Genomic DNA, 65,113 nt, shown 5'->3' with positions numbered 1-65,113 from the left:
TCTTTGTTACATCTCTTATGTTCTCCTTCATTCATGAAATTAGTACTAGTTTTCATTATTAATGTATATAGGTTTGTTTTGGAATGATGACAACATTTTGTAAGAGACTAACATATGCTAAATATTAACAAACGAGAGTTACAAGGCATAAAATGCAACAACACTCCGTCCACAAGATATTACATAACTATGATCCATTTTATCCAATAAAAGGTAATAACAATTCAAGTTCCGGATCGATAATCAAACACGAAATAAACAAATAATTCTTGTTATATTAGCCAGAAAATCTAACTCTAAAAACTGATTACAATCCTCAAACCCTAACTCGCTTTGACAATTGATGAACCCTAACTCGGTTGCATCTAGATGAACCCTAACTCGGTTACATCTCGTGTGTGCCTCTTGGATAAACCCTAACTCGGTTGTATCTCACACCACACAAACTATAATGTCTAACAATGACATGTTTATATAGACTAACATAACTTGCTAGCCAATATATTACCTATTATAATTACAATACAATTAGGAAACATATTATAATTATGAAATATAACCAACTATGACTGACTTGTCAATATTGATCCCTCAAGTTCACCGACTTGTAACTAGAGTCTGAAATTACTTCCAACAATAACAATAACATCATTCGAGATAGGATCTCCCGTACGTGCTCATTAGAATTGAACAAATAACATTTGCCTCATAACTAGCTGCATGTAGTTCGCTCGTTAAACTTTAGCTTAAGTTGATTTGCCTCAAGTTAATTGGCTAGTATAAACTGGATGATGTGGCTCACTAATACATGATAAGGTACACCACCGTTTATAATTAATATTCATTAAAATAATTTATAACCAATAAAATGCATGATCTATTAGTTAATTACCTCACCCTCAGCAACCTCTTTTTCCTTATCAATAGTCATTCTCTTCAAATCCTTTAATTTCTTCAACTTCATTGACAACTTCACATTCTTCACACGCTCAAGTTTCATTTTCAAGCGATACCGAGAAATCTGATTAAGCAGTTGGGCCTCCTTTTTCGCCTCTCTCTCATGCCATTTCAGAAACTCCGGGACCGACCCTAATAAGCCATGGAGATCAGGCTTCGGGTCATCCGATACACATACACCCACATCATCTTTATTTCCATGTGACCGACTATTTTCACTAGAAGTCGAAACCACCACTACAAACTTCCTTTTCTTTGAACACGAAGCCGGCATTCCACCTTCTTCGATAAGGGTCTCTTTCTTCGGCACAACTTCCATGTTAGGAACCAATATCGGATCCAACTCAATTTCGGGACTAATAATCGATTTTTCAATGTCTCATTGAACATGACTAGGACCACCTTCATAGCAAACACCTTTAGTTTGGTCCAGAACATTGTCCTCGTGTTCAGCAAGAGAACGTGTGGTAAGATCAACACTCCCTAGACCCTTAATCTGGATATACTTGAGCAAACTCATTTCTGCAATACAAAAATTAATGAATGTCACACAAACACAAACTCCCAACACCAAATTAGACTGAAGTCTCCTAATATCTCGGAGAATATTTAATAAAATAATTAGTTTATTATTATAAGATAAGTTAGTCTTATTTTATTTAATTCTATTTGTTTTGGATTCAAATTGTGTATTTGAGTTAGTATAGGATTGAAACCGTGGGCTTATATATACCATAGGTTCAATGTATTAGTTAATTATTAAGTTTTTCTCGTTAGTCGTTTTCTTAATAAAATAGTCGATCATGTGTTGATCAAATCCTCGTGTTCGTGTTCTTGATCCCCCGCTCAAAGTTTAACATTAACAATTTACACAAACCAAATTAATAATATCATACCCTCATCCCCAAGTTTCAAAACAGGCTCGGAATTCACATTCGGCCAGTTTCGACTCAACCCGATCATGACCAAAACATGTTCAGGAAACGCTTGCAAGGAGACGGTATTCTTAACCAACAATTGATACAATTCCTTATCGAATTTTTCGGTATTTGGGTGAATAGCATTCAATGGTTGATAAGGTTGTCTCCAAATCAATTTAAAAGGTATCGAATCGGCAGACACCCAAAAGAAGGAGTCCTTCCTTCGATACGAAGAAGTCGGCATCCATGACAAACAATAAGGAGCCGGATCCTTGATTTTTTCAACCACGTACCAGTTACCATATCGTGCCAATTTAAAATACTGGCGGAATAACGGTAATGACGGCTCACAACCATGAGCCCGACATGCGATTTCAAAATTTAAAACTTTTGACACTGAGAGGGGATAACTGGGCAATGCTCAGTGTATAATGTTTCACGAAGTCTAGAAAGAATAAGGAGAGCGGGAGACGAATATTGGATAGTTCGAAAACTTTGGTGTCAAGAGCGATAAACCCGTCTGGACAGTCCGTGACATGGGCGTTGGGCTTAGGTGGAATGGGTTTATAGTTCGGGTGGATATTTTAAACAGAAGAAGGAACTGAGTGTCCACTTTGGACACGTGAAGAGACATGTCGTGTCTTCCCATTATTATTATTATTATTATTATTATGGAAAATTTCCAAAATAGCCTTTTTTTAGAGAGAGAATGTGCAAAATAGCCATAAATTTCAATATATTCCCAAAATAGCCCATCTAATTTGGACTGAGCAGACGAGATCTGGAAAAATCTTCCGGCCAATAAAATTTAGACAAGTGTCAAAATCCGACAAGATTTTTAAAATTATTGGAGGACCAGTCCATATTTCCTATTAAAAGTTCTTGAAATTAAACAGTCTTGCCCGACGGTCTTTTAATGTTTCCTAACGTGTCCCCACAACTTCCACAAACATAGGAAAATGTGCTTTTAAATTTAGTCTTTCAAGACGCATTCAGGATGAATTTGTACCAAGAAGACGAGTTTGTAGTTTATTTCTTATGTGTTTAAATTTAGTCTAGACCTTCAAAATTTATTTATATTCCGTCTATACCGAAAATAAAGTATGAGATTCCGTCTTTTCCGACATGATCATCCAAATAATATACATGAGTTATCTTCATCATCTTCCACTTCACACCACCCTAAACCATCCTCTCATACTACTCTAAACCTTATCTTCCATGGATTTTGATAATCTTGTTGTTTGTTATGGTGGTAATTGGCAAACCGTTAACGGAAGCTATGATTATGTTCATGATTTGAACATATCCATAACCTCCACTTGATCACCCCTCTTAAACTTCATGATTTGAAGAGTTAGAATTTTATGAAAATATTGAATGAATGAGGATTGATGAAGATAGATATAATGTAAATATGGACGGACAAGTAAGAATATACTAAATACCCGTCTCCTTCGTACAAATTTCAAAGATTCGTGTCTTAAAAGACAAATTTTTTGATGCACATTTTTCCATGTTTCAAAATATAAAGGGTCGAGATAAGAAACTTAAAAATCCCGTCTGGCAAGACAACTTTTTAATATAAAGATTTGTGAAGAAATGGACGGGTACCACAATATTTTCAAAAATATGATCCCCTAAGTTCAAATTTTTCAAGTAAGTGTCTTGAAAGACAAAGTTAAATGGTACATTTTTCTATGAGTTTAAAATATATAGGGTCGAGATAAGAAACTTATATAACCCGTCTGGCAAGACAACTTTTAATATAAAGATTTTGTGAAGAATATGAACGGGTACTACAATGTTTTTAAAAATATGATCCCTTTCGTTCAAATTTTACAAGTAAGTGTCTTGAAAGACAAAGTTGAATGACACATTTTTCTATGAGTTTAAAATATATAGGGTTGAGATAAGAAACTTATATAACCCGCCTGGCCAGAACGCTTTGGAATATAAATTTTAGTTCAAAAATATGGAGGGATCCCTCAATATTTATAAAGTTATGATCTTCTTGGTACAAATTCACCCTAAATGCGTCTTGAAAGACTAAATTTAAATGCCAATTTTCCTATGTTTATGGAAGTTGTGGGGACACGTTAGGAAACATTAAAAGACTGTCGGGTAAGACTGTTTAATTTCAAGAACTTTTAATAGGAAATATGGACCGGTCCCCCAATATTTTTAAAAATCTCGTCGGATTTTGACACTTGTCTAAATTTTATTGGCCGGAGGATTTTTTTCAGATCTCGTCTGCTCAGTCCAAATTAGATGGGCTATTTTGAGAATATCTTGAAATTTAGGGCTATTTTGTACTTACTCTCTCTAAAAATGGACTATTTTTGGAATTTTCCCAAGTTATTATTATGATTATGACAATGAGAGAATGAAATTATAACCTGATGTGATTGGAAAGAGACTTGATATCCTTGGAAGCAGGTGGGTTAATGATTTGAAGTTTGAACCAATTAAGATGAAGAAGAACAAGTGCTTTAAGTTTTAACTTTAACCAGCTGGATGTAGTTCAATAATAGTGGAATCTAGTTCTATGTTTTGCCAAAAATGGAAATAACAAGCCAAGGTGAGTTTTGAGTTTCAAAATTGTACCGTTATTCCGTTAACCATGTTGTGTGTAGCCTGTTGGGTTGTAAACGCTGAGATATCGTAGATCGGATTGATAAAAAAGAACTTGAGTGACCCGAGCGTTATCGACTTAAATAAAGCTCGTTTACTTATCGAGAGTTTGAGCGCGAGCTTAGTATAGTAAGATCGTTTAGGCTTGTCGAGTCTTAATGAGACTAGTGTATGTTTAGGTTTTAATTTCTTAACGAGCTCGAGCCAAGTTTTGGCTCATTTAAGGTATTGCACACGAGTTCGGCGCGAGGTTAGGTTTGTTAAGGTCTCGTACCATTGTGCTTTTGGTTTTTAAATTGAATGTGTCACGTTACTTGAAAATGATGGTCTCTTGGATCTACTAAAGGAGGCATCGTACCTATGAGTATATTAATATTGAATCGACTACATAGATAGAGGTGTCTACCATTTCATTACTAACCCAAATGATTCATTCACTTACACACCAAGCATTTGATCCTTAAACTAAACTAATAGAGATTTTGATCCTTAAACTAAACTAATAGAGATGTACTGGACACGGTCGATGACATACCGTAAACCATATGCCGAATTAACATGAAACTAAACACATACAAATAGTTACTCACATTGGTATTATTAATATTCACAACTATTCACATCTTTAAACATGTTACTTGATACGAATCATATTCTAGTTTTAGTTTTAATTGTCATTTGTCTATTTTGGAAGGGGGTTAAGTGTAATTGTATTTCTATAAATAGGTATCAATAGCCAATAGGGAGAGGAGAATATGTTTTAGGTTTAAGATGGCATTGCCATGGCTCCCGTGTATGCGGTGAGAGGGCTAGTCCCGGGAATATCTTGTAATCTTTCTTTACGTATATAATAAAATAATCGTTCTTCCTTTTTATCCTTATTATCTTCTCTAAATTCAATCTCTAATCTATCAAACTCTATCATTGGTCCGACCTTGCCTTTGACCTGCCCTAGACCTGTTGTTTGCTAATCACCATGGAAACTCGTTCTATTGCTCGTATCAATGCACATGAGCTTCAGATCAAACAATTACATACTGATGTCACTAAAATCAAATCCACCTTGAAGTTATTGGAAGAGGAACGGGCTGAATCGGTGGAGTTTCGAAAGGTGTTTCTCGACTGGATGAAGCAACAGGATACGAGACTTGATGATGGTTCGTCTCTATCACTTCTTCCAGATCCGAAAATTGACCTAGTGGTGGATTGTTCTTCTGGTTCTTTTCCTAATTCCCCATCTCTGCTAGCTCAATTGGAAGCAATAATCTCTCGTTCTGAAGCTAATTCGTTTAGCGTTGGTGATAATCTGCCCAGATCTGACAAAAAATCAATTGACCAGGCCAAATCGGGGCTGATAAGTGATAATTGGGCCATATCTCTAGATGTTTCGTCGGGATTGGGGTTTTCTAGCAAGGTGCTATCTGGATCTGAATCTACATCTGGTCTTATTACTCCAAATTCTAGTTTTGCATCATGTCAATATCATTTCACTATTCTGACTTTGTTAAGAATATTTTTTAGAAAATAAAATCAGACATGAACATGTTTGGTAAGTATATACATATATTGTCACGCCTCTCGGGTTTGCTAACTAATAAGTCATGGTTGGAAACTTGGAATACGAAGGTCAAAAGTTTAAGACGTCTAACCACTACAAATACCTAACTCATTGCGATGGAGGTTGATCGCTTATAACCCCTCATGTGATGATCCTAACAAGTTAACAATGCCTTATATGTTAACATACATGCTAGGTACCATTCGGGATCATTCTTTCTCATCCAAACGCGACGATCACTTTTCCTTCAAAGCAATGATACTTTTTAATTAATAATGTAAACTCTTAAACATGTTCTTAGCATATCAATATATAATAAAAAATTATGCATTTCATGTTAATTAATATTCATATTTACATTATTATGAAATATAAATGATGAATGAAGGTATGTTATTAATCTTTTGGAGATACGAGGGGATAGGTTGCCGCTTTGGTGAAAAGGATTATCCTACATGGTTTGGAACTAGTTAGCTATTTTGATGTAAATAAACTACATAACACTTTGCTTTGATTACCACGGGCTACTATATTTGTGAAATATAATGTGTTTCAAATTACAAATTTTCTGTAAACAATTTTGGCTCTTCTAAACTCTATTATAGTATTCTACTCGTTTAATAAAAAGAATTTGTTCAATTCTTTTAGTTTCATTTACTATACAAATATTTTATCGTTATATTTTTATTTGTAATATTAGTTTTATACATATCATAAATATACATTACTTTATTTTATTATGACTTTTATATGTAATAATATTAACTATGTACTTATAAATTTATTATTATATTTTTACTATGTACTTAACCACTTGAGAATGAACGTCTTTTCTGCACACTAGGCTTGTCATTTTTATCCGTAACATGAAATCCTACCTGAGAAACTGGAAATAATATTGATATTTTTCTATATATTTTCATTCTCGTTTCCATCCGTGTCTACACAGTGGCGGGCCTTGGATATTTTTATGGGCGTCAATAAAAGGTCTTAACGCTAATTTTAAAGAGAGTAATAAAGATTTTTACATAAAAATAACATTAAAAAAAGTTAAGATGGATGATTGTCCCTCCTCTCTAAAAGTAAAAACACTTTGTTTGCATTATGGTATATATTTATTAAAGATGCATTTTTGTGGTTTGTTAAAAAAAAGGTTTTATATAAACACCATTTGAGATGGGCAAAAAGAATAACCATTTGATGGTGGAGTGATTGGGGTTCTATGTTTGTGGAATAATTTTTTGAACTGCAAAATTTATAAATAAAGATGTCGGTTAAAAAAAGCTAACCCATATAAAAATATTACATCGAAAAACTATATCTATGTTTGTGGAATCGGAGGTCATTGTTTAGAAACCCTTTGCATGGTTTTATGTTACAATTTTTTTAAAGTATGACGTAACTTTTTTTGTGGTTGCGTTTCCTTATGCAAAAAGGAGCCATCGTCACAATGAAACAAATCGATACCAACCGATTCTCGCCGCAACTAATGATTCTTACTTGTCTATCATTTGAAAAAAAAAAGTCAACCTTTTGACCTTTATTTAAGTTTTAGATGTTGTCCCTTCAAGTAAATACAAGATTATGCAATTTTACACCTGTTGTGTTCATTTGACCAATGATAGTGAGGTTGCACTTGACCATTGAAGTCAAACCTGATGCTTTTCCAAAGTAGTTTGTTTGACCCTCAAAGTCAAAACACAAACATTCATTTGGTCATATGAACTTCCAGTTAAAATATGGGGAAAGTTTGCATAATAACTTAAGAAAAAAATAAAAGGAAACTTGATCCATTTTGCATATTGCAAAGTATTTCACTTTGGCATTTTTCTTTATGCAATAATAATAATAATAATAATTGTACCTATCTAATGCAGTTTGAACCTTGTTTGTTCATCCACCAAAGAGTACAAAGTCAAAAGTATTTTATTTTGCATTAGCTGGTTATTATACACCAAGCCAACAACCAGAATCATAACAAAAGTAGGCTGCTGATGACATTCCATATATATTAATTGTCACTTAGACCAAAAGGAAAACCGTCTGCAATCGGCATAACTACTGATCACCTCCGTCCATTCCTATGGGCTCCAGTGCTTTTAACTCATCGAGCGTACAATCTGCAGACTGTGACAGAGCCACAACGTATGGGAACCGCGTGTGTTCCAGTTCATGCACGGCCTTGAGAAACTTCTGGTGCGCCTCCGACTGATATAGCGAGACATCCTCCAACTTCACACCAGCTTTGCAGGATTCATAACCTTTCTCAACGCCATAGTGAACCCCCGAGTCCCATAAGTTTGTCTGCACAGCCCCCAACGGTCCAAGATATTCCCCACTTCTGTGCAGTCGATTTATCACGTACTCGAAGCCTTCCTGGATCAACCATTGCCGTTCAGACGAAACTCGTTGCAGTGAATTCTCTAACAGCACACGCTCCTCGTGAGCCTGCTTCAACTTCTCCTGCAATTACATTATATTTGTTAATTTGAAATTAATATTTATTAAAATAATTTGTAATCACTGCATGATCTATTACCTCAACCGCAGCTCGAGCATCCTCCGTTTGCTTTTTTAAGGCCTCCACAACCGTTGCATGCTCGAGCATCTGTTTCTTTAACTTCCTCACCTTCTTTGCCTGTAAAGTCATTTTGAGCCGATACCTAGAGATCCGATCACGCAAACGGGCCACCCTCTTCGCTTTCTTCTCATACCTTGTAACAAGATCCGGAACAGACCCTACGAGTTGCACCTATCCAACACATGCACATCATGCTTCTGATCCGTCTCATCACTCGATTCTGAAAAAACAATCTTTTTTCCTTGCTTGTCTGCAGTGTCATGACTAGATACATCTGCATCATTCGTTTCATGTGACCGACTATTTTCACTAGAAGTAGAAACCGCCACTACGTTCTCAACAAACTTCCTTCTCTCTGAACACGAGGCCACATCGTCCTTTCCGGGACCCACCACCGGCATTCTTTTGGGCTCTGTCATGTGTTCAGAAGGAATCTCTACATCTCCCCTGCCAATATTAATATTAACATCACCTTCGATATCCGACTGCAGGCGACTTGGACCCGCTTCATAACAAATGCCTTTAGTTCTTTCCAAAATGTTGTCCTCGTTTTCGGCTAGTAAGCGACAAGTTAGTTTTACACCACCAAGACCCTTCCGCTTTATGTACTTGAGCAAATCTATTTCTGCAACACGAATTAAAGGGTCAGTACTGGGAAATCATACTTGAATTTGGATAAACATAATATACATGCAGCGGATGAACTGAAAATAAACGCATTATGATCTTGTTTACATAGTTTACATATATACATACACAAATGAAGTATGTTTATCCTTCCCGGGTTGCACGTGTTCTCATTATATACCTACTTTTTAACTAACTTACAAGTTTCAACTACCAAACAATAATGACAACAGTAATAACAATTTGTTATTATTGTTGTCATTATTAGTATATTATAATTAAAATGAGCCGAGCCTGAGCTCGGCTCGTTTAACTTACACAGAGCTCGAGCTCGACTCATTTCGAGCTCTATTTTCAAAGCTCGAGCTCAGCTCGTTTAACTTACACAGAGCTCGGCTCGTGAGTAGATTTTCAAGCTCAAGCTCGCCTCAGGCTCGGCTCGTTTACTATTTATTTATCAATGATTTTTTATATAATTATATTATTTTTATATATATGTTTCTATTATAATTTTATGTATTAAATAATACATATTGATTAGTATTTTTTTTTATTTTTTCATAACATTATATATATTAATTAATAGTTATTAAATATATATTTTTAAAAAACGATATAAATGACAGGCTCGTTAAGGTTCGCGAGCCGGCTCAAGCTCGATAAGTGAAGCTCAGGCTCGGGCTCGTTTATTAAACAAGCTTACTTTAGTTTTAGGTTGGAGCTTGGTATCGATTAAGCTCGGCTCAATCGACCTTTTTAATGAGCTGATCTCGAGTAGCTCGCGAACGGCTCAGCTTGTCTGCACCCCTAATAATTATAATAGGACCAATTGCATATTTCCCCAAAGTCTATATTATAACAATCAAACAATATATGATAGTACATATGCAAACCAACATTAACTAATAGCATACTTTGGTCTCCATCCTTGATAGCTCAGCCTTCGCATACGGCCAGTTCCGACTCAATCCAGCCATGATCAAAACATGCTCAGGAAGCGGTCTCGACCTAGTCGGATGCTCCATCAACATTTTATACATATAGCCATCAACATTCTCACTCAAAGGATCAACAACATTCAATGGTTCACCGCGTTGCCTCCAATGCAAAGTATAAGGCACAACATCTTTAGACACCCAAAAAAACATGTTTTTCCACTCTTTCATATACTTTGGCACCGAACACACACACCCGGGACTCACCCGCTTCTCCACGGTGTACCAATCACCGTAGCGGGCTAGTTTAAAAAACCGACGAAATAAAGGGAGTGACGGGCTGGTTCCAAGAGCCCGACAAGCGAGTTTGAAGTGAGTGACTTTGATCAGACCAAGAGGTGATAGTTGAGAGATGTGAAGGTGGTAATGTTTAAGGAAGTCTAGGAAGAACATGGAGAATGGAATGCGGAGGTTGGAGAACTCGAACTGTTTCGTGTAGACCGCAATGTATCCGCTGGGACAATCGGTTACATGGTGATCAGGTGAAGGTGGTGTGGGGTTGTAGTGTGGGCTGATGGAGTATTTTGAGCAGAATTGGTTAAGGAAGTGTTCTGTCACCTTGGAGTGATGAAGATGCATGTCATGGGTTGACATTTTTGTTATGTTTAGAGTGAATTTGGGGAAGAACAAGAACAACTTTGATCTTATGATCTAGATATGTATGATGAATGAGTTTACCAGAAATAGAGGCTGCAGTTACATGTGTAATTGTTCTTGTTTACCAGAAATAGGTGGTGTTTGTAGTTAAAGTAGTTTACTTTATATTCACTTGCATAATCTTTAAACTTCAGTTATTGTAGGAATCATTATTTATTTTATTAAAAGTTATAACATAGTATGTTAAAATCTAGGGCTGTAAACATGCTGAGCCTAATTTCGACTATGCCCGAGCTCAGCTTATTTTGAATTGTGTTTTCTAAATCATGAACTCGATTTGTTAGTTGTTATTTAAAGCCCGTGTTTGGTTTGTTTATTATTTTTTAGGTAATTATTTATATATGTTTTCTATTTTTTATATATATGGAGAAAAATCTTTTTTTAAGCTTGACTCGAGCTCGTATAAAACCTTAAACGAGTTAAAGTTTGGCTATATAGTGTGCAACTAATACATAGAGGTCTAAACGAAGTAAAACTTAAAAATACATATGGCTTGTTAAGGCTCAACGAGCCTAAATGAACTTCCATACTAGACACAAGTTCGGGCTCTGTGAAAACCCGATTTGGCTTGAGCTAATTTGCGCCTTAATAAAAGAAATAACAACATTCAAGTTGGTTGTGAGACGTAAAAGAAAGCCAGGGGTTTGAATGTAAACTCACTTAACAGTTAACACCCAATTCAACCAAATCAAGGACTCCGACCCGAAATCGTCTAAGAGGGTATTTAGGATTACTTATTTTATATCTTTATGACTTATAACTCATAAGTTTAAAAGGTGTTTGGAAAAGTTAAACTTTATGAATAAATAAGTTATAAGTTATGACTTATATTAGTTATAAGGAGGTTAAATAAAATTCAAACCCCATTTAGGGGGTGTTTGGCCTAGCTTTTATTTTTAAGCAAGCTTATATAAAAAATTAGCTTATAGCTTTTTTTCTATTTTTTGATAAGCTCTTTTTAAGTGTTTGGATTAGCTTATATTCTACAAGTTAATTATGTGTCTTAATAAGTTGTTAAATCCATCATTCTTTAATTTGTTAGAGTAATAATTACTAATCCACCACCATTTGAGGATAAATGAGTAATTTACACCCTTAAACAGATAAGCTTTATCAAATAAGCTAAAAAACCATATTTCAATAAGCTTATTCAAATAAGCTTATATAAGCTATAAGTATAAACTTAAAAAGCTCCAAACACTAATTTAAGCTTATTTTATAAAAAAAAAACTGAAAAAGCTATAAGCTTTGTTAAAAGAGCTGGGCCAAACACCCCCTTACTTTTGATATCAAGATTCAAACACCCCCTACTCTGTCTTCAACCTTATTCACTTCTAATGCATCATCAATATTCAAACCCCAGTTACTAACTTCTATTTTCATTCATATTATAACCAATGTATGCACAAATACTTCCAATTTACACCAATCCCACAACCCCCTCATCTTACTTTCACTATCCAAACCCTAACCCTAACCCACCACCGACCCATTTCACTAAATTTAACTCCGTTTTCAAATTCAAACATGGGTTTTGCAATTCAGACAAAAGGGTGTCTGAATCACCAAACAATTTGAGGAAACATGTGTGTTTAGCTGGGATTGGAATTGATGGGTTGCAGGGGAAAGATGATGGGTTTTATATAAGAAGGTGTGTTGAGCTTGCTAAAAAGGCTGCTGGGTGTACTAGCCCTAATCCTATGGTGGGTTGTGTTATTGTTAAAGATGGTGAAATTGTTGGTGAAGGGTTTCATCCCAAAGCTGGTCAACCTCATGCTGAGGTACTTAAAAGTCATATATGTTTTAACATTTTAAAGACCTTTTTTTATTTTTATCAAAATTTTTAAATCAAACAACCAGATTTTGTTAGCTACATTGAGTTATAAAGCGTAGGCTTGTGAACGAACCGAACGATCACGAACGAAGAATGTATGTTTAACTTGAAATGAATAAACTATCGAACACGAACATTTAAACGAACGGGGTTTTCTTGTCTGTGTTCGTTTGTTAAGAAAATTAACGTTTTCGTTTATGTTTGTTCGTTAACAGTATAAACGAACAATTCACAAATGAACACAAATGGAGCATGTTCGTGCCCGTTCTTTCAACTTTAACCGAACAAATGATCGAACACGAGCAATTAAACAAACTGGGATTTCTTGGTCGTGTTCGTTCGATAAGAAAATGAACGTGTTTGTTTATGTTTGTTTGTTAACAGTATAAATGAATGGTTTACGAACGGAGCATGTTCCTGTTCGTCCGTTTAACTTTAACCTAACTAACGCTCGAACATAAAAAATTAAACGAACGCTGTTTTCTTCTTCGTGTTCGTTTGTTAAAAACAGGGTTTTTAGAAAATTAACGTTTTCATTTATATTTATTTGGTAATAGTATAAACGAACGGTTCACGAGCGTACACAAACGAACAGAATTGAACATAGATGAACGAACATAACTGAGCTAATTAAAAGTAAGTGTGAATGATGTGGTGAGCCTAAAAAGTTATTGAAACTAGTAAATTGCAACGGGCCTAAAATTTTGTAATGAATATATATATTAACGAATGCAAATGAACGAACTTAAACAAATTCCATGTTGTTGAGTTTGGATTATTAGTATATGTGAGTTAAAGACAATCATCTAAACAACGAATCTTGATTGGATCACCTACCTTGCAGGTTACTAACTAAAAACACAACATATCATAATCTTTAGTCAAAATATATATGCACAAGGCTTAAAGTGTAGTTAAGAGTTTTAATTTTATGCTTGATTGTCCCTACTCGCGGTGCGCACATATAATGTATATATGTGCGAACCCTCGGGTGGGCAAAAGTGAAATTGTACTAATTTTGACGTTATTTTACTAATCTCGTGAAAATAACGTTAAAAGTGGCGGAAGGTTAATCAGGCATCATGTGGTGGCGTTGATAGCCGAAAGACAAGGGTACATGCACCAATCGGTGGTGTCCCGATGGTTGAGTGTTATGTGCCTTATGTTCAAGGCTTGATACAAAACTACTATCGAGCCGGGGGTCTCAACGAAGGCAGCCTCTCTATTCCTAAAGGGTAGAGGTAAGGTTGTCTACATCTTACCCTCCTCAGACCCTATCATAGCTTTGCTATTGGTGGGATATACTGAATACGATGATGATGATGATGAATTTTATGCTCGAATATTATCTTTATGTTTGCAGGTTTTTGCTTTGAGAGATGCAGGAGAACTAGCAGAGAATGCAACTGCATATGTAAGCTTGGAACCGTGTAATCACTTTGGAAGAACGCCTCCTTGTTCAGAAGCATTAATGAAAGCAAAAGTTAAAAAAGTGGTGGTTGGGATGGTTGATCCGAACCCGATTGTAACGTCACGGGGTGTTGCTAAATTAAGAGATGCAGGAATCGATGTTATTGTTGGTGTTGAAGAAGAAATGTGCAAGAAGCTTAATGAGGCGTGGATACATCAAATGCAAACCGGGAATCCTTTTGTTACGTTAAGGTAAGGTTTATGTTGACTTTTAAGGTCATTGACTAGTTTTCAGTTTAAAAATTGTGGCTATTTTGACCCATCTTTTTAATGGATCAGTTTTTGTTGTAGGGGGTGCATGGAACCCAAAAAACTCACCCCTAACCGAAAAGACCGAAACGAAATAACTGAATTTAAGCAAAACCAGCGCGTTGGTTTTTATCGTAAAAACTGAACTTTCGGTTTTGCAAGCAATTGAAACTGAAAGACTGAATCGAACCGAATTAGTGGATTTTCAAATTTTATCTAGAATTTAAACTTTAAAGTACTTTATAAGAATTTAATAAATAGCGCCCATTTATATTAGCCCAAATTATAATAATTAATTATTAACTTTTTTTTTCACTAACAAAATAGGAAATATTTTTGGTCCCAAGTTCTTTTTATTTGGGCCCAAAAGTTTCATGCTCAAATGGTAAAACTGAAAAAACCGAAAGCAAACCCAAACCCAAAGAAACCGAGCAGTTTCAAAAACTTAAAAACCTAAAACTTCAGTTTTTGGTTTGAACCAAAACGGGCCCAAACCGACCCATGCACACCCCTACTAGCAGGGAAATGGGTCGTTTTGGTTCGAATGGGTTGAAAGGTAGAAATGGTGGAATTTTAATGCATAAAACCTCCTAAGTCGTTTTATTCATAAAGTTGGATTTTTTAAATAAGATCATCTTTAATCATTTGACATCAATTATTTATAAAAGCTGAAAATTTGGAAGAAAGTTGTTTCAGGGCAATCCCGATCCACCCGCCCATTTAGAGTCATACAAACACAATTGCTTATTTGGCCCGTTACTTAGCCACCTGTTTTGCACACCAGTTAAGATTATAATTATCATATAAATTTATATTCTTGTGATAATATATCCTGAAAACCACAGATATTCGCTCGCTATCGACGGTCGCCTCTCGGACAATATTGGGGAAGAATCCATGGAAGCTGGTGGATACTACTCAAAATTATTACAAGAACACGACGCAGTTATAAAATCTTCAAAGTCATTGGCAAAACATCCACTTCCGGTATCCAAAGAACCAAAATCGAACCAACCGCTTTATATAATAATAGCAAAAGATCCAAGTCCCGAGATCCAGATCCCCAAACATGAAGAATCAGCTTCAAAAGTCATCATATTTACAGACCAAAAGACGGTTGTGGGATCTGAACAGGGGATCGAAACAGTTGTTTTAGATCAAATGACGTTAATGACAATTTTGGAGAGTTTGAAAGGTCGAGGACTGTGCAGTGTATTGTTGGATTTAAGAGGGGGGTTTGATGACTTTGACGAGATCTTGAAGGGGGTCGACGGAAACTTGTTGCAGAAGGTGGTGGTTGAAGTGTTACCCGTTTGGAGTGAAAGTAAAGAAAATAATATTAATGCGCTTGAGGCGATAAAGATTAGTCGAAGAGCGGGTTTGAAGAATTTTGAACCTGAAAAAGAGGGTAAAAGTGCATTACTCGAGGGCTACTTCTAATCGAGGATGACTCGTTTTAGTTCAAACAGGTGTCGCAAAGAAGCAATTTTTGGTCAAATATAAGTGGCGGGTGTGTTAATTATAAACCGAGAATTTGCCAACTTGAAATATTTAGTTTGATTTTTTGAGTTCAAAATAAGGACTTTAAAATGGAACTTGCGAGTGTGATTCACTTTGATGGTGCCAAATATAACGACTGAGGACTCTAATGATGCAGCGTGGACGTTGTAACAACACGCCTAAAACATGAACCTGAAAATGTCTAATCCAGTGAATGCTTGACTCATTGATTTAGATGCAATAATAATAATAGTCAATTTATGATCTTATATATTTTCTGCACTCTACCCTTTTTAAGATATACAAGCTTAACTTTTTTTTTTGATATATAACCTTAAACTTTTGCTAGAGAAAGATACATTAGAGGGTATTTGAAAGAAATTAAAAACAATACCTTCAAAATCATTCCAAAGGTTTGATGTATACAATAAAGCATCACAATTCATATTTATAGGTCGTTAAAGCAAAATACCTTTAGCTACTAGTAAAGCGTGATAACAACTTTAGTTACATGCACGATTGCATTTACAGTGATGTTGTACAATGATCCTCTCATCGGGACCACATGATGTCATTGTCTTTATCGATGATATTTGTCTTTTGGATTGTTTTGTGTGTTGAATAATATTTTAGAATCAAATTTGCTGAAACCAACTTTTTTATATTATATTTTGTACTACTCATTCTTGTTTTTTTTACTTGAACGGCGCTACTCATTCTTGTACCTAATATTTATATGCTCAATAGATGTTAAACAAAACAAGATGTATAAGATGTATTGTAGGTTTAAGTGTTTAACGGTATTCTTAGAGTGTCTCGTACACTAATAACCCGATTGTAACTTTTGAAATAGTCATCTCTCTTTTTGAAAAGTTGTTGGTCAACCTTATATATTCTAGTAATTTTCCCTTCTACAATGATTTCTAGACCCTATTAATGATAGCGACCTATAACCTCTCTTTAGGACCACAAGTTGTCGTTGTCTTTATTGATAATATTTGTCTTTTGGATTGTTTTGTTGTTTCCAAGACGTTACCCCTATAAGTTTGTATCATTTTCTTCTTTTTTTTAGCTTTGTGAATATATGATTTGGCCACATTAAGCTCCTATAGAAATATTGGGTTTAATTGTTTTTAGTCCTCCATAGACGGCTACGCTATTCTTAAGGATTTTCAATTATATGTTTTGTGAAATATGCTTATAGTTTTTAAACAAAAGTTAGATACACAATATATATCTTACGACCAATTATTAGTTTGATTGTTAGGTACTTTTAGTATCAATGCAATAAATAAAAAAATACTACTAATTTGTTTTTTCTTTTTCTATTTTTTTACAAGAAAACTTCTTCGTTATTTACTTGTTTATGGGACTCGAATCCGGTCAGGATCCTTGGTTTTTAAGAGTTTTTTTCTCTGCCACTCAATTTTTTTAACCTGAACACTTTTGATTCTTGAGAAAAGGAATTGAAATTGACAAAAACAAATACTTAAATATTCAAGTATTGTTTTCTTAACTATTCCAAGGTTTCTACACGTACTCAGTATATCCCACCAATAGCAAAGCTATGTTAGGGTCTGAGGAGGGTAAGATGTAGACAGCCTTACCTCTACACGTAATAAAGAAAATAAATTCAAATAGAAAACACGTAATGGGTCCATAGCTCAGTGGTAGACCAATAGGTCACCAGTTCGAACCCGGTTGGGCCCTTTATTCTTCCTTATTTTATTTTATAGGAGACTTTTTTAAATACTGATAAGAAAAAACCGTAGGCTACAAACAATACTAGACTTGTAAATAACGCAACACAATTTTTTTTTACTTACACCTTAAATTATTAATATAATAAAAGAAAGGTGCATAGTTTAATAATTTAAAGGGAAAATTTCCAAAAAGACTCAAATGAAGAGAGAGAAAAAAAAATTGATCCAAAAAGTCACAAGTTTCTCAAAATAATCCAATGAATATGTACTGAGGCGACGCATAGGGAATATAACCGACGTGATTCAAAAATCAATTAAAATTTGACACTTGGCATAAGTATGAGAAAGCCGAACATATTTTTGAAAATATGGGGGTTTTCGTCCAAATATGATATTTAAATCATTTTGTTAAACACAGTCTCTCTAGACGGTTTTTTTATGTTTGTTATGTGGTCCGTTCAAATTGTGATTATACCTAACTTATTCTCCATCTTCATTCACATCTTCATCTTCTACATCTTCATCTTCTGTTCATATTATATGCCAAGTGTCTGAACATTTAACAAATGCACACTTGTATTCATATTCAAAAACACCTTGTACAACATCTGAACATTTAAAATTGTGGTGGTCGCCACTGTCTCTGTCTTTGGTATATTATATATATATTCCTAACTTTGCTTCTGAGTAAAGATTTCTTGCTTAAAATGTCCAACTACAAAAATCTAATTTGCTTAAAATGTCCAACTATAATATATATGAACCGTGAATGAAGAACCAAGTTTAGGTGTTTTTGTTAAATGTTCAGATGTTGTACAAGGTGATGTTGGATTTAAAAGTAATGATGATAAATGTTGTTGAGCCATTATAACACAGGATGGGCATTAATGATGAACCGGTTCGAACCAATCCAGATCCTTAGCTGAGGAACCACGCCGGCGGTAGTCTTTCCGGCCACCGAAGATGATGAAGATGAATATGAATATGAAGAAGATGAAGATGTGGATGAAGATGGAAAAGAAGTTAGGTATAATCACAATTTGAACGGACCAGATAATAAACATAAAAAAACCGTCTAAAGAGACTATTTTTTACAAAATCGATTTAAATATCAGATTTGGACGAAAACCCTCATATTTTCAAAAATATGTTCGGTTTTCTCAGACTTATGCCAAGTGTCAAATTTTAATTGGTTTTTGAATCATGTCGGTTATATTCCCTATGCGACGGCTCAGTACAAATTCGTTGGGTTATTTTGAGAAACTTGTGACCTTTTGGATCATTTTTTTTTTCTCTCTCTTCGTTTGAGTCTTTTTGGGAATTTTCCCTAATTTAAAACATAATAAAAATATCGGAAATTATAATAAGACGTGAATAGACCTTAAATTAATCATGCCAGTTATCCAAACAATTCCGTTCAAGGTTCACTTCTTTCATTCCCGACAGGTAATTGCCCGAAAATACCTGACGAGTTCTGGTTGGGTATGGGACGACCGTTAATAATTGAGTATGTGGTTGGGAATACCTAAATTTGTCCCATTGTCATCCCTACTTTGACACAAGTGCTGACGATTAAAGTGGTTTTAAACTCTTTCAATCTTATACTTCTTTCAAATTCATTCTATATTCAAATGCAAATATGCTGATTCAACTTAAGATGTCATGCAAGATATAGTGGAGAATTAGCATAATAATATGAAACTCCATTTACAAACATAACATTTTTAAGTCGGGTTCGATTCCGTTCCAAATACTATGAATCAAAACAAACCAAACCAAGAAAACAAACAATAAACCTCATCAACAAAAGAATGCATTTCTTCTATTTCAATCTCGAGTACCATAAGTTACATATGTAAAAGTATAGCTTAAAACCGGAAACAAACATTAAAAAAAAAAAATCTTTACTCTCTTGAAACATCACATCACTCTGTCAACGTTAAAAATATTTGCGTGATCACTGGCCATTTGCAGCAGCTCTCTTGGCTTCAAGGGCTGAACCCTCTTTGAGTGCCACATGGGCTTCACTTTCCATTTTAAGCGCAAAAAGTGCAGCGGCTTGTAGATACGAGGCAATGTGCCACACAGGCGAGAACACTTGTGCCTGCATTGCATCATTCAGTGCTTCTTGAGCCATGTCATTCATTAGGTAGGATAAACTACGTCGCGCATAAACAGTTGGTGACACCATCGGTCCATGCTGAATGAACTGCGCATAAAAAGATAACATGACTTCTACGGTACAAGTAGGTAACGCATGCACATTCGCAGCTAACAAAATTGGGCTGAATATGTTTACCATGTTTTGGTTATTTTGAAGGGTATTTTAGACATTTTACCTGAGTATAGCACTCTATTGCATCTTTGAAGTCCTTGTGCCGGAATGCCACATCGCCTTTTTTCTTTGAATCCAAAGATTCTTGCATTTGATCAGTCCACATTTGAAACGAGAGCTGTTACACAAAGATAAGCAATCAAGATCCAAACTTTAAAACATATATACAAAAATTCACACTTTATTCATCTTGTCACACTTCATGGAAACGGGAGTACGGGACCCACATATTATAAACAAGAACCAAACTTTTGACTTTTCATGCTTGACTTTCTTATAACAGCACAGTGTATACTTATGCCCTGAACTCCAAATTGTTGTGGGTCCCAATTTTTCTTTTGTGAAATCAGAATAAAAAGTGGGACCCTCAAGCTTTCGTGTTGGGAATTTTCTTAATAGCAATAGACTAACCTCATTTGTTTGCCCTTCGTCATCTTTATACGAAAGTGTTTCCAATATTTCATGTATTGCCGTCAAGTCCATTCTCAAGCAAGCTTCACCAAGTGGTGATCTAGGTGAAAATGAAGTCGTGGCGGGGATGCCCATCAAAACATGTGACAGAACCTGTAGCTCGAAATAATTATTAAAGGGTATTTTAGTCATTTGTGACTTGAGTAAAGTCAAAACTTTTATGCTAAGTCAACTAACCTCAGTTTCTTTTTGAAGAGCAGTTAATGCAGCCACTAGTGACTTTGGATTTAGGCGTTCTCGGGGCTCGTATTGCAAACATCGAGAAGCCAAACGCACCAACTCGGTTCCATCATCATTAGAAAATTGTCCTTCCAAACATGAATCTGTAAGCATTTGAAGGTTTCGGTCCCGTATTAAGTCAAGAGCCTGAAATAACAGACCAAGCATCACATATCTGAAACATATACGTACATGTACATATACATGAAATTAGTATATTCTTACATGGCTTGGAGGAATGTGCTTCCCGCTAAGAAGGTCAAGTAAAAGAGTTCCAAAACTATATATCACACTTTCAGGTGTCACCCTTCCTATCGATGAGAACATAACAAAATTATTAAATAATACATAATTCATGTCAAAATTAAAGTTAGAAATTAGTGCTTTTAACATCAAAAGTCAAAATACATTTTTTTCATAAGAGAACTACAAGAGTCATTTTTTATTCTTTATCGATCAAAAAAGTTCATTTTAGATCTATAATCTTCTAAACTTTACTAATAAATAAACTTTACTAATAAATTGTTTTGATTGAAATGGAAAAAAATCAATCCCATAATGAATTAGTTAATGAGTTGGAATAAACTAACTAAAATCAAGAGTTTTTATTTCATTAGACCGATGCCGTGCATTGGTTCTCAAAAGGGCCGGGAAAAGTCGAAATAAAAGCTGAAAATAACTTCCTTTGACCATAAAAGTCAAAGTGTATCTCCATCTCAAGACTTAACTAAATTTTGTATATTCGATGATTAAATTGGAAGTTCAAAAGATTAATCTTTTAGACCTCAAAGTCAAAATGCATCTTTATATACAAATTTGAAACAAGAATGTACCTGTTCTCAAATACTCAGGGGGAGTAAACGCAAGATTCGTGCTATAACTTTTTCCATCCCGACTATTTTTCATTAACCCAAAACATGAGAGTCTAGGATTACCTTCCTGCAAGAATCTAATGCATGAATAAAAGATGTGAAAAAAATTAAGAAAATAATTTATAATTAAGAGTTTCACCTCATCGAATAAAATTCTATATGCATTGAGATCATGATACAAAGCACGGCCTTTACTCGTACAATATTCGAGAGCTTCAGCTAGATGTAAAACCACACGTAACCTCATTGCCCATTTCATTGGCTGCGATTCCCCTGAGGCAACAAAAATTATTTGACTTTTTATAACTAACTAAATCTGAAAAGTCAACCACTTGGTACAAGGGCTTACAGTGAAAAAGATGTTTTGCAAGGGTGTTATTAGGCAAATACTCAGCCACAAGTAGCCGCTCATCGTTTTCACAACAGCAACCAAGAAGATTTGCCAGCCTGGCGTTACGAAGTTGACCAACCGATTTTGCTTCTTCCTGAGATTCAACAAAGAAAAGCTCACATTTTAGGACCATTACAAGAAATCTTGTTAAAAAAATGGATACAAGACAATAAAATCCACATTCTTGAAGATACAATGGCATGAACAATAAGTTTGTGAACGCTTGCTTATATAATAAACGAACAAACGTTAACAAAAAAGTTTTGTTCATAAAGTTCAAACAAACGAACATGACCACATGTCTTGCTCATTCATTTATGTTTGTTTGTATACATTTGTTTAAGTTCGTCGGTTTGCGTTCGTGATATTCATTTTAAATTTTTTGGCTCATTACAATTTAGGCTAGTTTGATTACTTTTTAACAACTCGTTGTTTTTCACGTTACTTGTAACTAGTTTAGCTCAGTTTGTATTCATTCATCTATGTTCACTTATGTTCATTCGTATACGTTTGTTTATACTGTTAATAAACAAACATAAACGAACACGAGCATGATCTTTTCTTAAACAGACACATACAAGAAAACCCTGTTTGTTTAATTGTTTGTGTTTGATCGTTTGGTCTGTTAAAGTTAAACGAATGAACATGAACATGCTCCGTTCATGTTCATACGGTTCGTTTACAAGCCTAAAGATAGTCAAATGTTCGGGAATCCGATTATTTGAAGGAACTAATCGATAAAACGACCTGAAAATGGAGGGATGTTTTATTAAATTTGATTAAAAGGTTCTCAAATCAGGTTAAAAATTAGGCAATGTTAATCCTATTTAACCTTCAGATAATATATTAAATTGATTATCTAAATAGGGGGCAGTCTTCCATCTATGAATGCATAATAGAATTCACAAAATATAACAAAAGTAACGAGATTTTGTACCAAAAATTGTCGGGAATCAGGCCAAGCCGAACGGTTAAAACGTTTAACGGCTATCCTTACTTGATTCTCAAGTTTTCCTTTATAAACTACATTTGGGGCCTTTTCACCATGTTCAGATACAATGTTTTCAACCGCAAAACCCGAAGTTGCATTTTTAAGCTGCTCAAAAGTAAATTCTTTAAAAACAGCTCTATCTTCATTCCCTATAACAGAAAAACAGAGGAACCGAAATTAATATAACAACAATAAAGATTAGGACTTAATGTTACACACGTTATGCATACCGTTGCTTGGATCTTCAAGAATCGATGCCTTGTTTGGCGAAACTAGACACGGAATGAGCTTGGTGCAAATTGAACCCATCTTGCCTAAATTTGAGAATAAATTTCATGATTAAAAACATATAAGTAAATACAAAATAAGATCAATTAAACACCACACTTTCAAGTATCAATAGAGCTTATGATCCAGATTTAGAAAAAAAAAAAAAAAAAAAAAAAAAGGCCAAATCATACAAAGTAACAATTTTCAATAATCTTTTTACTCTTTTTGCCAGAAAACCACTTTGTATTCACATTAAAGTTTCCATTTTTATTTCATGTAAAGTGAATAAAACTGTACATACATTCACTCAAGTTTGATCAACATACACATACATAATATAAAAACTTTTATTACAGATAAAAAGATCTTGAATTTGTACCAGAACCAGCAAGAAAACTTTAGGTTTTTAGCAAATTATTACAGTATATAAACACCAAGATGGAAAATTAACATACCAAGATTCAATCTTTGAAACAAATAAAGAAAACCCAAAAAGGAAACACTAAAATTAGCATAAAAATCCAACCTTTATTTAATTTTCTTGTTTCTTGATCAAAACCCTAATTGGTGGCTTCAAGTTCTTTCAAAAAGTCAAAATTGGAACCCATTAAGATTCACATTTTTGCATCAAGTACCAAGATTCCAGACACCCACTTAGAATTTTGATAAATATATATAAAAGATTCAAATATTTGTGGTTTTAAAGATAAAGAAAATAATAAAAAAAAACCCAATTCCATGATCCTAGATTGATATGCAAAGAGCACACATTCACCCACAGTCAGATCTTTATAATCTTCTTGGAGGTGTGTAGTAATGGCAGTTAGCCATTTTATACTTATTTTAATTTGGTGAAAATCACATTTTTTGAATATTTAATTGGATAAATGTATTCTATAGAATAATGTAAAATTTTACACCTTTTTCTTACTTATTTATAAGAGTTTAATAAAATATCTATTTGTCCAATAAATTTATATATGATATATAAAACTGAAAAGTAGTGATTATATTTTAAACATAAGGCAAAAGGGTAATAAATTATGCTGCTACCTCTTTTTAAATTGTAAAACAAAATCTTTTTAAACGTTACACTGGCTGATTTTAAAGTCATAATATTACTATGCATGGCCTGTTGAACTAGGCTAAGTAACTTCACAGCGTCAGGCGCGAGGAAACCAAAAGTATCAAAAGTAAAAGGTAAAAATACATGTTGGTTGTTAAGACACACCTTCCCATACTCAATCACATGCGTGAAGAAGGTTTTAAAACATTTTAATCAACTGTAAGAGAAAATATCAAATAAGAAGTTTGATTTTTGTAAGAAGGCTAGGAAGGAGAGTATTTTTGTCTAATACTTTAATATTGAAAATCCACTTAATTTAATTTCAAAATCCCACTTAATTAAAACTCACTTAAATTTTCACTTATCTCCTACAACCACCACCGCCCACCGCCACCCACCGCCACCACCTTGCCGGAAAAGTTTTCGGAAATTTCGCCGGAAAATAAAACACTATGAAAAACACAATAAAAAAGACACAATTGTAAAAAACACGATGGAAAAAACACTATGAAAATAAAAACGCAATGACAAAAACACAATGAAAACACAATTAAATAACACAATATAAAAAACACAATGCAAGAAACACTATGAAAAAATAAAACTCAATTGTATAACACAATTTTGTAAAACACAATTTGTAAAAACCCATGAAATTTTTTTTTATTTTTATAAAGCAATATGATACTCATATAAAAGTTAAAAAAACACTCGTTTTTATGGTAAAATTGTTTTGAAAAAAAAAATATCGTATAAAAAAGTTATGAACGTTTTAAAAAAAATGGAGGTATTTGACATGTACCTTGCATGTGGAGAGAGAAAATCAAGAAATGTGTTATCCTATTATGCCATTACCCTTCTCTCTAATCTAATATCAACCATCCAATTTTAAAATGAATGGACAAGATTATTTTCTATCCTTCTTAGGAAAACTAATCTTCTTATTAAACCAACTCTCAACTGTAAAACTATTACTCCCTAATTATCAGTTGCTTATATATACAATTCAAAAATACTATTTTCTGTAAAATTAAAGTAACTTATCCTAACCGACTAACAATCAAGTTTTATTAAGATTTGGAGCAATAATAAAATAAAGTTGTTTAGTAATTAAAATTATTTGGTTCTAATTTTTACAAACTATTAAGTGTTCCGTAAACGATTATAGTTAAATTACTTAAAACTTTGTGACAGCTATGCCGTCTTCACCATCGGTTCTCTACGAGTGGCTCTTAGGTCCTCTTTGTTGAATTGTCAGAAAGAATTTCAATGCCCAATAGTCTTCATATCACACGGATGCCTTATGGGTTCTTTTCATGTCGGAGTGTTGGATATATTCTTATACTTGTTCATAAGTTACCAAATAATTTATATGCATTATAACATTTTAACTTATAGAAAAAAAAATTAATCGTTGTAGATGATTATGCTAAATTATCATGCTTTTAAAACTCTAAATATAATATTTTATCAATTTTGATAAACTATTATGTTAAGATTTTACCTTAATTATAATTTTATTAGTCTTCAAGATTAAGTATAATTTAATTTGCATATATATTTATCACTTACAATAAAATAATGAAGGGAAGGTCAAAGTGCATCGATGATGAGAGATCAACTCTATGATTCCGAAAGTCCCCACATCCAACACACAACTTCTGTCTTAATCATTTCATCTTATATATATTATATACTTATTTATTTACTTTAAAAAGAATTAAATCATACCAATGCTCCCATAAAACATAAAAAGCAGCTTTAAAATTTTCTAATATCTTTAGAAAAAGTTAGTATTTTAAATGTGTGAAATATAAATTTTTTAACGGCTTTTAAATGTGTGACTTTTAACCACATATCCACCTCTCACTACATTATGCATTCTCACATTCACGTATTAATTAATACATAATGTTTTAAATTAAATTGTATCTTGAACACCGCCAATAATAAATACAACAGAATTTCTCTAATATTTTTCAATATTGTAGGGTTGTATGACTGCTATATGTGTGTAAATATATTCAAAGTAGGTGGAGATTTATGATGGTTGTAGTTAATACTTTCATACGAAATAAGTCAATACAAAAATTAGTTAAAAGATTATCAATAAATGATTTTTTGTATTAAATTTTTATTATTTTGACAAGATATACGGGAGTGAAAATAGTATTTATGTATTTCTATTAACGAGAAGTTAACAAACAAATAAAATTAAAGTTCTGATTGTGAGAATCAAGTAAAGTAATTATATATCCAAGTAAAGATTTTATGTAATTACTCTACATGTATATATGATTACTTTACTTGATTTTCACAATTAGCACGTTAATTTCTTTTATACTTGATCCAAACGCATTTCTACTAAATGTGTTTGTCTACTGCTTTTACTATAAATAAAAAAAAATCACAGTCCGTCGTTGATAGGGAATTTTGTTGATGGTATTGATATAATAAAAATGGATGATTTTATATTAAATTTTTTTAATATGGTGACTACAAAAGGGGGAAAAAATACATAACACATAAAAAGAATCTAAAAAATAATAAACCATCAATCCTCCTATATATGTTTATAAACCTTAAATCAATTGTGAACTTTTATACGTTTATTTATAGAAAACAAAATCACCCCAACTCCTTCATTGCTTACAAGCAAAAAAAATGTCAACAAAACATGTAGCATGATATATTACAAACATGTCAACAATACCACAACACGAAAGGGGACGTCGCATTTAATTTTAATCCGACCAAGGAACAAGGACCACCTCAATACCTCATAGACTAGGGTTTCTAAAGTTCCTTCATCATCAAGGAGATATAGCTTGTTTTTGTATAAATTTGTAACAAAAACAAGCAAAGAGGCACTTTACCAAAAAAGAAGATAAAAATGGAAGATGAAGGTAAACCTAGGACAAAAGCAAAAAAAATGGTTGCGTTATAGGATCATAAACATCTAAAGTTGTGTTCCAATATTAATGTTATCTTGACAATTTAAGTTGGCCCATTTAAACTCAAAGTGAACATTTGGTCCTTAAAAAAGTAGTGTTTGACTTGCTTTACAACAACCCCATGTCATGAGTAAAATATATTGGCATGAGGAAGCATACTTTCATGAGTAATCTGCAGATACCCTTCTTTCTTGGACATGCTAAACAAACACTGGTCCCATTTGTGTCACCATATCTTTACTATTTTGTAAATTATAAAAATAAAAACCTTATGCCAACACTTTTTCTGATGGTGAATAGGGCTGTCCAAACTGCTCGCCGCTCATCGCTCGTTCTTCGTTCGCTCGAATTTTGCTTGAAAAATGCTCGTTCGATTTCGGCTCGGTTCGGAAGTGAGCCGTTCGGTTCGGTTCGGTTTAAAAGCAATCCAAGCACGAGCAAAGCCTCGCTCGGTTTGGTTCGGTTCGTTTTGCTCGAATTATTTTTTATTTATTAGTTTTATATATAATCTTTATGTATATATATTAAAGTATACTATTTTTTAAATCTTTTGTGTTGAATTCAAAGTTCAAATGTAAACCATAGCCACTTGTTTTATATATGTTTTGTTGTTAACTATGAGTTTTATACATTTTAAAGGTGAAAGTTTAGACAATTTAGAGTTAAAAGTCTTGAATTAATGATATTTTGAAGTTCTAAATTGGAAACTTTGTACGAAGTCAAGCAAAACCAAACCGAACCAAGCCGCTCGGTTTCAAAACCAAACCAAGTTCAAGCATAAAGATATCGCTCGTTTCTTTAAATTCAATCCGCTCAGTTCGGCTCGATTTCAAACCAAACCAAGTGTGAGCATGCCCGCGTTCGGTTCGGTTCAGTTCGTGAACAGCCCTAAATTGATGATTAATTATATTAAAATCACAAAAATGATTGTTAAGGATTGCTGGGAACTATGACCGGTTTTCCGGTCCAAGAAAACTCACAACATGTTTTTAATAAATTATGATTTGAGAAAAAACGAATACTAGGTGGACGTGTTGAGAGACAACAAATATTGGTTTAAGCATTTGGGTATGTGATTAGTTTTAAAAATATATATGTGGGTACCGTGTAGCGGTGCAGGACAACTATTGGATTAAATGATATCCAGCGAACGATGTACTTAAATGTTTTTTACGTTAGTTTCATAAATATTTTCAATGACCATTGTCTATTAATGCTTTATATTAGTAGGTTAATTATATTAAAAAATAAATTAACTACTAGATATATATTTGATATGTTATTTATAGTTTGTATGCTATCAAGCATAAACTTATTTTTTGGGACTTATATTATCATAAAATCTATATGTTTGAGATATTTCAAACATATTTATCACGATATTAATATGGTGTGGGCCATCATTGTCATGTATGACACAATTTTATAACCGCATATGAGATCGAGAATATTACCCATATTTTTACTAAATTCGTCTAATTGTCATCCCTATTTATTATCAGTTTGTTAATATGTTAGAACGAATTAGAAGATTGACCCTTCTAATTTATTATCTAACCTTTTAGCCCACATACTTATTTAAGTGAATTACACGAAAGATCCAAAAGGTCCTTGTGGTACGCCATTTATTTCATTGGGTCATAAAGTATGAAAACCTACATGTTTTGGTCCAACAAGAATGTCAGCGGGTAACATAAAATGTCTTCAAAGTTAACATTTTCAGTTAATTACAACTTGTGAAATGATAAAAGAATAGTTCTGAATTTTAGAATTTGCTTGCGGTGGGTTATGAGTTCACCCTAAAAACAAACCATATTTAACCATAAATCAATGTGATTGACCAAGCTACATTGATTATGCATTTACTATTTTTTACCATGAGTAAATATGAGTATTAATTATGCATTTACTATGTTTTACCATGAGTCAGTATCATGAGTATTGATTAGGCATTTACTATGTTTTACCATGAGTCTATTTAAATCCATGGTTTCTATTCAATAGCATTGTGACCTTGCTAAGTTTTGAAGAACAATTTTTTGATATTTGCTCATCTTTTAATTTGTGCATGTTTTGTGTTTACGTGTCATTGTGTTGTTGCAAGTATGCTTTCATTCACAAATGATTTTATAACATGTATGAAACAAAATTTTATATGAACTTTATAAAAAAAATTTGCTTGCTATGGTGTGAATGGAAGATCATATATAGTCAATGTCAATACACAATGCATTGACTAGGTTTGACCGTATATGTGACTGACCAATCTACACTTGATAGTTGATACTTTGATTCAATCCCAACCTCATACACTTGATAGTTGATACTTTGATTCAATCCCAACCTCATTCACCGTTGATTTCGTATAGTCCACTCATATTCATTTATTTGATTTGTGCATGTTTGTGTGTTTAGGTGACACATTGTTTGTGTGTTGTTGCGAGTACGTTTTTACTCACATTTGGTTTTATATCAAACAAGATTTTAAATGTAATTTTTCTTTTAAAGGGTGTGTTTGCTATATATGATGCTAATGAAGGATTTTAATAAACACACAAAATGCATATAGTGTGAGCAAGCATGCATTGTTTTTTAAGTATAAAATCAAAATGATCTACTCATGCATTTTTCATTATTTTTCCTTCTTAAAAAATGTTTTTAAAAAAGACAACATATTTTAAGTCATTAAATATGTTCTCCCTCTTTTACAACATTTTTAAGAAAGAAAAGTAATGAAAATTGCAAAATGAGTATATTATTTTGATTCATACTAAAAAACTATGTATGTTCACACTATATGTTTTGTGTTTTAATTTATTAAAGACCCTTCATTCATAGCATACTAAACAAATCCTTTTTTGAAAAGTTCATTACAAATTTTTGTTTGATATAATAATTATCACAATGCTCTACATGTATAGAAAGACTTTCTGAAAAATGCATGTTTTGTTTATTTTTCCAAAAGGTTTTATAAGTATTGTAAGCTGTTATATCTTCAACTATACACTTGATATATTTTGACACATGAACGAGCCAAGTATTTTGATGGATAGTTAAAACACATTAATTGAGTGATCAGGAATAGATGTAAAATGTTTCAATTCAAACTCCTTTACTAACCAACCAAACCCGTCTTCTGAGTTAGTTCCAATATCGATCGAACAACCACTACTTGCATGCGGAAAGCTATATGTACTTTCCGGTGTTTGTTTCCATTCTCTTGTTGTGAAATATGCATAATAAGAACTTATAGTTGTCAATAATACAATTTGTTAGCTTTGACAAGTTCATTTTTGTTTTAGATGTTTGACTGAGGCCTTCAAAATGCTACTGTGAAATCCATGTAATTTTCTGTAGGTGAGGCCAACATATGTTCAAATGATATGCATATAGTACATTGAAAGTTCAAATACATCACATGTGAAATACATACAACATACGTTGATGTATGTCTATTGCAGTATACACGCTTAATTCATAACCATCATATATAGTTTAGGAAAAAGAAAACATTTGAGTTTTCATGAGACTGAGTTGCATATAAACACAGGATGTAAAATTAGCAAATTCATAAATAAAATAAAACACCCGAAGCATTTCGACGTGACTAGAAACAAGTTTTAATCATTTTTCCCTTGTCGTCGACTTCCTCTTTCACTCCCACCGGCTTCTCAACTTCATTTCTCATTCCCACCGGCTCCAATGCTTTCAACTCATCCAGTGTACACTTCGTGCATTGCGACAAAGCTGCCACATACGGGTATTGCACGTTTTCCCACTCACGCACGCCCTTTTTAAGCTCCTCTTCGGCCTTCGGGTCATATAGCTTATTAGCTTCCAAAACCACCCCGGCTTTGCAATTTGCATAACCTTTAACAAGACCCTTATGCGCCCCCGTCGCATACAAGATTGATTCCACATCCCCCAGGGGTTTAAGAAACTCCTCACTTTTATGCAGTCTCTTAATCACATAACCAAAGCCCTCTTCAATCAACCATTTGCGTTCACCTGAAACCCGCTCTAGTGACTTCTCTAATGACGCACGTGCTCCTCTCTCCACCTCAAGCTCCTGACTAACCCGCTTGAGCTTCTCTTGCATAGTAAGAGACTCGTCCGCATGCTTATCACGAGCCTCCTTAAGTTCTCTTTCTAAGACACTCACTTCTTTAGCATGTTCATGTGTGATCTCGCCTAGCTTCCGAATGGCATCTCTACCCTTATCAGACGACTTCTTCAGATTCCTCATATTCTTGTGCTGAATTATCAAATTGGTGCGATACCTATCTATCCTGTCGACTAAACGGGCTTCTCTCTTTGACCATTTCTCATACCAGCTAGTGACCATCTTCGCGACATCCACACTTGTTTGACTTGCATTACAATGGTCACTCGAAGACTCATCCGATTCAGTGAATTCAATCGTTGCTTCGTGTCTTTTATAGCTAGTCGACACAGATGCCTCTAGCGCATGAGTGTGAGTGGTGGCGTCATCACTACACGACTGACTCTCTTCACTAGAAACCAACACAACATCCGTGCTTGTATCGACCTTCCTTTTCTTTTGACCTTCAGAAACGGTCTTTGGCTCATTATGGTTGCCCGTAACGACCAACTGATCAACCAACATGGTATTTGCTTCACCTTGAATATTATCCAAACCACTAGTACTAGAAACCCCAACAATATTCTTCCCTTTGATTGAAGATAATGCTCTGTTCACCGGCTCAACCAATCCGGTCTCCACATCTCCACCATCTTGAACACCCTCGTAGCATATACCTTTAGTCCGCTCTAAAATGTGCTTCTCGTTTTCAGCAAGTAACCGTGAAGTAAACTTCACACCATCAGTTTTACCAGCAACCTTCTTCTGTATATACTTTAACAAGTCCATTTCTACATTAACACAAATCAAAGTGTCACACAAACATGAAAATTGGGGCTGTAAATGAACCGAAAAAGGCCTAGTTCATGTTTATCCACTAAGCTTTTATCGGACCGACAAGCGAATGGTTCACAAATAGCAAACAAAACGAGATTTCTTGTTCGTGAACGGTTCATGAACACAAATGTGTCAGTGTCAATGGTTTGGTTCGACTTATATGTCAATTTTACATATAAATTAACCACATAAATACATAATACTCATATTACAGTTAATTAATTTTTCTTAAATCTATATGAAATATTAGAAACGTCATTAAAAACCTTTAATGAACAAACATAAGCAAACACACAATAACGGACAAAATCGAACACATTATCGAACGTTCACGAACACAATTGAACAAACATGACCTTTGTTCGTGCTCGTTTATATAGTTAATCGAACGAAACTCCTTGTACATGTCCGTTCATTTGTTAAATGAACTTCCCGTCAAACAGTTCACAATAAAACACATTAATTAATAATAAGTAAGTTAATTATACCCTCGTCTCCATCCTTTAAGACTGGCTCCGCATTCGCGTACGGCCAGTTCCTACTCACACCGGTCAAGATCAAGACATGTTCTGGAAACCCTTCAACGGGCAAGACATGATTCACCAAGAGTCTGTACAGTTTCTCATCAAAGTTATTCTCGGTATCATGAGGCGGATTATTAACAATGTTTACGGGTTCATATAGTTGTCTCCAATGCATTTTAAAAGGTATAGAGTGATCAGCAGACACCCAAAAGAAGGAGTCTTTCCAAGGTTTCATGTTCCTTATCGCTCGAGACACACAACTAAAAGCCAGACCCTTCCGTTTCTCAACCCTGTACCAATCGCCATAGCGGGTGAGTATGAAAAACCGACGAAACAACGCTAACGATGGCTCGTAACCGAGAGCCCGACACATGACTTCAAAGTGAGATACTTTTAAGGCACCGCTTGGGGATAACTGAGAGATGTTGAGATTGTACTCTTTTAGGAAACTTTTAAGGAACAATGACAACGGAAGGCGAACGTTAGAGAAGTCGAAATGACTCGTGTAAAGAGCGATAAACCCGTCCGGACAGTCGGTGATTTTGTCACCTGGTTTAGGAGCTGTCGGGTTGTATTTAGGGCCGATGTTGTGTTTTAAACAGAACTGGGTGAGCAAATGGTTGTCCACCGTGGACCGATAGAGAGACATGTCATGTGAATGAACTAATGGCATTATGAAAATCAGTGGAAAATAAAACAGCAATAAGAATAACAACGCACCTAATGTTTAATTATTAGCAATGGATCAAGAGAAAGTGTTTGAAACCAGTTTGGGGTTAGGGTTTTCAGATTGGAAGGAAATGAGGTAAAAGAGTAAAGAACAAATTAATGTATGAAGTTTGAAGTTTGAACAGGTGGAAGCTTAGTTTCCAGAAACAGGGGAATCATAGTTAAGGAATCTTAGTCCTTGTTTTGCCTAGAAAGGAATGATCCCGCCTAATTTGTGTTCTAATATTATTTTTTTATTTTTGAACCAAAGTTTATTGTAAAAAGACTTTCATGTTTTACCGTGGGTTGAGTTCAAATAAAAAGTTTTATTTTTTTATAAAAGTTAGTGTAATACTTGTTAATTTTCAAATTCGAAAACTTGATTCGTTTTAATTTTTTTTATTTGTTTTATCTTTTGTACTAAAGTTTCACATAACCTAGTATTTTCTTAATAGATATTAATCCAAATACTTAAGTTTCACGAAACCTTGTGTTTCTAAATAAAATTAAATAAATCCAAACCATTATCAAAGCAAATGCTACCTCATCATAAATAAACGAAGTTAACAACATGTTATGTTAGAATTGTTATTAGTGACATGATTATAAGTTAAGATTGTTAGAATAAGGTTGATGATTTAGATTATTAAAATCTATTTTTCTAGTAAAATAAAGGGAAAAGTTAAAATACAAAAGGGGATAAAAATGAGAAGTGTGAGAAGGATTTGTGGTAAAAAAAAACCCTTAAAAATAATAAAAAAATCATAACTCAAAATATAAATAAAAAATGAAAACATTTTGAAAACTAAAATGTTTCTCCCGTCATTCTCGTTGCCAAAAAAAGACGAAAAGATACAATGCTGATGTGCGAAACGCGGTCTATTAAAAACTTAACAACCTAGACACTCTAGTTTTAAATTTATAAATCTAGACTATCCTAATGCTAGACCACTAGACAGGCAAGTGTACCTATCAACTGTAATAAAGCCTAATGAAGTCCGGATATCGAACCCACAGGACACTAACGACACCTAAACTAGACTCTGACTAGTAACTTAAATAGATTGATTTTATTGATTTTTGTGTTTTTTAATTATTAACTATAAATTAAATAATACTTAAACTGAAACTGACACGAACAAATAGGGGTAAAACTTAAATAGGGAAAACAACTACCTAGGTAAGGAATCCTACTAGTCAACTCGTAAACTCTCGGAATTGGATTTATGAATTGTACCGTATTCTAAAAATATGAAATTTAAGGAATAACTAAAGTACGCTAGATCTCCTTCCGGTCTCACCAACAGTACCTAAGAACCTTAAATATCATGTAAGTTCAACGGTTTAATGGTTCGGATCACCTCCCGGTCTCACCTCACCTAACTATACTAAGGTACCCAAAGATTAAATCACCTCCCGGTCTCTCTAATCACAATATACCCTAAGGCGTAAAGGGATATTTTTATTAAATTTGGTTATAATTCGGATCTGTAAGAATCTAAAGGAATCTAGGGTAACTCACTCCCGTGCAATCACTACCCAAACCCGCAAAAGACCAAAACAGACGACACTTAATTACCTCCCGGTCTCTCAAGTGACAGAATATAAGGTATCTCTAAACTCTCAGTTATCGCTCATATGGAATGCATTAACTATAAACTAGCTACAAACACACAGTAAGTAACCTAATATGCATCCATACATGAAAGACATTCACAAAGACGCATATGGAACAATAAATTAATACCAAATACGCATATGCATCACAACCAAATAAAATAAAAACTTTACCAAAACATGAACCAATAAATAAAAAATCCAAAACCAAAAATAAAACGAGTATAAAAAGTACTCATCCAAACCCCTGGCAGTATAACAAATTTAGCCAAGCATAATCATGAACAAAACAAACATAAAATATTTATTACGGTTTATTGAAAATAATAATAATAATAGTTGATCTGCTTGCTTTCTTGAATTCCTTCTCGTAGACTTTTCTTTTCCAACTTCTTGTCTGCTTGATTTCTAATCTGGTCGAACCAGGGGTGGCTCCCCCCAGTCAGCCGTGCCAATCTCCCTCTGCCTTCTGTAGGTCCTCCGCCGACCACTTCAATTATCTCAACCCTTCTATTTATTTCAATCCCCCACACATGTTCACGTGATGGGCTTTCATTAAATCCATTAGTGGGTTTTTTTTTCTTTTAATAAACCATCGTAATTTAGTGGGCCCTCCAACTCAAATATAACTGAACAGATCAAGTGATATTAACACTCATGAGAAGGATTGCTTCATGGCCAACCTACACACCTGTTTACAAAACTAATATCAAAAGAGTCACAGTGAATTAGAATCAAATATTTTATATGGTCTCATGAACATTTATGTATCATAAACTTAATCCACATATGAACCATTTAAAATAATATTTAATAAAAACCCTGCTCAAAAGTATTTAAAAGTATAGGAAATATTTATATAATAATATATATATTTTAGACCACATCAAATGCCAAGAAAATAGACACAATGAAGAAAATTAACAAAAAGCCACAATGAAAAATAAAAAAGAAATAATAGATTGCAAAATATAACACAATACCGAACAAAATATAACACAATATTGAGTAATATAATATTATAACACAATATCAAGAAAAAAAAGACACAATCAATGACGAAAATAAACAAAAAAACACAATGATATTTTTTTCCTCAACTTTGTGTCTTTTTTTAAGAACGAGAAAGACGGTAGAAACATTTTTGTGTTTTAACTTTTTACGTTTTTTATTAAATTTTGAGTTATTAATTTTTATTAATTTTTTATTATTTTTAGAGGATTTTTTTATGGTTACAAATATTTCTCGTCCTTCTCATTTTTGTCTCCATTTATAGAATAATCTGACCCTTGAAAACGATATTAAGTAGATGCCAAAACATAATTAACTTTAATTAACACATAATAATTATTTGATTTTGGTCAATAAAAATAAGGATATAAAAAGATATAAATAGTTTGAATATTATACAATTTGTATATTGTGAATTATGGATAAGTTAACAATTATATATAATTTTGATTTTATAGTTGAAGAGAAAACATATTTATATATGTTTAGTCAAAAAAACTAACACAATTGTTAATTATGTGGAGTTGGTAAATATCTTTAGTTTGAAACTTGAAATCTTTGGTTCGAGACCTGTATCACACAATATTTTTTGTTTAAATTTTAAAAAGTCTTATCGAGTTACTGCCATAGAAAATGGGTCATGGGTTATAATAGAAAAACGAGTCATAAGTCATGATATAATATAAAATAGATGCCATGACATCTACTTGACATCCAATGTGGAGGGTCCAGGGGCGTAGCCACTAACACCGCAGGGGTGTCCCCCGTCCCCTGTGAAATTTCGAGACTACCCCATGAGATTTTGAGACTATCTCTAACAAAAAATACAATGACAATTTTATAAACATAATTATATAAACAATTTTTTCTATTAAATTTGAATTTAATATTAACAAGTCCATTAGTCCAATATCCAATCCAATTTTTAAGCCCAATACCCAATTCAAACCCTACTCAATTTTTAGTCCAAAACCCAAAATCCCATTCTAACTTCTAAAATTTATTTTTTTGACCGCCTCTACTGCCTCACTTCGTTCTTTCGATGGATGATGACTACATTAACATACCAACGCCAAGATAAAAAACAAACATGAAAATCGCCAATATTATGAGTATGATTGCTTCAATGCGGTTCTAGATTTGCAAATCCAAGAGTTTGGGGATCGTTTTAACGAGGTAACATCCGACTTACTTGTTTCATTGGGTTGTTTGACTCCTTATGATAATTTTCGGGCATTTTCTATTCCAAAAATATTACGATTAGTCAAGTTGTACCCATATGATTTTGATGAAAGTGATAAAAGAAGACTCCCGATTGAACTCGCGACATTCATCGATAATTTGAAAGGAGATAAACGATTTAAAAACTTGAATGGTTTAGAAAGTCTTGTTCAATTGATGGTTCAAACAAAGAAACACCATTCCTTTACATTGGTGTATCATTTATTAAAGTTGGCTCTCGTATTACCCGTCGCAACCGCAACCGTTGAAAGATCATTTCGGCGATGAAGTATGTGAAGTCCGATTTGCGTAATCAAATGGGTTATGAAAATTTAAGCGACAATTGTATTTGTTACATTGAGAAAGACTTGCTTGTCAATGTTAAAGTAGATGATGTAATGGTTAGATTTCAAAAAATGAAAACTCGTAGAGAACAACTTTAATATATTTGTTTTATAATATTTTGTTTGGTAATCTTTTATATACATATATATATATGACCCGATTCGACCCGACCCGATTCGACCCGACAGTTGTATTAGTGCCGACCATAAAAATTCCCGACCCCTGTGAGAAAATTTTCTGGATCCGCCACTGGAAGGGTCTAGTTGAATGTCATGTAAACAATAGGTTGGTAGATAGATTCCAAAATCAGATTAAGGAAACTAGCAAAGAGAGAAGATTAATATAAATGTATGGATTACGAGGAAAAAAAAGGCTTGAAAACTCATCGATTATAGATCGAGACTAATCAAGGCATCTCAAATTTTTCGGGGACTCAACCCGGATATCAGCATTGGGGTCCTTTTATCAATTTGTTTTGCTTTCGATCATATGACCCTATATTATTTATATGCGTACGCGTAATTATAGACCAAAAATTCACCGCCCATATAACTCTGCCATACCTGGTGAGAGTATGTCTAGCTTTCGAGCACTCACCGCAACTAGAAAGCATTAGCCTTTCGTTGATTGATTGATTGTGTGTGTTTTCATTGAAATAACGTCAACTCAATAATAAAAGTTTCTCTTTTTGTTACCTAGAATGGATTACAAGTTTACAACTTTCTTGCAAGCGCAAAAAGTAGAATATCAAAGAGTATAGCATTTATTTGCCAACTTGTTGAAAGCATTTCATCTATAAACAGATATATACAGGTTACTACAGAAGTCATCTCTTGAATATTATCATCAGAAGTTTATGTTAGGCCAAGTAGTTTGACCACCTCCTGAAGTCGGGTGCCCGTTTGACGACTGTTTTCTAGAAACATGATCCTGCACTTTTGCATCTAGTAATTCCTTGATCTTTTTCTCACTTGTTAATACTTCTTGCACATTGTCATAAACCAATTTGCACAGCTCGTCTAACGCAAGCATCGGAAACGGTTCTTCAATTAAAACTCCCACCTGCAATCAAATAAAATGTGAATATAACAAATAATATGAGGTCAAACTGTGATTTTTAAAAGTTTAAAATTAATATCTTGACGTAAAATTTTGACACCGGATCGATGTATTCTCATGGTTATGATAAAAAGATCAAACCTTAAATATAAAATACTAGAAAAGATTCATATATGTAGAGAAATTGATGTATGAAAATTGGTGTGTTTGACCTTAAAAGTCAAACTGCACTCGGATTAAGTTAAGAACATAGATGAGACTTGAGAGGTACCTCTTCGATGCAGAATAGAGATGCAGCGCTGATGAAAGTAGCAGGGACCACGATCCAGTGGCACTCGTCCCAGAGAATAATCGGGAGCGTAAGGTGCCATAAAACAAGAAATCTTGAAGTCAAACGAGTGTAGGAAACCGGGATGGGTATACTTGTAATTTGTTCACAAACACCGATACCTTCATGGAAGCAAGTAACTTTTGATTCCTGAATTGTAATCAGCACAATATCACATCTCATATTTTCACTAAAAAGTTTGACCTTTTGAGGTCAAACTAAATGGAAAACTTACGAGTGTGGTTCGCTTTGATGGCTCCAAGTTTAACAACTGGAGACTTTGAGAGATGAACTGAATAATGCAGCGTGGACGGTGATTTGAACTGAGAACTACTTCCAGGTCATCATCTTCAAGCAGATTCTCAAGGTCTTTCCCGGTATCAGATCCATGAACCAAATGGCACTGCAGTTGACTCAAAAAGTCAGCAACTTTCTCTAACCAAAATTTATGCACACACAAAATCAAGTGCTCAATTTTCCATTCAATTTTACATGAATTGTTTTGGTCAACATAACCCCCCCCCCCCCAACCCCCGGTTTTGACCTTCAATGTTTGTTGTTGTCCTAACATAGATATACCGAAACTTCTGAAGAATCAATATTCTGAAGCTAAAGGAAAAAGGACAGTTGACTTCAAAAGTCAAAGAAAGCACAATTGCTACTTGCTAGGCCTGTAAACAAACACGAACGTGGTGTATTCGTGTTTGTTTAACTAACCAAACGATTGAACACGAACACCAACTAAAAGTAAATGTAAACATCAATCAATTGGCCGCAAAATTTGTTCATTTAAATGAATATATATTAATTGAACAAAATTTGTGTTCGTGTTCATGTTCATTCGTATATTAAATAGATGGCTATAAACAAACTTCCTGCCAAACGGTTTACGTAACATTTAGTTCATTTACAGACCTAACAATAGCTGAATTTAGAAAATTACAAACCTTAAGAGCAACCGGGAAAGCCAATATATACTGCAAAAGCGCCATTTTCAACACCGAATCCGTCTCCACACTAACAATCACCTGCCGAGCAAAATCATTCGTCCCCGAAATAACCTTAGTCCACGCTTTCCTACCCTCCTCAAACCTCGAGTACGAAGCTTCCGTTCTAAAAACCAACAACAACGCCAACGCAGGAGCAGTCAGCTGGTATGGCAACGACGAAGCCCTCAAAGTCGGGAAAAACTCCGGTAACCATTGCCAAAACACCGCAGTATTATAACTCGCAACCACCACAGCCACAGTCGTAAAGGCAATAACCGGAGGAACCAACGACAGAATCACCCTCGAGCTCAAACTCGTTAACAAGTGTCGAATATGTCTCAACGAGCTTCGGTGTTCGACCCAGTCTTCGGGTTTGTAAAGTGACTTGGTCTGTTTCATACTGCTTTCCTTGATGCCATCGGCCCAGTCGGGTATTATTCGGAGGATTGAGATTAAGTTAAGGGTTGGTTGTGGAGATGGTGGATTGGTGTTTTGAGAACAGTGGATTTTGGAGGGTTTTGATGGGAATTTGAAGGGTGTGAGAGAAGGAAACTGTGAATGAAAAGATTGTTTGATGTGAAGTGAAGATTTGAGGATAGCCATGAAGGGTTGTTAAGGAAACAGGACATTTTAAGAGGAGGTTCATAGAAGTGAAGACTGCAGAGGTTTTGAGTGGACGGATGTTGGTTAAAAACAGTTATGTGAATGAGGTTTTTCTAAAATATTTAATTTTTTTTTTGGGAATATTTTGTGGATGAAGACAAAACAATATTTTCCTATAATTCTTTTTTGGCTTTCAGATCTTTTATGAAATAATAAAATTTGAAATAATGCAATATTTCTTTTATCTTTTATTCTGTATGATTCTCAAACCTTTTATAACATCATTTCATATCATTCTGATGATAAAAGTTCCTATGGCACACACTTGAATCTTCAAGATGTACACTCACATACCCCTTGTAATAGATTGATGATTACGTTGTCTGGTCTTCGATGATGTATGGTCTGCGTAAATATATAACGGAACTACAGACACATGTTGATAAGCTATGAAGGGTCTGTCCGTGTAATCTTTTTACACGGCCCGCATAACTAATGGCCCAGCTGGTTTTATACAGCCCCTATAAATTTTACATTAATCGATTCAAACCGACCAGTCTTACCATAATTTAATCATAGATAAACTCTCATGGCTAATTACTTATTTGTTCATTAAAATCATTCACAAATCATTTATGTGATGCGATTAAAAAAATGACTAGAACTATAGTTAGATTTAACCCTGTCGAGCAGGTGACGGATCACCATGGTTTCGTATTTCCAAAGCCAGACAGACAAATGGGCGAGAATCGATTTGGGCTGCTTTCTATTAACATAAAAGAAAAAAACATGTAGCTATTGATGCTCGAGAATAAACATATACTAACTCGTTTTTAATAAAAGCTAACCAACATGGTTTAACATCTACATCAGTGGTGGTTCATCAAGATTCACATTCTAAAGACAATAAGGGTAAAAACATCACAAAAACCTTATAAAACCATAGGAGAATCTGGTTACATTCTCTGAAAGATTAAGGATGCTTTTCTGATGTGGCATTAGAGGTCGGATTCTTGGCTTCTTGAACTCCTTGCTTCGATCCAAAGAAGAATTTCTTGATCGATTCTTCCCCAGATTGTATGGCACTCTTGATCTATTATAACAAGTGAAATTATTGTATAAGAAACTAACCAAGCATAAAAAGTGAAACTGTTGTATGCAAATGCACAATTTGCAGTCTAAACTCGGGTTCATGACCAAAAGCGATAATACAGTTTCACAAAAGCATTTAAATCACAATTTGATCAACTATTTACAATGATTCTTAGATTCAATTCAAGAACTGGCAACTATGATGCACACCACTTTAAGTACTTAACAAAATTCTTAACCACCGTCTTGTTTCTCATTGTTAAACAACAGTTAACCAAATTTCTAAATTACCAGGCAAGATAACAAGGAAAATAGCCAACAAAAGTTGGTAAACTTGAGAGATAATTTATATAAGTCTGAATTAGCGAACAGCATAGGAATGCAAATGAACTGTACGTTCAGCAGGAAATTCGTTTATGTCCGTTCGTTTAATAAATGAACGAACACGAACAAGAAATTTCATTCAATTAACTAAAAGAACGAACATGAACAAGGAATTTCGTTCGATTAACTAAATGAGCGAACACAAACACGGGTCATGCTCTTCTAATTGTGTTCGTGAACGTTTGATAACATGTTCGTTAATGACTATTAATCTTATCATATAGAATTATAAATCTAAGCAAAATTATTAACTGTGAAACAAAAATATATATGAGCGTTATGTGATGATTTATATTTAAAATTAACATACAAGCATAAATCTTAAATAAAAACACCAACACAAACTTCGTAGCCGTACCGAAGGACCGAAATGTTGACACCGACCACTTCCAGTTTGCTAGATCAAATAAAACGTTGTTTGCGTTCATTCGTGTTCATTCATTAACCGTTCACAAAAGGTTCATTTCTTTAATGAATGGACACGGACAAGAAATTCGGTTCAGTTAACTGTTTGAATTGGCTTGTGCGATAAAAGCTTATCGGATTAACGGATGAACATGAACAAGGCCATGTTCGGTTCGGTTCGGTTCATTTATAGCCCCAAATTATCAGCATCACTCAACAACAGTCTCATAATTCAAGTAAAAGTATATCATAATATAATCACAACAACAATAACAACAATATAAACCCTAAATAATAAACGGAATAGAAATGTTACTGGATCAAGAACATTAAGTTCAGGGCCGTAGTCAGCGGTTAGAAGGAAGTAACCGGCAACAACTGTCGCCACCATCGTTGTTCTTCGCACCAATTTATCAGTGTTCGGATTCATACTTCTCCAAATTATTATTATTATTATTATTCTCAAAACTGAAACAAAGATATCGATTGCTGACTGAAGCTTCCGGAATGTTATGTAAGATTAAAACCCGAAACCCGACTCAAATAACTACTTACCTTAACTCGAAAGTACCCGTACTCATGAATCCTGAACCCGAGTACAACCCGAACTAATACGAGTCGAGTATCGAGTACTTTTTAATGGGTTTCGAATAAACCCGGATAACCCGTTTGACTAGGTATTCTATTCAATTATCATATCTCCAGTCTTAGCCTATTCAATGAATATTCCTACGTATCAAAATTCCTTTTTTAATTCACACTATTTTATTCTGATTCCAATCCATCTGTCGATTACTATTTCAACATTCTTTATCTCTGTATATTAGATATGACTATTTATTAAATAAATAGATCGGTTATTTGAGATCAGTTCACCAGTCGATTGGTTATTCATTACGTCAATCGAAGTGTACTTCAGACTCTTTCGATTAGATTATGTGGTTTGTTATTTGCTTACGTAAGTTAAATTTCGAAGATGATATTATATGCTTGATTTTAGCATATACATATTTTTTTACTTTTTAGTTCAAATAATTGAAACTCGATTAGCCCGTACACATACAACCTGAAACCGAACAGTCCGAACCCGAATAACTCGGGAGAGATTAGGGTCGGGTATTAGTACTCGAAATAAATAACAGGGTCAACAGGTATTCTTGTCTAAAATTGAACCAATCATATTGTAACATATGTTTATAAACAATTATATGCTTTGTTTGAAATGGAGATACAGTCAGTCAATCAATCAATCATACCCAGTGAAGTCCCACTAATAGCATAGCTATAAGTAGGGTCTGGGGAGGGTGGGATGTAGGCACACCGTACCTCTATCCACATGGATAAAGAGGTGGCTTCCAGAGAGACCCTCATCTCTAAAATACATATGTATGAAACAATACAAAGGAAATCAGAGTTCAACAGTAGTAGTAATAATAATAATAATAATGATACTAATAGTAATAACAATAATAATATAATATTAATACTATTTATGTAGAGAGAATATTATTATGGTGTGTGTCTAAAATAAGGTAAATATAAGCCCTAGGGTATTCCTTTCTCCCTAAAAATCATTAACTTTAATTCTACTTCTTCAAGAATTTCTATCCTCAACCATGTCCTCGGAGAGGTTTAGGTCTATCAAATCCTGCTTAATCCTCTCATCCCAAGTCAATTTAGGTCGTCCTCTACCCCTTCTCCCCTCTATAGTAATGTTTTCTACTGATCTAACAGGATTCGTCGTTTGTCTTCTCTTCACATGTCCAAACCATCTCAATCTCCACTCTCTTATCTTGTCTACTAAGTTCGTTACCCCTAATTTCTCCCGAAACACAACGTTTCTTATTCAGTCTAACCTTGTGTGTCCACACATCCAAGGTAGCATTCTCGAAATGGAGATACGTATTTACAATAAAAATCTAAAAGAATATTTATAATATGCTCAATAATCAATTATACTTTTTGTTACCTTACATATAAATCGTTAGTTTCCCAATGAAAAAAGAATAAGATACCATCACCATGACTACTACTTTAGGTACATCTTTATTTAACACCATGATAAGAGAATAAAGCTGGAAAGTTAAAAAACAATTAACAAACGAAAGGAATATATATATTTTTTCAAACTACATATACTAACCCCGCACCCACGCAAACCATCGTTCACCACCATATATAGTAACATGAACAGCCGCACCAACAACACCGCCTATCGACCACTGCATGCGGTTGCACCATATGAAGGAGATGATGATCATGTTCCTCGTATGGTCCATGTTTCAATAGTATCGCTTCGTCCCGGTTCAACAATTGTGAGTTACTGCTATCCTATGTATCATTTTTCTAAGTAAAAGTGTTATTACTTTCATGATACACATCCTCATATTTATTCCTTAACAATTCATTCCTTTAACAATTACGAAATACCATAAGTCACCGTGTTCTAAATTTTGTAGGGTGTTGTCGGTCCAATGGATCCGTTTGGGTCAGGAGCATATGTGTCGCCCTTCACCTTGCCTAGGTAAGTCACCTAGTGAGTTCATGAATTTCTTTATGTTGAATGTACGACTAACGAATAAAGCCCGACTACCTGGGAAAAACCTGTCACCCGAAGATCGGCTATGGTAAACCCGGTCAGTGTTGTAAAAGTCGGATTCCAAGGCCTTGGAATCGGCGATTCCAAGGTCCTCGGACATCAACCTTGCCTCTTTTTCCCAACTCGGCCACCATTACTCGCCAAGGTCCAATTCTGTCAAAAGTCGGAGTACTCGGGATTACTCGGCCACAATTTTTTTATTTTTACTTTTTTACTTTTTTTTATTTTATTATGTTTTTTAATAAAAAATAAAAATAACAACAAAACATGAATTTTTTTGAATTATGTTTTTTTTTTCTTATGAATTATACTTATTTTGACGTGAATTATACTTATCTTAACATATATATAATATCCAATAATTAAATTATGTTATATATATCATGTCTGAGTACAAGCCGAGTACTCCCCGAGTACTCCGAGTACTCCCTACAAGAGGGTCGGCCGCATAGGGACCACCTAGCGAGCTTTACAACATTGAACCCGTTGAGGTTGGATTCAACTTTGAGACATTATGCCCACTGTCAAAATTTTCACTTTTCTTTCGATTTTAGTTGAGCTAAAGCTCATTAGTTAGTGAGCCTACAAATTAGACATAGAAATAAGTATTACTAGATGAAATAAGTATAAAAAATTAAAGGACGAGTCAAGTGGGTCAAATAGTTCGAAAATCCTAAAAGGTGTTTGGTTGATGCCTCTAAAATTGTTTTATTTATAAACATGGATGGATTGATTCTAATAATGTATTTTTTTAATCAGATTAGACTTAAAGTTTATTTATAGAAAAAGATTATAATGACCAAACTTTTTTGTTTTTGAATCCAACGTGACACTTTTGTGAGTCACACCATAATACTATTAGTTTTGAGTTATTATACATTTTGTGCGACATGAACACCAAAGTTTCTTACGCAATATTATCAGGGTTCGATCTCAACCTGCTATGCAAAACCAAGCGCGTGATACCACTATGCCAAGAGCGGCAAACCCAAGTCCAAGACTCGTCAATAATATTAGTGATCCCTTATTAAGGGGAAACCAACAAGATGTTGGGTTGGAGAAGCTTAGGAGAGAGATTTACAATCCAGGAATACAACGAGTAAGCCTATATTATAGAGATTATGATTCTAGAGCCAAAGCACGGGAGAATGAAGATGGGAAGAGTTGTGTTATTTGTTTAGATGACTTTGAACCAAGAGAAATGGTGACACTCACACCTTGCAATCATATGTTTCATGAGCATTGCATTGTACCATGGGTGAAGAGCCATGGCCAATGCCCAGTTTGTCGGTTTGTGATCGTTGACCATAGTAAAGAAAACGAAGGAAGACGAACTATTATAAATAGTGAATTGGTCAATGATCCGTTTGCAAGAGACTTGGTTTCTTTTATAAGAGACATGGAAGCTAGGGGTTGAAATCATGATGGTGCATCCTTTGTTCAAGTAGCTTGCTAGAACTAGTAATGTAATATGTTTCTACCTTTTTGTTTATGAGTCAGTGGACTCGAGTTATGTTTCTTTGTAAAGTATGTACGACACGGGTGAAAATATTGAAATTTGTTGAACTAACACTTGAAATTTGAAAGAATAACATAAATTGTTACGTATTTTTCCGAACGACAACATACTTTAAGTTATAAATAATATTGGTACGAAAACAAATGATTGTGAAATATATAGATAAACCAAATAACATTCAAATTATAATCTTTAGAAACATAATCAAAAGTTGAAAATGTAAAATTCACAAGCTACTAAAGACTTCATTATAAACCATATTTCTTGTTTTATTTTTAACTTTGTCTTCCTTGTCTTATATAAGAACTTTAACACCATTTTTACTCTTATTATTGATAAATCTACATAAAGTTATTAGTTTTTACTCTTCAATAATCTTGTAATCAATATTGAGGGCTTAAGCACCCGACGTTAATATAATGTGTGTTTTGAAGCTTAGTGTCTGTTGGTTTGTGTTTGTTCTTTGTTTTTATTGAATAACTTTGTTGTTAGTTTCCGCCTAACAACGAGTTTGTTATCGATTTTATTGATATCACATTGAAAAATCCTGATTTGAGACTTACAGAAACAACTCAAGATGTTGATTGAAATCGGTTTAAGTTAATTAATAAAAAATATATTACAATAGAAAGTAGTTTGAAATTATAAAGAAAGTAAATAAATGTATTCATATAGTTAGATGCATATGATGTGCCTTGTTTTTTTGCTAGAAAATGTATACAGTAGAAACTCGATAAATTAATAACTCTTTTAAGATAATATTTTTTGCCGGTCCCGACTCGGGGATAGGGTGCTAAATTAATAATTCGCTAAAATTATAAGATAATACATTTTTGATAATTTCTTTAGACCCCATATAAAATATAAATTAATAATTCCTTATATATAGCATATTACATGAATGATTTATGAAGGTTTCTTGAAAATTTGGGCCGTTCATTTGAACATTGAACACAAGAAGCATAATAAGGTGAGAGAATGAATGTTTCTTTCAAATTGGGCCGTTCATTTGATATACATGCATTGTATACAATAATTAAGTGGAAACTTGAAAGGTGTTTGTAAACTTAGTATTCTACTATAAATTAATAAAATATTAATTAATATATAAATTAATAATTATTAATTTATCATTAATTAATAACTCTTTTAATTAATAAATTTTGGTGGTCCTAAATATATTATTTTATAGAGTTTTTACTGTACAATGATTATCCAAGACAGTTACATTATAATATGAATAAAACAAACATAAGTTATTATTGTAGAACAGTTTTGCAAAACATAATAAAAGATTTAAATTATTTAAATTTAAGTTTTAAATACATTTAGTTTTGAATTATTTAAATTCCAAGAAAATCTAAGAAATGCATAGTATATATGAAATCTTTAGGAATCTTACTATACTATTAGGCTATGTGTAGTGAGGCTTGGGCTTGGGCGATTTTGGGCGACAATGGGCGCGAACACCGCCCCCTGGGCGAATTGGGGCGCAGGCGAGGTGTTTTTGTCGCCTGGAAGAAGGGCGAATTGTGTGTGTCTGTGGGGCCGGCATGTATGCATATGTGTGTGTTATATATACACACATATATATATTATTATATATATATATATTATATTACTATTTGTAGCCCCTACACCATTACACCCCAAAAACAAATTCTCACCCCTTGCTGACTGGGCGCCACACGGCGCAAAACGCCCCAATTTGTAGCCCCTCCACTTCACATAGCCTTAAAGCATTATAATGTGTACACATGACATCATTCTAGGGTGCCCACCTTAAAGTCATGATTGCCAAGTCACATGTTTCCTTTTCTATTAATGTCAAATCATCTCATTCACATTATATAAACCTTAAGATTAGAAACCCTATTCATCATTTTTATATATATCTCTCTCTTTCTCTGTTTCAGATTACTACCTCTATCATCGCTTATCCCGGTAAGGGAGACTATTCTGGTAAGTGTGATTAATCATTGTCCGGTAAGGTTTTATTTGATACTCTAATGGCTTATTATCATATTATTCATTATTTTATTGACAATTTTTCTATTAATTTTAATTATTATATGATTTTCTTATAATTTCTTTAGGTTGTATATAAAATTCCAAGATTCAATTGAGATGTTGAACTATTACGGGGTAAGGGTATATTTGATACTCTAATTGTCAATTATCATATTATTCATTATTTCATTGTCAATTCATTATCTTTGTCATTATTTCATATTATTTATTATTTCCGGCTATTGGTAATTATTCTGGTTATACTATATAACATTAATTTTACATTTGTTCACATTATTGGTGATTATTCAGGTTACTAACCAAAATTCCGTTTACTCCAAATAATATATTGTTAATTTTATCAAAACAATTCTATATTAATATAATTTACCTTATATCATGATAATATTACAAAAAAACAAAATATTTGACTATTAATGTTTTCTAAAATAGTTATAAAATAAAGTGATTTGACTATATTAATGATTTTCATGACAATGATAAAATTAATTGATTTGATATTTAATGATTTCCAAAACACTCATAAATATAACTGATTTGACTATGTTAATGCTTTCCAAAACACTTACAAATTTAATAGATTTGACTACGTTAATTCTTTCCAAAACGCCCAAGTTATTTTTTTATAATTATAGAGTAATAGAAGGCGAATTAAATCACCCATTACAATAATATTATTTCTTTAATGTTCAATATGATTTGTTATTAGTATTTCCGTGACTTTAGTTTATTTTTGAGCCGTTGCGATTCATAATATGTTGTGTTTGTAAACTACTAATTTGCTTCGATGAACCTTTAACAGACAAACAACGTTAAACATACCATTTTAGTTAAAGGAACCGGTCAAGTTCATCATTTTTTTCTTAACCGGTCGTGATTAACGTTTTTAATAAACATGTCAGGATTACCATTTTTATATTGAAATTTGACTTATAAAAGAAAGAAAAGGAGAGAGGGTTGCTTCTTCGTCATCGTTCAAGGAAGGACAAGCAACGATCTATTCTATTAATATTATTAATACAGTCACCAGATTATTTACCAGTCAGTCGTTGAGATCAAACAAAAGATGGAAACCGCCGCTAATATTGTTGCTCAAAACCAAAACCTCCAACCAAATTCTTCCAAAAAACGATCTGCTGATTCCATCCATGACTCGAATTACTACAAGATTCGACTCCTTCTTAAAGATCTTCGTCCTCACTTCCTTGAGGTATTATTATTATTACTGAGCCCTAATTTCATATCTGTCGAGTTCGTTTATCTGTTTACGATCTGTTCTGCTAATTTAATTAGGGTTTATAAACTTACTTAGAAACTTCGTATAATAATGCCTAAAAATATGTCTAATTCACTCACTGCTTGATTCATTGAATTACGAATGCAGTTATTTTATAGTCAATTTGTGGTATAATATAGCAGTATAGTTCATATGTTTAACCTTTTAAATTTCTGTTGTTACGCCTATTTGTGGGAGTGTTTCGAGAGTTTAAATGGTTAATCTTTTTGTAACTTATTAGTAACGGTGCAAGCGAGTCGAGCCGCTCGCGAGCTACTTCAGATCGGGTCGATAAAAAGCTCGAAACGAGCCTGAGCCTTAAACCTTAAAATTAAGCTCATTTAGTTATATGGCTCGAGCTCCAGCCTTGAATAGGAAGCTCGTTTAGGCCCGACGAGCCTGGTGTGTTTTTAACTTTTAATTTATACTGTTATAGTGACTCTTTTGGACTTCTGTGTTACTTTCACGTTGCACAACTGAGCTCTAGCTGAGCTTTGGCTCCTTTAAGGTACTGCACACGAGCTTGAGTCGGACTTAGGTTCGTTTAAGGTTTTTCTCTAGATATTAAATATCGCTTAAAAATGTATATAAATTTGATAAATAATAATAAACGAGTCGGGATTGAGCTTGAAAAACGAGTCACGAGCCGAGCTAAGCTTGAGCTTTCAAAAAAGAACTCGAAACAAGCTCGGCTCGTTTACACCCCTAGCTATTAGTGCATGTCTGTACAATATTCAATTATATTTTTGTGAAATATTTTTATGGTAATTAAAACAAATGTTAGATGCCTGGCTCATAACACAACATATTTCGTATAGCCAGTTCTTAATACGTTATTGGTCTGATTGTTATGAAGATTTAGTCAACATGTCGATATACATAATATTTATACAAATGCTTTGTTTGCATTACTTTTCCTGTGAACTTTTCTTATTTTGAAGGTTCTGCGGACTCCAGATTTTAAGACTTCCAAAGCTGCGAGTGAAATTAATCAACGTAAGTCTTTACTCTTTACAACAATCAGAATGTTCTAAAAGATAGTTTAAATTCTTTCAATAAAATGGTTTCGAACGCATATTATTTCGTATTATGTTTCATCAAAATCTCATAGAAGTACATACATATTTCAGAGATGAAGGTGTTAATGAAGCTATATGAAGAGATGACATCAGAAACTAACACTGTGGAGAAATCTAAGAACACCGTTGCTGACAACAGTGTCGATGACCAGAAAAAGTCAACAGATGTCAAACCCGAGCCTCCATTAGAGAAGGAGAAACCGGTCATCAGAAAACCTTCAGAAGAAAGGCCCGCTACAGTTGAAGAAGTGGTAGCACATGGTAGCTACATTGTTGGTGGGTCCGCTTTCGGTTGGAATTTCATCACTTATCCCAGCACTAAATTGACTGCTTATTATGGTAGGAGTAAAGAGGATTACCGTGCAGCGAATCCCATTCCAACTTACTCAGAAATGGTCGAGTAACATAGTTGTTGATTTAGACAAAGATTACATGTTAATCGAGCGTCATTGGATGTTTTATTTGTTGCTACTTTTGAATGTACTTTTGATGAATAGTATCTGTTGCTGTTTGTAGGTTGTGTTTATTTTGTGATTGCTAATCAGTTTGTTGTAGTTCTGCCAGTCTCCGACCTTAGCCTTCTTGAAACAGAGTCGGTTTTAAGCGCAAGAAATTGTTGATGACCACTTTTGTTCACTTCTAAGTTGCTCAATTTCTCAAAGCTACACATCCTTACAAATTACAATGCTTTCTAATGCACATCCTTTCTCTTCGTCGGCTGTAAAGATATACCCAATGAACTCCGCAAGTCTCTAAACATTGCTTGTAAGATCCTTTTTCACATCTTCATATTTCAAGGGAAGAGTGATCTCGGGCCTCTCCAAGCTTGCTTTCGACTTTCGAGTATCCCGAGATATGATCCCAATATGGTCCAACGGTTGAAAAGCCCTGACAGAAGTCGTCAAATGCCTCAAATGAGGCATCTTCCATGGGTGCTTTTAGTAATTGTGTGATAAAAAAACCAACAAAGAGAAGATTATTTGTTAAGTTTTATTAAAGGGCAAAATCAATAAATCCTTAAGACCTAATTTTGGCATGGCTTAACCAATAAAGGACACCATTTATTTAAATAGTGAAAGAAAGATTTCATAATGCAAAAAGCAAAAAAGATGTTGCTAACATACCCTCTTTTATATGAATTTTACTAAATTATCCCTTAAACTTATCAAATCAATTATCATTTTCTCTTGACATTATTTACATACATCTTAGTCTTTCCAATATTTTGTTTAATTTTATAGTCTTCACTAAATATATCAAACTAAAAATAATTTTGTTATTATTATCATTGTAAATATCATTAATATTTTTTTTATTTTTAATATAATTATATCAATATTAGTATCAGTCTTTCAAACACACATATTTATATATAGTTTTATAAATATAATAATGCATCAAAAGTGATAATAATAAATATTATATGATCAAGGACAATGAACAATAAAAAGAGAGAAACAATATATATATATGTGTGTGTGTGTATAACATTATAGAAATAAAAAATATAAAGAAAACTTTTAAAGAGAGATCATAAAATTTAAAAAATGTTAGAGGGTAGTACATGTCACATAAAATTGTTTAAGTAAGTCAAAATTCAAAGGAGAGTGTATGACATTTAATTGACGGGTACCTTTAACCAACTGTTTAAAATTTATTAATAATAAATTAAAATAGAAAAAAAAACAAATCATTTGTTAAAACAATAAAAAATGGAAAAAACCAAAAGAAAAAGAAAATATAATAAGACAAAATGACGGGTTTTTCTAAAAAAAAACCCACCAATAGGTCGTGTATAGCACCGTACACCGCCTGTTGTTTGGTTTTTTTTAGAAAACTTCACGGTGTCCCTAGAATTTCCCATCATTTATCCCAGTAGTAGATTGATTGCTTATTATGGTAGTAGAGAGGATTACCACGTAGCCAATCCCATACCAACTTACTCAGAAATGGTCGGGTAACATACGCTTATTGATTTAGACAATGATTGCATGTTAATCGCCCATCACTGAATGTTTTGTTTGTTGCTACTTTTGAATGTACCTTTGATGAATAGTGTGATTGTTTGTAGTTTTTGCTTTTGTTTTCTATATTTCGTGTTAGTTTCTTCGTTACTAGTTTTACACTTGATACCACTAGGTTAACAACCCTGTAATAGTTTAATCACGGTGATAGGTAGCATGTCGTTTGGCCACAACGAGAATTGATTAAAATACTTTCAAAAATTCACACATGAAACATTAGTTTTAGGAGTTATCAAAAGTCTTTCAAGGTTTTAACAATGCACCTAGTGGAATTTGACAAATTTTCCTCAAAGCATTCATTATTTGTAGACATGAAACAACAAAGTTCTATATCCGAAAAGGACATCACACAACGTACAATAAATGGAAAGTATCCATCAAACGAAAGAACATCATCACACAATGTACGATAGATGGAAAGTATTCCAACGAAAGAACATCACACAACGTACGATAGACAAAACGTATTCATCCAACAATGGACATATCCGTCACTTATTCAAAACCATAAACTTAAAAGCAAATACTGAAATCAAGAGCCGAGCCGAGCCTTTTATTTTAAAACTAAACCAGTGGCACCCAGTTTCTCATCAATCAGTTTGTAAATCTTTTCGATCATCTCATCCATGAAGTAGTTCTGCCACTCTCCGTCCTTAGCCTTCCTAAAGTAGAGTTTGTTTTCAATTGGAATACACTGTTCTACTCCATTAACACCACTTTTGTTTACTTCAAGGTTGCTCAAATTCTCAAAACTACACATCTTCACAATGATTTCTATCACACCTTCTTTCTCTTCTTGGGTCGTAAAGGAATATCCAATGAAATCCGCAAGTCTCTTGGCGTTGCTTATAGGATCCTTTTTCACATCTTCATATTTCAAGAGAAGAATAGTATCGGGCCTCTCCAAGCTTGCTTTCGAGTATCCCGAGATATGATCCCAATATGGCCCAATATATGAAACGCCCTGACAAAAGTCGTTAAATGCCTCCTCAAACGGGGCATCTTCCACAGGTACTTTCTTTATTTGTCTGACAAAATGGTAACAAGAAACTATGACATCTTTTGTGTTTCGATATATGTAAACCATCCTGCATTTCGTAGTTAGGATTGATTCTGGCAGGTGGTTTGTAAGGAAGGTGTGTGCCTATAGGTGTGTTAGGGTGGTTTTCTATAATTCGTTCAATATCTCTCTCAAGAGTGCGAATGCACTTATGAGGCGTAGTTGTAAGCAAAGGAGAGTTGGATTCATCAAACGTTTCTCGGGTTATGATGGCATAAGTCAAGGCCTTTAGCCATGTTGTGCCACTTTTGGGATAACCGCACAAAAATACATCATTCGGTCGAGCCTTGAAACTTTGTCGTGCTAAAACTCCTCCTATAAGGAATTTTCAGGTGAACAAAAAGTCTTGATACGTATCCAAGGTTCGCTTGGCATCCAACCAGCTAGGATTGTATTGAGGAAGTGTTTTCATCATCTCTTCAATTTCTCTAGTAGACATAAGTTGGGTTTTGGTGGTTTCCATTGATGATTGCTGGTGTAGTGGTTAGAGGTTGGATATATTGTTTACATGGGACATGTGTGCACATCATATATATCTATGTCCCATATATATATTGTTTACATGGGACAAATATATTTATAGTATTTTCTAATTAATATAAGCACTATTTGAGGTTTTGTGTTATATGATGTAACGTCTTTATAACGAACCAAATTATGACCAAATCAGAGCTAAGATGAATGACAAAGCAAGGCTTAAAGATGGGACTTGAACTTGTGCAAACTAAATGTGGGATTTTGTCCCACGTCATAAAAGAGCTGAAAATTGGCTTATATATGGGAGGGCTCCTCTAGGATTACGATAAAGCCACACTTAAGTGGGTTCGCATAGGTACGTACCCTTACTTGCACGTGAGCCACTTTTTAAAGACGGGTTCAGTTGTGTAGCGTTTGGTAGGCATTAATGAAAATGAATAGAATGAGTCATTCCATCAAATCAATTCCTCATCCCCCCCCCCCTTCATTCCATTCATCTTCCACCTTACTCTCTAGATAGCATCACTAGAGCATCATTGTCGACGCCGCCACCGCCGCTGTCACCGCCATACTGTAACATTCGTTAATTTTCAAAACCGAAAACCCGACCTATTTTAAATTTTCATTTTTGTTTATATATAATGGGGAATGTTAACGTACAAATTAAACTAACGTGATAAATGTGAGAATCAAGTAGTGTTATTATATAATTAAATCGTAACGTAATTATAATTACATTATACTTGAATTATTCTTGAACTATTATTATTATTACATCACTTTCATCATCTTTTCATATGTTATTTAACTAATAATAAAAAGGAATATTGGTTTAAAATAATCCCAACTATGGCATATTGGTAAATAATTGTCCAAACTTCAAACTTGGCTGGTGGCAGTTCCAACTAAAAGAGTATTTGTTCATAACAGACATGTGACTAACGGATGTTAACTCTGTTAGTTTGTTACTTACGTGGCATGCCTACTTGCTAAAAATTGCTTATGTGGCGAATACGTGGCAAATACACCTCAACTCATCTCTCTAACCATCTCTCCCTCTCATTTCTTAGCTCACTCTCTATCACTTCCCCAATAATCAATCCCTCACTTCACCTCATCTCCCTCGTTCTAGACTTCCAGACACCACATCCCCCTCAACTCGACCAACACACCCACCACTACCACCACCAACCTCACGTACCACCACCGACCTGCAACCTCCACTGTCCACCTCCTTCGGAAGGTACGGTTGAAAACCCTATTTTGATCTTACTTTCAAATTCTCCCACAAAATCACCCTAATTTCCTAATCCGAATCCAAATTTTGAGACACACTTTTATCCTTCTCAGATTTATTTTTGGCCGACGTAACCTAGAAGTCTTCCGATCAACAGTGGCGGGCGTCGTTGTTGTGAGGTTCAGATCACGAGTGGCGGTGGTGTGGTAGTTGGATTTAGGGTTCCGACGACCACAAGTGACGGTTACGTGGTTGTTGGATTTAGGGTTTCGGTGGTGGAATTGTTGATTAAAGATGCGAATGATATTGATTTCTTTTGTCATGTGAAATTGGGTGTTGAGAGGTTGGTATTTGGTGATTCACGATGCTTTTCGTCGCTTCGGGATTGTGCTTGCCATGGTGTCTCCGGCGAGATTGATGCCATTGAAGGACTCTGCTTGTTTTGAGATGGAGTCAATACATGTCAAACAATGGGGTTACGGGATGAAGAAGAAGGGTGAGGATTTGGGCCCACCTTATGTCACGTAATGAAGTTTTTGACAAGTAAGCATGACATGTAAGCAACAGATTAACGGAATTAACATCCGTTAGTCGCGGGTCCGTTATAAACAAATACCCTATTAGTTGGGACCATCACTAACCAAGTTTGAAGTTGGGACTGGTATTTACCAATAGGGTATAGTTGGGATTATTTAAAACCAATATTCCTAATAAAAACTAATGAATGTTTTAATTAAATTGATTGAAAAAGTTAAACCTTCTTAAAACCCCTTAAGCTATTTTTAAATTATATTAAATATGATTTAATTTCTTAAATTCTATCAACATAACCACTTTAAAAAGTCATTATAAAATGAGGACTAATATGTCATCCCTTTCACACATCAATACACTTTTTTCTTAACCTTTAAAGTGTGACATTCGTCTTTTTCGGTTATTTTTGTATTTGTATTTGTATCAAAACCCGACCCGATTGTAAACCGAATCTTTCGAAAATATAAAATCATGGACTTTTATGTTTCATAATCACCTCACACTTGTCGGTTTTCGAAAACACTTTTAACGGTCTTTAAATCGCTTAAAACGCCTCGAAAACGACTCGAAACTGTGACATTCGTCAAGTTTATTATCGTACTTGTGTCCGTTTTATTACCGTTTGTAGTTGGAACTTCACATTTAATAAAAACATCCGATTATTAATTATGTTATCTTTATTGTTTTATTTACGCATGACTCGTAATAATATAATTTATAATCGCTTAAAGTATCTAATATGCTCACTTTTAGCCCCCCACTATATTGTTTACTTTGATCGCCAAACCAAGCTATGAGGACTAGTTTGCAAATATTATTCAAAATCTTCTTCTTTTTTTCCTTTCCCGTCACCACCATCAGCCCCCCCCCCCCCTTTCCAATTTTGATTTCGTTTGACCCCCAAATCGCGGGTTTTGGTTTAATTAGAATGATCCTCATCATACACGCTCCTTCCTATTATAGTATAACGCGTAAATTGACAGCTAACTCGCATCGGATTGAATCAATTCCGTTAATTAGGTCCGCAGACTGATTTGACCCTTAACCCTATAAATATACAACCAAATGCAATTAAACATGCATACACCACCTCCTCACAATCCCGAAGCAAAACCCTAAGACAATTATGGTTAATAATCAGTTATTGATCTTGTTCGAATTCGTTTTTGGACGCAACCCTCATCTCGTCGTTCGTTATTGTTTGCTGCTCGTTTAAGGTAATTTAAGGGTCCTGCATGGTCGGTTTTTACTAGGGATTAAAAGCCCTCTTTCAATTTCATGTGATAGAGGGCAATTGAACTTCAATTGGGATCGATATGATTTAGGGTTTATAATATAATTGGGGGAAACCAGAACTGCAATATACATATATTCAGTCTTGTGTTCTAACCAGATTAAGTCACCAGCCTAATTGGCTGGTGTACGTCTGTTAAAACCCTGAACCGACCTGGGGCGCGGGTTCGAATCCCTCAGGCCCGGTTTTTATTGTTTTTTTTTGTTTTATTTATTTTTCTTTAATAAATCCTATATTATATTAAATCTAATATTGTATCACACTCGTTTAACCAAACCGAACCCCATCGAACCTTTAAAATAGAGTTTATTTAACGTTTTCATATATATATATATATATATATATATAATCCGGAATCTATATTTTAAATGGTTAAACTTATAGTTTTCGTTTAATGTTCCAATACGATTTACAAGAATAACTAAACTAATAAAAGTTTAATTACATTTTTTATGAAAACCCGTTTAAATATTCATAACAAACTAACGATCCCCAAATCTATTATAAACATATTTTCTTATTTTATATTCACGTTCAGTTCGTTCTTTTCGCCTTAGATATTTATATTGATTATACTTTAATAACTAGGACAAGTTATCAGGACTTCTCTCGGGACCAACTAGTTTGCTCTGATCGTTACCAACTCCTCGTTACCGTATTTCTCATTCCAAGTGAGTTCTTCATAACCCCGTTTTAACGCTTTTAATAGTTTTGGGGTGTAGCATGTCACAAGTATTACCTCGTTAGTTATGTGCTTATTTATAAACCGATTCACAATTAGCGTACATGTTAATATTATTCTTGCATATTGTTTATGATTATACGTGAACTTGCTTGCAACGTGTTTACTATTCTTATGGTGGAAGTTACGCAAACGCATACACATGCACATAGTGGGAGGGTCCGACGGGACGTACCCGCGCCGTCTAACGTTATGACTTCGGTTGTTCGTAAGGTGGTTCTCATTTCCCCTATTACTACGGCCTCGGCTAAAGGAACGGGAGGACGACATTAATTGATTTCATTTACTTTACGCTTGAATATTTATTACTTTACGAATGTTGAATCGTGGTTTTAATATATATGTATACTCAAAAACTTATGAAAACTCACCAACTTAATTGTTGACAAATATATTATTTTCAACGTGCTACAGGTTGATTCGATGGCATGCTAAGGATGAAGATCATTAGTATACCTTAGGATATTTGAATAAATAACTTATTTATTGTTTTGATGAAGTGTTTGTTTTATTTTTAATTATGAATAATTGTGTACTTGTTACGTTACGAAATGAAATGATATAATTATTGCCGCTTTAAATAGTGTTACGAGCTATGAGTGATTTGTACGTTACACCCGGGCGTATTCCGCTTAAAGCCGGGGTGTTACAGAAACGACCCGAAACAAATTGCGAACCAAACTGGATCAGCCCCCCTGGAGACGCCGCGCGGACCCAGGAGAAAGAGCCGGTCGCGCGACGCCAAGGCCATCAGATCACAAAATCCGGTTTTTGACTAGTTTGTTTGTATTGTTTGACTTGTTAAACCTTTTTAAACTTGTGAAAACCTTGATATAAACCATAGAAAACAACTTTGACTACTTCCCTATATAAACAACCTCATTCCCTTCATTTCTTCTTGCTCATTCATCTTCTTTCTCTCTCAAACTAAGAACACTATCTCTAACTTTCAAGGTTATTAATAATCAAGCAACAACTTTCTTTAATTCTTGTTTATTACTTACTAATTCATGTCTTGTGTACAACATATATATAATATGCACCCCTTGTTTCCTTCGGCTTTCTTCTTCTTCGGGAGATGATATGCTACAACGCAAAGCTTCATGGAGAACTCTTTGTAGTTCTTGTTTATAATATTTTCTATTAATGCTTTACTAGTCTTGTTTATATCGTAAGTAGTTTAGCTTTCTAATTCATGTTTAAAGAGTTTCATGGTATTGGTTATGAAGTCACTAGTCGCGGTTTTATCTCAAGATTAGGCCTGAATCAAGACCGAATCAAGACCAAACTCTTGTTTACTAGTCTTGTTTATACTATTTTCCTTTAATGCACTTGTTTATATTGTAAGTAGTTTAGTTTTTAATTTATGTTTAAAGAGTTCCATGGTGTTGGGTATGAAGTCACTAGTCTCGGTCTTATACCGAGATTAGAACCGAATCAAGACCGAACCAAGATCGGACTCTTGTTTACTAGCTTTGTTTTAAATAGTTTTGTTTGAAATAGTTAAATAAACATGTTTATGTAAGATTTGAATATTATAACTTCTAAAATCATTTTTATAGTTCTATGGTATTTGGGTATATGGCAACCATCCTCGGTATCATTCCGAGTCAAGGACCGAACCAAAACAGAACTAAACCGAGTTCACTTGCTTAAGACACATAAGTGTGTTTTTGGCCACTGAAACTCATCTTTTCTTCAAGAATGTATTTCAAACTAATTTTAAGTATTTTATCAACTTACTTGGTGTGTCGGAATCCAACTTGATCTTATAACAAGCTTAGACCGGTGAAACCAAATACTCACTTAACGGACGTTAAGGTTCTTCATAATAGAACTATATACTTGGTTAAGTCTTTCGATTTTATTGAGTTATCTCAAAACATTTTGGAAAGTTAACTTCGAGTTTAGTTAACTATCTAAACCCAAGTTAACAAATTCGAACACTCGATTAAAACCTTGTTTTGGTGTTCATATACCAAAAGGGTCTTGCATTAGTGGATTATAACCCACATAAATTACTTAACATAGGTTGAGTAATAATTATGAATGAAATACCAAGATCCGGTTTCGAGTAAACTTACTTTTTAGAACATGTCTTTAATTTCCTAAATATTTACATTTTTAAACTATAAACTTCATTTATTTACTTTACTTGTCATACTTTACTTTAAACCCTTCCAAGACACCTACTAACTTAAGACCCATCCATTCAATCTAGGTCTTGCTCGATCTCCGTTTATTCACGAATCAATCTTTCAAGTTACTTAGTTAACGTGAGTACATTTCATCCTCCGTTTTCACTTTTATCTTTTGGGGGTAACAATGCATACTTATTCAAACAAAAATGATTTATTATACTCATTTCTCAAACCACAAACTTTAGGGTGTATGATACTAGAATACTTGCTCTATTGTGTGTTATATGTCTCATATGCTTTACGTGCGCGAGTGTTTATTTTTATGTTGTTGTTGAGCCTCATTAAGTATGATCATACGCTCCCCTAACTACTTAGCCTCGTGCTAGTAGAATAGGGCCTCATTATCCAAGTATGTCGGTTGTTACCGATTTGAAAGGATTCTCATTTACATATGTTTTATATACCATGATTGATGCTTTTATTTATAGTCTCATATACGTTTGTGGATTTCGTTCATATTATATATACTCAAAACTATGAAATTGCTCACCAACATACGTGTTGACAAATGTTATTTTGTACATTGTTACAGGTTTGATTATTACTTGAGTTGGAGTTTGAAGACGTCATTCTATTTTTATACCACTAGGTTATTAGAAGAATGAACAATATTTATTTCTTATGTTTTGGTGTTATTTGTATGAACAATATGTGTTACTTTGGTGATTGAATGAAATTAATGAGTTGATTAAAATATTGTCACTTTAATAGTGCCTTGTGTTCTTGAGCAATCCGTTTCACCCCGGCATGTCCCGCCTTTGGTCGGGGTGTTACAGAAAGCACTAACATATAAATTTTACAGTTTCATGCATTTTATAGTTTTTGTTTTGATTTTACATTTAATGTTCATAATTTGTCCTTCATGACCCTGATACTTTTATAATAAAAATCTTGTTTTTTAGTTTTAAGAATTATTATGATCATGGATATCAAAGATAAAAACTTTGATCTTCTAAATCTTTTATCAAACTTAGTTATTTTGCAAGAACAAACATAAATATTTATCTAAATCTTGTGATCCATTGATCTCACTTTCTTATTAATAAGATGACTTATACAAAATTGTTTTATTTAAAATTTTCTTTTAAATGGAACTAATATACATAGTTGATATCTTCAAATAATTAATTGAGTAAATTAATTATTATTTTTTTCTTCAACGTAAACCAATATGTATACTTTCTTTGAAAAAATTCATGAAGAACCACCTCCCAACCTAGAAACCTTTTTGCTTGAACCGATACTCGATTTGTTGCTTGAATCCATTTAGAAATATAGTAGAAAAAAAGTGTATGTTGCAAAATATTTGGAGAAAAAATGGGTTAATTTATAATGTTTAAAATAAATTTATTTCTTTTGGAATAAGCATCAACGGCCATTAGGACCAGTACCCAACGTCCACATTCTTCAATTCCATTCGGCTTTATGAAACTCATTACCTTACCCGATCATCCACTCTGAGAACTTGGTGCGGTGTTGCCGAGGTAACCGATGAAACCGACATTCCATGAAGGAGATGTCCCGAGGTGAGCACCCTTACATGTTTAACAAATTAGAACGAAGTATCTGACTTACTAGTTAACTTGTACATAATTAAAACAAGGCAATACGTATTGTTTACATGTGTAATTCAAATGAGCAATACAAAGCAATAACTAAGAGTCCAAAAAACTTCAAAATATTAGTGCTTGGTTTTGTACCTTATGCATGGACACTTGTACGTTTCGTAGTGATAGATTTATTCAGGCGTTGATGGTTTGTAATTTTGTATGCGTAATGAATTGTTGCATGTCCTTGTTTTGCGTGGTTGTTTCACCGTATAGAAATATAATATGCAAATGAAGTAGACACAAGCTTGGGTCCATAGCTCAGTGGTAGAGCAATTGACTGCAGATCAATAGGTCACCGGTTCGAACCCGGTTGGGCCCTTATTTTTTATTTTTTATTTTTTTAGCTACAACAATTTTCTGCCATTTAGGATGACAATTGACAATTAATAAATAAGTGCTTAAGTTGCTCTAAAGTCAAAGCTTGCAGGGTTGCTTTGCGGAATTACCTTTTTAGTAATTTGGAGTAAAAGTTGAGGCTAATGAACATAATGAACAAGATAAATAACTTGGGGCAACGATGTAAGACTTGCGAGTTGGAAAGTCCACACCCTCGCAATGGGTGGACGTTTAACAAATGGGGTGTTTAGTATTCCTTATTTTACCTTCTTAGGAACTTATAAGTTATAAGAAGTTATAAGTCATAAGAAGATAAAATAAGCAATTTCAAACATGAAACACCCCTTAAATATGTTCTTGAATGTCTTCCAACCTACTATTTCTCTATTTATTAGGCATTGGTTAAGATCTTGGAGATTTAAAAGGCCAAAAAAAAACGTGTTGGGTTGCCTGAACATGGTGACTACTGCTAAAGAAGATGGAGCCTGGAGGGATAGGCTTATGCCCTTTGAAAGATTCAAATGTAGCCCTATTATCTAAATTGAAATTGTGACGGAGGTTCAAGGTGGAAGAAAATAGTTTTTGAAAAAAAGGCGATTGTGGCTATGCAATATATAGTCCAAGGACATGGCTGACTCTTCCAGATAACAATAGGCTAAATGGCAACTAGGGTAAAGATTGCGAAGATGGATAATTCTCTTGCTAAATCACAAATCTTGTTGGCTATACTAACTAAAGGGGAGGTGGAGAGCTGGTCAAAAATTCTGTTTTGGCCGGATGCTTGGTTAGATAAAATCCCTTAAAAAAACATGTATCCTAACTTGTTTTCTTTGGAGGTGTTTAAATCTTGTGTAGTGGTTGTGTTACGGTTTATTCAAGACAACCGTCAATCTCCTAAGAACACAAGAGAAGAAGAGAAAATAGACCCAAATAATAATTCTTTCTTATTCTTTTTTCTTAAAAGAGATTACAATATATAGGAAAACATAAAAATAGAAAAAGATAAATAATAAGAAAACATAATTTGACTAAAATGGAAACTAAATAAAAGATAAACTTTAATAATAATAATAATAATAACAATAATAATAATAATAATAATAATAATAATAATATTTTTATTGTAGGATCGTATCAATTCCCAGACCCTTGAAAACTTCCTTGTCCTCAAGGACGGAATGTCGTTGCCATGGTGGTCGCCACTTGAGTCGTACAACGACAAGTAGGGCGGTCTCAACGTAGCACCACGGTGGCCGCCATTCGAGTCTTTTGGTGTTATTCGGGCCAATGCCAACGGACCACCACAAGGGTTGCAACACGGGTCGCCTTGTTGTACCTTTTAATGGTGTCGGCGCCAACAAGCTAATTGTATTGTTGTAAATTTGATTGGCATCTTTATTAACCATCAAATTACAATTTTGTTGCTTATAATTACCAGTTGCATGCCCACCTAAGGTCATATCCTCCAATCCTTGAGTAACTTCCTCCTTAATAATGGTTTCATGATCAGACGTGGCAATTGCACTGACAGAACTAGAGTGAAATTGAGTAAGCATTGTTGTAGTAAAATCATCCCAGGTGAGGAAGTCTGAACTCCGAAGCCAACCATTGAACCACCAGAATGGTTCATCATCGAAGGATTCAATGATATATGGAAACCGCTCGTCGCCATGGATCGCGTAAAAAAGAAAATATCGTTCTGCTTGAGCGATCCATAGGGCGGGATTAGATCCGGTAAAACGAGGTAGTTGTGGATGCTCCCACAAGAGTTATTCCAAAGCCATCTAGGCTAAGGCTCAATGAAAGCACCAATTGTTACGGTTTATTCGAGACAACCGTCAATCTCCTAAGAACACAAGAGAAGAAGAGAAAATAGACCCAAATAATAATTCTTTCTTATTCTTTTTTTCTTAAAAGAGATTACAATATATAGGAAAACAAAAAACATAAAAATAGAAAAAGATAAATAATAAGGAAACATAATTTGACTACAATGAAAACTAAATAAAAGATAAACTTTAATAATAATAATAATAACAATAATAATAATATTTTTATTGTAGGATCGTATCATTGTGTTGAAAGAGATGGGGAGTATATGTTAAATTGGAACGAAAAAAAAAGCAATTTGCTTATAGTTAAGTTGCCAATGAACTCATGGAGCTGTTAGAGAAACTTTTTTATTTCAGTTTTAAAGGCGGTCAAGACAAGTAGATTTGGGGAGGAGATGGCTCAGGGTTGTTTTTTGTTGCTTCGGTGATAAACTTCTATACCGAGCTACCCCTACCCGTAAAAACAGTATTTTTGAATGAAATAGTTAGGTCCCTTTGAAAGTGAATGTTGTAAATTGACGGACTATGATGATGAAAGGGCTAACCTTTGAAAGTGAATGTTGTAAAGATCACTTACCAAATAGTGATGATGCATTAATCAAAAACATTAAATGAATCTGGTGTTTATTATTTTTTTTTAAAAAAAAATATTTCATGACAAAATGCATTAGAAATATTAACATATATCGTTTTCAAACATAGATGTTAATGTTGTGAAAACGATCTAATAGCAACATCACATATGAATTATAGAGAAAATAAAAGGAGAGTGAAAGAACTATT

At 33.9% G+C, this 65,113-nt stretch overlaps 5 protein-coding genes, 1 non-coding gene and 1 pseudogene across 6 annotated transcripts; 4 read left to right on the top strand and 3 right to left on the bottom strand.

Moving 5' to 3' along the window:
* Positions 1-12,285: 12,285 nt before the first annotated feature.
* LOC143623219 (riboflavin biosynthesis protein PYRD, chloroplastic-like) lies at positions 12,286-16,217 on the top strand. Its single transcript, XM_077094175.1, has 3 exons — positions 12,286-12,710; positions 14,127-14,425; positions 15,328-16,217. Exons 1-3 carry the CDS (start codon positions 12,327-12,329, stop codon positions 15,920-15,922), a joined length of 1,278 nt encoding a protein of 425 aa, XP_076950290.1. The 5' UTR covers positions 12,286-12,326; the 3' UTR covers positions 15,923-16,217.
* A 3,363-nt stretch (positions 16,218-19,580) lies between these two features.
* Positions 19,581-23,324, bottom strand: LOC143623218 (serine/threonine-protein kinase BSK7-like). Its single transcript, XM_077094173.1, has 10 exons — positions 23,195-23,324; positions 22,911-23,113; positions 21,932-22,067; positions 21,722-21,855; positions 21,544-21,649; positions 20,936-21,021; positions 20,669-20,857; positions 20,432-20,584; positions 20,025-20,138; positions 19,581-19,894 (listed from the first exon to the last, which is right to left on the bottom strand). Exons 1-10 carry the CDS (start codon positions 23,271-23,273, stop codon positions 19,643-19,645), a joined length of 1,452 nt encoding a protein of 483 aa, XP_076950288.1. The 5' UTR covers positions 23,274-23,324; the 3' UTR covers positions 19,581-19,642.
* Positions 23,325-38,254: 14,930 nt separating this feature from the next.
* On the bottom strand, positions 38,255-40,732 carry LOC143623217 (voltage-dependent chloride channel 1, chloroplastic-like). The gene is made up of 4 exons (XM_077094172.1): positions 39,954-40,732; positions 39,242-39,409; positions 38,950-39,156; positions 38,255-38,681 (listed from the first exon to the last, which is right to left on the bottom strand). Exons 1-4 carry the CDS (start codon positions 40,596-40,598, stop codon positions 38,466-38,468), a joined length of 1,236 nt encoding a protein of 411 aa, XP_076950287.1. The 5' UTR covers positions 40,599-40,732; the 3' UTR covers positions 38,255-38,465.
* Positions 40,733-44,447: 3,715 nt separating this feature from the next.
* LOC143623216 (uncharacterized) lies at positions 44,448-46,618 on the top strand. Its single transcript, XM_077094171.1, has 3 exons — positions 44,448-44,794; positions 44,939-45,003; positions 46,003-46,618. Exons 1-3 carry the CDS (start codon positions 44,666-44,668, stop codon positions 46,493-46,495), a joined length of 687 nt encoding a protein of 228 aa, XP_076950286.1. The 5' UTR covers positions 44,448-44,665; the 3' UTR covers positions 46,496-46,618.
* Positions 46,619-49,630: 3,012 nt separating this feature from the next.
* LOC143623214 (uncharacterized) lies at positions 49,631-51,524 on the top strand. The gene is made up of 3 exons (XM_077094170.1): positions 49,631-49,838; positions 50,846-50,900; positions 51,035-51,524. Exons 1-3 carry the CDS (start codon positions 49,695-49,697, stop codon positions 51,385-51,387), a joined length of 552 nt encoding a protein of 183 aa, XP_076950285.1. The 5' UTR covers positions 49,631-49,694; the 3' UTR covers positions 51,388-51,524.
* Positions 51,525-53,444: 1,920 nt separating this feature from the next.
* LOC143623213 (flavonol 4'-sulfotransferase pseudogene) lies at positions 53,445-54,530 on the bottom strand (annotated as a pseudogene).
* A 7,879-nt stretch (positions 54,531-62,409) lies between these two features.
* Positions 62,410-62,481, top strand: TRNAC-GCA (transfer RNA cysteine (anticodon GCA)). The gene has a single exon. It is a non-coding gene; the product is annotated as a tRNA-Cys (tRNA).
* Positions 62,482-65,113: the final 2,632 nt, after the last annotated feature.

This window comes from Bidens hawaiensis, unplaced genomic scaffold, assembly GCF_021521415.1.
Source record: "Bidens hawaiensis isolate Kalapana, Puna unplaced genomic scaffold, B.hawaiensis_p1.1 tig00003356_1, whole genome shotgun sequence".
NCBI lineage: Eukaryota > Viridiplantae > Streptophyta > Magnoliopsida > Asterales > Asteraceae > Bidens > Bidens hawaiensis.
Note: the sequence above shows the minus strand (reverse complement) of the source record. Positions and strands in the feature narration are given on the sequence as shown.

Bases quoted from the DNA above. Each gene is read 5' to 3' on its own strand.
- LOC143623218 (XM_077094173.1), bottom strand. From the start codon at position 23,273: ATGGGTTCAATTTGCACCAAGCTCATTCCGTGTCTAGTTTCGCCAAAC. The intron at 22,068-22,910 runs GTACAAAATCTC...GTTGAATCTCAG, and splicing joins CTGATTCCCGACAATTTTTG to GAAGAAGCAAAATCGGTTGG. The intron at 19,895-20,024 runs GTAAAATGTCTA...TTTTATGCGCAG, and splicing joins CAATAGAGTGCTATACTCAG to TTCATTCAGCATGGACCGAT.
- LOC143623217 (XM_077094172.1), bottom strand. From the start codon at position 40,598: ATGGCTATCCTCAAATCTTCACTTCACATCAAACAATCTTTTCATTCA. The intron at 39,410-39,953 runs GTTTGTAATTTT...AGTCAACTGCAG, and splicing joins CTTTCCCGGTTGCTCTTAAG to TGCCATTTGGTTCATGGATC. The intron at 38,682-38,949 runs GTACCTCTCAAG...ATTTGATTGCAG, and splicing joins CTCTATTCTGCATCGAAGAG to GTGGGAGTTTTAATTGAAGA.
- LOC143623214 (XM_077094170.1), top strand. From the start codon at position 49,695: ATGGAAACCGCCGCTAATATTGTTGCTCAAAACCAAAACCTCCAACCA. The intron at 49,839-50,845 runs GTATTATTATTA...CTTATTTTGAAG, and splicing joins TTCGTCCTCACTTCCTTGAG to GTTCTGCGGACTCCAGATTT. The intron at 50,901-51,034 runs GTAAGTCTTTAC...TACATATTTCAG, and splicing joins TGCGAGTGAAATTAATCAAC to AGATGAAGGTGTTAATGAAG.
- LOC143623219 (XM_077094175.1), top strand. From the start codon at position 12,327: ATGTATGCACAAATACTTCCAATTTACACCAATCCCACAACCCCCTCA. The intron at 12,711-14,126 runs GTACTTAAAAGT...TTATGTTTGCAG, and splicing joins CTGGTCAACCTCATGCTGAG to GTTTTTGCTTTGAGAGATGC. The intron at 14,426-15,327 runs GTAAGGTTTATG...TGAAAACCACAG, and splicing joins AATCCTTTTGTTACGTTAAG to ATATTCGCTCGCTATCGACG.
- LOC143623216 (XM_077094171.1), top strand. From the start codon at position 44,666: ATGAACAGCCGCACCAACAACACCGCCTATCGACCACTGCATGCGGTT. The intron at 44,795-44,938 runs GTGAGTTACTGC...TAAATTTTGTAG, and splicing joins TTCGTCCCGGTTCAACAATT to GGTGTTGTCGGTCCAATGGA. The intron at 45,004-46,002 runs GTAAGTCACCTA...CAATATTATCAG, and splicing joins TCGCCCTTCACCTTGCCTAG to GGTTCGATCTCAACCTGCTA.